General features: G+C 43.6%; 3 protein-coding genes across 3 annotated transcripts; 2 read left to right on the forward strand and 1 right to left on the reverse strand.

Annotated features, from left to right (window-relative positions):
• Positions 1–570: 570 nt before the first annotated feature.
• Positions 571–25,250, reverse strand: UBE2N (ubiquitin conjugating enzyme E2 N). Its single transcript, XM_056847036.1, has 4 exons — positions 25,134–25,250; positions 2,663–2,909; positions 2,365–2,505; positions 571–1,254 (listed from the first exon to the last, which is right to left on the reverse strand). The coding sequence occupies exons 1-4, from the start codon at positions 25,161–25,163 to the stop codon at positions 1,214–1,216; spliced, it is 459 nt and encodes a 152-aa protein (XP_056703014.1). The 5' UTR covers positions 25,164–25,250; the 3' UTR covers positions 571–1,213.
• Positions 25,251–37,942: 12,692 nt separating this feature from the next.
• On the forward strand, positions 37,943–41,822 carry MRPL42 (mitochondrial ribosomal protein L42). The gene is made up of 5 exons (XM_056847396.1): positions 37,943–38,066; positions 39,024–39,087; positions 39,716–39,800; positions 40,591–40,754; positions 41,738–41,822. Exons 1-5 carry the CDS (start codon positions 37,985–37,987, stop codon positions 41,781–41,783), a joined length of 441 nt encoding a protein of 146 aa, XP_056703374.1. The 5' UTR covers positions 37,943–37,984; the 3' UTR covers positions 41,784–41,822.
• Positions 41,823–61,232: 19,410 nt separating this feature from the next.
• On the forward strand, positions 61,233–61,780 carry SOCS2 (suppressor of cytokine signaling 2). Its single transcript, XM_056847256.1, has one exon. It carries the CDS (start codon positions 61,248–61,250, stop codon positions 61,686–61,688), a length of 441 nt encoding a protein of 146 aa, XP_056703234.1. The 5' UTR covers positions 61,233–61,247; the 3' UTR covers positions 61,689–61,780.
• Positions 61,781–71,561: the final 9,781 nt, after the last annotated feature.

Raw genomic sequence — 71,561 nt, forward strand, 5'->3', positions numbered from 1 at the left:
CAATGGTTAAAAAGAGTGATCTGTATCTTCTAAATAAAAGGGGGAAAAACTGATCCAGAAAGTAGCTCAAAGATTTGCAGGTAAAGCCAGAGTTTACAAGGCTAGCTGCAAATGCATTAGCAATCAGTTACCTGGACTATAATATCTCACTTTATGCAGAGGATTGGTTTTTAAAAAATGCAAGTTCTATAAATGTGTATGTAGTCTGATACCAGATAATAGTTAGCACAAGTCAGACAAATTACACATACACCCAAAAATGCTGTTTGTTTTGCTAGCTTCCTGCTTCAGTGGTACTTAATATTGCAAGTACATACACATCAATGATGTATCTAACCTAGTCAGACTCTGACAAGCGATTACATTTACCAGAGGCTTTTTTAAAAACACAAAAACAAACATATTATGAATACACTAATGTGGTATGGCCTCAGCAAAAAAAAAATCCAATATTTTACTACACCTGTTAGGCTGGTGAAAATAAAATGTTCCAATCCAACTTCATTAAAAAAAATACGATTGTCACAAGTGAAAAAAGAACACAGCAAAACAAACTGTACAAAGGCAAAGTAGAATAACAAAATATTTTACTAAAACATAAGATTTACAGAAGATTTTCCAGACAAGCCATACAAAATGGTCACAAGCTTTTCCTTGAAGGGAGGGTTTTTACACTTGACAGCAGAATCACAATATTAGTGATGGTGATGGATGTTTAATGTTCCCATTTTTGTTCAAACAACCAAGCTTGTCCACCTAGGCTTCTAAGTTAGACTTGGCTAGAGGGCAAATTCTAGAGTATAACTGGTTAGCTGCTTTAACCAATGCAATTAGCATCACCATAAAAAAAGGGAGAAAGGGCCCACACAATTAGAACAAAAATCCCTGCAGCTAACCCTGACTACTTTCATTCACAGTGCTTACACTTAACTCATGATGGGGAGGAAAAACTTATTAAAAGCAAAGGTGTGCTACTGCTTTTAAACAATTTTCACAACAATCCCGATGATATTTCTAGCCTCTGCTCATGCAGAACAGGAGTGAATTAGGACAAGACACAGATTTGCTAGTGCGCATTTAAATCACCAAAGAACTGATGTCTGGGTTTTTATTCTGTAATGTTTTCTAAGACTGTGTCCATTAAATGCAAACAAAAAAGGAAGAGATCTTGGCAGAACAGGAAAAAGTGATGCACACTGTTTCAGAGCACATTTTAAATATTATTCATGGCATATAGCCTAGTCCATGCTCTGGCTGTAAAAAAAGAAAGAAATATGTATTAGCAAATAAAGTATCTCAGTTAATCTTTATCAATATTAAAGACTCATTGGTGTATTGTTACAGACCAGTATTTAATTACCATTACTGTGGACATCATACAAAAGTGTTAACTTTTTTGCACCTTGATTTTTCAGCAAATCCTTCAGAGGAAGGACACCAACCACATGATAGATGCAATCAAGCCTCGATAAGCTGAGTGAGGTTTGTGGCCAGGTATCCCCAATATGGTACCCACTGATGTGTACCCTGGTGCCCTTTTGTGTCTTTCCCAACGTCTCTTTCCAAAAACAAAGGGCTAAGCCAGTCTTTCTTCTATCTCATTTGAGCAGGAGGTGTTTCAGAAGATCCCAGAAGGCATCACTTCGGGTCTGCAGGGAGCGCCTATTCAGAAAACTGTATTCGCGTTTTGCTTACAATCTCCCAACATTTTGACACCCACCCCCACCGGGAAGTTATTTTGTGACTAGTCCCATCTCCCACTGCAGCCATTTTGTGATGAAGCCCACTACCCTATCTCAAAATTCTAAAAGTGCCCATAGGATCAGTATGTATGGGGACCCCAGTTATGACATACAAACTTTCATGCACACAGGTCTATGTCATATGCCGTACCCACTTACAGGAAACAAGTTACAAACCCTGTTGCCTTACTGCTTGATAACCCTCCTCTAAAGATTAGCTGACTTAAAATTTATTGAACTAGTATTAAATGTGTGAGCCCTGCAAGTCTGCTGGGAGGTCAGAAGTTGTAGCTCCAAGAGTGCAGAAGTTGCCATGGAAACCTGCTCAACTGCTACATTTCCTCATGTGAACAAAACGGCCAGTGACACTTGCATCGAAACTAGCTGTCGATCTTTCAAACACAGCCTGCGCTTAGAAAAGTGGCTACATTTCTAAGATCTAGGCAAGGTTATCAAAATTCCAAAAGATCAAACGTAACCCATATCTAAAATATATCAACTGTTTTTATGTATGAATTCGGATGGAGTCGACAGAAATGTTTAATTGTGTTTGTAAACCTATTTGGAGAACTAAGAATTGTATCTATCAAATAAGCAAAATGTAGAACAAAGAATACACTACCTGTTTCTATGGCTTGGGCTTCATTGGTCTTCCACTGCTCAGCTACATCATTTGCTAATGGATCATCTGGGTTGGGAGCACTTAACAAAGCCTGGATTGATAGCAGAACTGTACGGATCTGCAAAGCTGGAGACCATTTGTCTGAGAAGAGAAAGGTTAGAGTGCTAAAGCAACAGTTTTAATATAGAACATTTCCCTTTAAGAGATTACTACAGTAGAAAACAACCTTTCAAATATCTTGTTGTCTTTAAGACATGGAAGAGAAAATGTATCACTCTTGGCGATTCCAAATACTTACCTTTCAAAATATCTAAACATATTCTTCCCAATTTGTCTACGTTAGGATGATAAATTTTGGTCATGAAACGTACTTTCGGAGCTGCCATAGGGTATTCTTCCGGAAGGAATAGTTCAAGTTTAAATGTCCCACCCTCGAAGGGAGAATCCTGTGGACCTGCAATGACCACATGAAAATAACGTGCATTGCTCTCATCTGGTTCTGCCTTTATTCCAGGAACAGGTTCTGCCAGCAAGCGCTGGGTTTCCTGAAAGGGGGAAAAAAAAACAGCAATGAAATACAAGTATACCTCCACTGACGAGAACCATCTTCAAATTGTTCCTATTCCTGTACACGTTCCCAACTCCACATAAAACTTTATAGTAGGTGAATACTTTAAGACATCAATAACCATAGAAGTCTGGAGAGGGCTGGGCATGCCATGTGGTTCCCTACAGCAAGAATGTCTAATTCTGTTCCCCATCTAATTTGTGGGAAGTTAGGTTGTTTCAGCTATCAGTACATTTCATTTGTTATATATAGATGAGGTTGAAAAGCGGTGTGAAATCACCTTGTTACAATTTCTCTAACCAGCCGGAAAATAAACAGGAATGCATCAGAAGAGAGATCCTCAAGAAAGCCTTTCTACACAGACAAGCTTCACAGCTAGATATGAACACAGGAAGCTGCCTCATACCTAGTCCAACCATTGGTCCAGTATTGTTTACTCTTACTGGAAGTGGCTCTCCAGGATCTCAAGCAGAGAATGCTTTTTTCCAACAATAGGGGCTGTCCCAGATACTGGGTATTAGATCCAGGACCTTCTGCTTACAAAGCATTAGCTCTGTCCCTGAGTCACAGTCCCTTGCCACATAAGAACCATTTCAGAAACAAGATTTAGAGATAGCTTTTGTACTAGTAAAAGAAAGTGAAATAATATCAAGTAATCTTTTCATGCATTTTCAGGAACTTTATATTTCAAGTCCAATATTTCATGGTCCACATTCTGTGTACAGGTGTTTAATTCTTTTCCAAACTATTCACAATGAAAGATAAAATCAGTTAATTCAGAAACACTCAAATATAAGCCAAGACTGCTTTCTCTATTTGTGTGGATCTTTTAGAAAAGACATGTGGATGCCATTTTTAAAGCAAATGTTTGGTGCAGAGTGATGCACACTGAATGCACCCTTATCAGGGATGTTCAAAAAGGGTACCCAACACACAATATTGAATAATGGCATTCTGCTAGTTAAAGCTTCCATAAATCTCTGCAGAAGGGATGATACTTCAAACCCTGTTGTTACGTGATAATCTTCACTAAGCCACACCTTGTGTATTTTTAAGTACTTCAGAATCATAAATGAAAACAAAAGCAGCAAAATATCTTCTTTCAAGTTCTACAAAAGCAAAGAACAACAATTTCCACACGTAATTATTTAGGAATCATTTAACTCTAGGGTTATATGGTACTCACAAGAGGGAAATCTAGAGCAGCCACATGGTTTCCTATTTCTACATTAGGTCAGACATACAGATATGAACAGAAAAATGTAACCCAACCTGGAGGAATGTACAGGTGCATGGCAGTGGGCTGTTGCCGTTGCATCTCTATTCCACCCCTCTCCAATCTGTTCTGCCTGCCAGCTGATACAAGCATACCTTTTTCATGCTTCCTGCAAAGCCTGGGAGCTGCTCACCAACCAGCGGGGGGGGGGGGGAGAGGAATGCTATAGTTTCTATGCCTGTATGGACCACCACCACCCCATCTGCCAGCAGAAACAAAGAGTTTGACCTGTCTAGCCTAGAATGTGTTCAGTCCCAGATAATGGAAGAGTTCAGGCAAAGAGGACCCATGGTTACACAGAGACTCAGAAAGCCCTCCCAAAGCCAATGAAAGGTACAATAATTGGTGGAAAGTAGTAACTACAAGTACAAACATACCAACCAAGATGTTCCTGTTTCAACATCCCCGTCACATTGCTGATACCGAATCACCACCCTGCCCCATGTCTACTCACTAACAGAGCAACTGTTAAGATTCCAAGGCTTCTGTCTGATACCAAATGCTGAAAATAATTTTGTTTATCTGCAGTATCTCCAACTGGGACATGGCTCCAGCTGCACACCCCTACCTCTCACTTCATCTCCTGTATCAAGTAAAGGACTGATGAACAAGTGCTCAAACAAGTTAACATGTTAAGAATTTATGCAAATTTTCCATTTCCTGAAGCTCAAACTGAAAGTTCAGAATCAGAAGGTATGAAATTTTCAAACACTGATTCAGATTAGACAAATAAGCTTATGCTAGACTTTCAAATATATATTCACTGAAATGTGGGGGATATTGGTAAACTAAAGATGGACTACAGTCTGGTCTATAGTTGCTACACAATTCACAGTCCAGGCAAGTTCACAGAATTCAATGAGTCCTTACAGGCAGATTAGTGTACAGCCAGCACAACCTGTGTTCAATATACTAATGAAGAATTCACTGTTACTATCAAATTTAACTGAATGTCCAATGTTTTGCTATTCCTTTCTTCCATTGTTTTTTGAGCTTCCCTCTAAAAAAATGCAGTTCTCTTTAATTTCTGCATTATAATGCCAAGGCATTAAACTTGCTTGTTTATTATGAAGTTGGTGGTTTCTATTTTCAGTCTGTCCCCCCCTTACATGCTCCTTACCATTTTACAAACTAGTTTTCTTGTTGAATTGCGTGATTTCCTTCCAAAAGAATTCCATGAATTTGTGCTTAATGCAGTAACACCGGCAAGGTTAACCCTTGAATTCTGAAAAAATGAATGCTTTTTGTCTAGAATGTGCAGTTAGTTTGAGCTTGTATATTTTGATGCTGGTGTATTTAGTCATTTGTGTTTTAAATCCTTGTTTTTATTTGGTTTGTTTTAATAAAGTATTAATAAAAAATTGAAGATATAGTTCAGGAATTTTTAGCTCTCCAGACAGAGTTGGGATCCACAGCTTAGAAATCGTTACGGGTCTTTTGCTAGCCCAGTGAAATTTCTGACTTCTCTAGACAACTGACTCTTACACATAACACAAGCTGTTTTGGAAAGTCCCCTCCGTTTCCAAAGCAGTCTGCCATGAAGCACAGAAGGCTGATGTTAGAGGTAATCAAGTCTATAGTTCTTTCAGATTCACGGACAAAATTTCACAATTATTTGGATCTTCATTTATTTATTTATTTATTCGTTTTTCAAATTTCTTTCCTTTCCTTTTATCCCTTAGAAGCTCCTCGATCAATTGATCTTGAGCAGCATAATTTTCGAATTTCTAGCCTGCCCTCCCCAGCCACAGCCAGCTTAGGGCAGGTAACAACACTTAAAAGCCATAAAAATAACAACAATCGCATCAGCATCAATAAACCATCAACAATAACATTATATAACTTAAAATCATTAAAACCAGAGAGGGTTTTATTCCCAATATGCTGGATGAGACAGACAGGCAGCCATTCATCTGGATAGGTTTATAAATATTGTTAGAATAAAGCTAACATTTTATCTTTTCCATTTCATAAATACAACAATATCACACTTGTACTAAAACGAATATAACACATTTCATGTTGTCAAAGTAGGCAAGAGACTAAGTACTGAATCCAATCTCCAAACACATAGGCTTAACCATAGCCTCAACATTTCCAGAAATGTTACATCTCCAACCCTTACTCTAAATGGCTTCTCATTCCATACCCCAGCACTATTTATGTTCCCTTCTTTCACTCCTTCACTTTGTTCATCCACCACAACATCTGCGTCTATCCATCAAGACAGTTCTTTCTTTCTTAATTACGTTGCATAACCACTTACCACGAAAACCTTTCTGGCCTGCCACAGACTAACTTTGCTTTGTCGGCTATCACGCCCTTCCCACTCTCTTAAGCCCTGTCCTATCTAGCTCAGACCACTAAAAAAAATGTTGTCACTTGGCATTCCACACAGTACCAAGCAGTAATCTTTGTCAAATGCAGGAAGTGCAAGAATGAAGATACTTTTCATTTTCCTGCCAATCATTCTCTCTGCTCACTGCTAGTTTGACATATGATCCCCTCTTTCCATGCCTCTTCCTAACTTTTAAAGGAGAGAGAGAGCTATTATTAGAGCTCAGCCACTAGTCAAAAAAGTTTAAATAGCTTGAGATTACCAAACACCTGTCTGTTAGCCAAAATGCCCGGTTATGAATTGTTATATGGGGGAATTAGCGAATCAATAACCGGCAATGGGCATAACTTGAGCTGGGATGCAACCTTTATCTACCAGAGTCCATACCATGACCAGTAAAGAGGCAGAAGCAATGGAATTGGGTTAAAAGGAATTTACTCAGATTATATGTTCACACGCACATACAAAACTGCACATACACATCACATAACATACAGAGTCTAGGAATCAAAGAGAGGAATAAAGAGAGTTTTGCCATGTGGCAGGCAGAGGAAAAAATATACTACACCTCTCTTCAGAGTAATTGTCCGTCCTGAATTCCATGCAGCTTTGGGGGATAACAAGGGGACGGGGGGGGGGGGGAGGCTAGGTGTCCAAGCATGAACACCCACTCTGGCAGAGTGCCAGGCAGTATGGAGGGGAAGGCCCAAGGGAGAGAGAGAGAGCGAATGGGCTCAGAGCACCCCAATTATACTGTTTTTCTGGGGGCGGGGAGAACTCCTCCTAGGTTCCCAGGTGGCAAAAAGGTGACAAAGGATTAAGCTGTGGGGTAGTGAGAATTTGGAAATCTATTATAATTCCAATGGCTTTTGCAATCCCAGGAGAAGTCAGGAGTCTCACTGATTGGCTTAATGGCTTGAAACAAAAGGTGCGATCACTGCTAATGTCTGGAGATCGTTGCTGAAGAGCGAGTCATTGTTATCTTAATGTCTGCTGAATGGCTTTGCTGAACTAGTCCGATGTTGCAAGAGGGGGGGGGTGCTGGTGCAGGCTACATGCCTGGACATATTCCCTACAATATGGCTTTCACTAGAGCAGGATACACAGGAACATGGTTGCCCTCTGGTTTGCTGGAGGGACTGCTTTGGCTGCTGCTCTTTGACTGCTGGTTTCGAGGGATGAAGAGAAGTCCTTTCCATGGCGGCACAGGCTTGCCACTTGGTCTGGAGAGGCTGCTGCACACATCTGCCAGGGTTGCCATGACCAGTCCAGGAGATTGGCAACCCGTTAGGCTACAATTCCCCCCCTTGTTGACGTCGACACTTCTAGTGGAGATGTCAACACAACTGGAGAAGACGACCTGGATACCTGCTTGAAGACCTTGATTGAAGATGCATAAACCTGAGATGCACAAGCCAAAGGGGTCTGGGAACCATTTGACTAATCTAAAACCAGGCCAGGTTAAAAAGGGGACTGCCTATGGAACTCAGTACACTTTAGAGAGGAATATGAATTCTTGAATTTGCAAGCCTATTTAAAACAACTACATTGGATGGCTCAAAACAGCAGGTTCAATCTTCAATACATTCAATACTGATAAACAGCAAATAAAGCAATGCTCTTACTAAACTCAAATTACATTTCTAAACTATGAAACTAAAATCTGGAATGTAGATATCATACAGGCACTTAATGATTAAAGAATAACATGGTTAAATATTGTGCAAAGAGAAAAAAAACCTTGGGCATGATTGCTGGCAGGAGAAAAAAACTCTGTGCACTTGAAGTAAAGGATAGTTAACAAAAGAAAAAAAAAAAACCCACCCGCTGGTTTCCGAATGCATTGTGGAAAAAGGAAAAGCATAGCATCTCCCCCCCTGGAGTCTCAAAAGAGCTCAAAGTTCTACAGTCGGGAAGGGTTAAACAAAATCTTAATGGTTGCTTTCAACTGGCTGGAATTGGCTCTTCTTCTCGAGGCAGATTGGCTCGGGCACTGCACATCTCATTTTCATTCTTGATCATATGCCTTGCAAGAAAACGATTTTATTTGGAAAAAAAATAAAGACTTAAACCTCAAAGAAAATTCACACGGAAAGTGCATGTCTCTAGTTGTAGGGGACTAGGGTCTTATGCTTGAAAGGTTACTACACAATGATATAAAAACATATGGGAGATTCACAGACTTAAACTAGGCAAAACAAACATAGTGGCTCCAAGGGGCAGTCCCTTGCAGCCTGTATTGTACACATTGAAGAATACACATATGAAATCACCCCTCTCCCTCCTTGGCAAGAGCAATCAAAGCAGTGGCCGCTGGATCTTGGATGTTTTCTTTGGGGCATGTCCAGGTCTGTCCAGGAGGTTGGCACAAGAGAGAGCCCTGGATATTAATATCAGCGCAGGGTCCCACTTGAACCAGTTACAGCAATACATAGATACGAGGTTTACACAAACTTGAATGCAACCCTGGCTATATTGGAGGGTGAGGCACTGGTTTTTAAAGCAGAGATCCAGTTTTTAATCATGCCCTGTTAGCAAGGGAAGATTTCTTAGTTGTTCCCTTCCCTGTGTATTCTCGCAAGCCCATTGTTGACTATTCTCCCTCCTTTGGCGACCTTTGGGGCACCTTGCCCACAGGCTGGCTGCAGCAGGATTGTTGCTGATCAGGAGTCTCCTGCCTGGAGGTGGCATAGAGGAACAAAGGAGGAGAATACAGCAGGGAGTTCCAGCAGTAGTTGCGGGTGCTCGGGAGTAGAGGCTTGCATACTTAACAATATTACTTAACACATTGATGGCTTGGGGGGGTGCTTTGCACTCGCATTGCACCTTAAGGCAAGGCAAACAATCAAACAAAAACACTGAGGCGGAGAGAGCTGAATGCAGTCAGCTCTTCTGGTAGAAGGGTCCTTGCAGGGAGAAATCTAGCCAAAAAAGGCTAGCAGGCATATATATAACTAGCATTGGTTGCTGAGAGCAGAGTTGCAAGGCTAAAATAGAGCATTAAGACTTTTTGTTCCTCTTCCCCTTGTTTCCCAAGGAGAGAGAGAATACCTGGTTGCTATTAAGTTTTTTACAAAGCAGGCAGATATTCATATGATAGAGACGTGTTGTTATGATCAAGTTAGAAAATATCAGGGAGCAGCCTTCTGTAGGCTGCCATTAATAACCAAAGACAGTACACACATTGTAGTAAGCATAAAGCATTGAGGTTTCTTAAAGGAGAGAAAGTTGAACACTGTAAACAGAACAAAATTGGTGGGGGGTTACTCTTCTTCCCGATTCTCCTGGTTGGTTGGCATGGATCAGAAAACAAGACTGTTAATGAATACCATGCAATGTATGGTATGGTAAGAGACCCTTCCATTGGCGGTTTGCTTCTCCACCCTTCCTTCATATCCCAGATAGCCTTGTTAGCATGCCAGGGAATGAAGAAGCTAGGTTGAAACAAACAAAAATCAGGGCTTTTCAAAATTCTCAAAAATAACTTAAAAACAGAAAAAAGATCAAAATCATACAACAATTCAAAAGAAAATGAACCCAGCTCAAAATCTGATGTTTCTCTCTTTAAAAAAAAAACTGCAAATTCACAAACTTCAAATCAACTCCAAATCGAGTAAAAACTTCAAAGATTTCTCAACTTTATAATAAAAAATTGATTATATTTCTTTCCTTTAAAGAGTTCCAAATTCAAAAATAAAAGTGGTTCAAAAATAAAAAGTAGATTGGATATCTTCTCCCCCCCCTCCTTTCCTCTGAATGCATGAGGAGGAAAGGATTGTTTCCGTGAGGTGTACCCCGTGCCAGAAGGCTGTGTGGCACCACTGGGCATATGCAGAGTGCACTTTGGAAGCCGGGGTGGGTTCCAGTTTGCCTAAAGAGCGAGGGGAGGGAGAGCAATGGGGCTTTCCTGTTCCTAATGAGATTTTGGTGAGTCTTGATACTCAGGGGTTATCCACACAAAAATCAAATTCAAAACTGTTTACCAAATTAAAGCAAAAATCCATCTTTTAAAAATAGAGCACCTGGGTTTTACGTTTAGTGAGGTCCTGGTGTGAGTTTGCTAAAACTGAGCAAATCACAAGGTTCTTACAGGAGGAGGAATCCAAAAAAGCACCACAAGGCGATGGTGCCTTGGTGCTTGTGCAGAGCGCACTATGTACATTGAGCTGCATTAATGGGATCTGCCATGACAGGCAAGAACCAATACGTGCAACTAAAATGAGAGCTTGGGGGCTGCTTCAGGGGGCTAGAGAGAGCTTGGGTTGCTGTTTTCCTGGAAACAACCCTAACATTCTGGAGGAACAAAGAATAAAAATGGGGGGGGGATCCTATTGCTTGGATTACAGATTATTACCATGTTGGATGAACTCATTCAGCTGCTGCATCATTTAGGATTGCAGCCCCACCTTATTTTTAGTTACCACTCTCGAGACCATCTTATTCATGTATACTTCAAAACTTTTTACTGACCTTTTTATAACAATACAATCCTTTTTGGCCGCTGCTTATGGGCTGCAGTCCCAAAGCATTAGCCATATCATCCTGTTATCTTTTATATGCTAAGCACCTTTTTTTTCTTTTTTCTTTTTTTCTCCTCACACCATGTCAACATACTTTCACCTTCATGTTTCTCCAACACAGTAATAATAGCTATAAAACCGAATGAAGAGGGGCTGGGAGCTGTGGGGGGGAGGGGCAGAGCACACGGGGCTCTCCCCTTCATTATTCATTTTTCACATATTTACAAAAAGCAGAATCTAGGTTTACAAATATACTACCATTTACTAAAGAGGAGACTTTTACTGCGCAGTAAAATTAACTTTATATTTATTCTATGAGCACATGGAAATAATTTCCTCTTACTTTCCCAGGTACCTTGGGAAAGCATTCATACAGACACACATGCTAGTTTCACTTGCAAACATACAGGCACTTGGGGGAGCGTGCTCCCTTGCATATTTCCATTTGGTGCCCCATGCCAATTTTGCGCAAACCGCATTGTACTTTTGGGGAACCAAGGCAGATGTTTCTGTGAGACTGGCCGGATCTTCACAAAAGCATGTACCCTAAATATCAATTTATCCTATTTACCACACACACAACTCTATTTCCTGTAGGAGAAAAACACGTTATATAACTATCCTTTTCCTGTGCCAGATAGACTTCTCTGACCCAGGGAGGTTTCATTACAACTGCACATCATGACATACAAGAAAACTGCAAAATCTTCAAATAGAAAAATCATTAAACTAAAGGTGATCACCATGGGTTACCTGATTATAAGAAATACATCTGCAGGTTGCTAGCAATAACACAAACTAGATCAATTAGGTCAAGATAACACAGTTACACTTTCACTCACTCAAGAAAGAAACACAAAATTAGAGAAACCAAGAAGCTGTTCCACTAGGGTGCTTGTTTAGAACAGCTCTATAAATTTGTTTGCTGCAAAACAAAGTTGAAAACATTTGAATTATCAACAATAACTTAGAATGAATTTAAAATGTTAGACTCAAAGTAAAGGGATTAAAGCAAACTACAACACATGAGGTATGAACTTTCTCAGAACACCTATAAAATAAAAATCATGGCACACGAACTATATTCCTAATGAGGTTGCATCTCTGTGCCTACACAGAGTTCCTTTTAGAAGACAGGCAGAGGAGTCTGTGTATATCCAAGTGAATTCTGTAAAGCAAGGGTTAAACAAAACACAAATTCAAGATTTTGCCATGTTTGTGGTGGCTTCTTCCACCAGGGCTGTGGTTCTTTCCATGTATTGAGTGGGTCCAGTAAGAAAAAAGGTGTGTTCTGGACCCGTGCTTTCCAGCCTTTCTCTTGCATTAAGGGTGAATAGCTCTCCCAAATATGCTGCTTCAGTCCTGGGAGGCTCTGAGGCATAGTTTTTGTGTTGGTCCTTGAAGGTTCCACTTTGCATCCTCTCAGATTTAGGCTTGTAAGGTTGGGAAGAGGAAGAGGCTGACTTGAGTCAGAATTCTGGTCTGACTGAATGGCTGGTTTGCACTTAATTTTCTTTTCCAGGGCACTTGGAAGTGAGGAGCCTGCCTGAGATTTGGCAGGCAGTCCTGTTTCTTTCAGGACTACCTCTGCCACTGGAAATCCTGCTTTTGCTTTGCCACCTTGTAACATTTTTGACTCCATTTCCAAGTAGGATTTCTCTAGAGTTTGTAATCTAGCCTCTGTGGTTCTATGGCACTCCAGAACACTTTGCAGTTGTGATTTTAAATTGTTAGTCTCCACTCTGTTCCTTTCTAGTTGGAGGTGTGTTGTATCAAAGTCAGTTTGGATTTGTTCTGTGGCTTTAAGAACATCGGAGTCCTGATTTTTCTTGGTGAGACTCTCAGTCTCCAAATCTCGTTCCTTGGTAAACTTTGTTAATTCCTGGATTTTATTTTCCCTATGGGCTAGTTCCAATTTAAGAGCCTTGTTCACTTCCGTTAAGGTTTTTAGCTGGTTCTGGGTTCGAATTAGTCTTTTGATTCTGTCCATTCCCTTAAGGGGAAGACCTTTAGTGGTAGGGTCAGTGGTTGGAGCGGGGCTGTCTAGATCAGCAAGAGCGCGGAGTAAGATCGCTGTGGGCTGCATGCAAAAGCTCTCCATGTTTGCCCCTCTGCTTTGCAAGCGACCCCATGCCATTGATCGAAGGGGATCCTGACCTGCAGCTGAGGAGGGCTTATACACAGAAGACCTGAATTGCTGTGGGAATTCTGCTTTGTGCCCTGTCTCTGCAGGCAAGGAGGGAGCGTTTGGAAAGGAGTTGGCTGGGCGAGAGTTGCCTGTGGCATAGGGTTTCCGAGAATGGAAGGAAGAAGGCTGCGAGTTTTTAAAACACAAGCCTCTTTCTCTCCAGCCTCGGCTTGCCCCTTTTCCCTGAACTTGGTTCCAACCTCTCTTTTGTGAATGCTGTGGAGTCTGATCTGGGCTGGCTTGGGAGTGGGGGCTGATATTGGAATATGTGGTGGCCTGGATAAGTTCTGGAGGGTGCTCCCCTTCCTCAGTGGTTTCGGCTTGTATTATTCTTTGAAGCTCAGCCGCATCTCTAATTTTCTGTTTTACTCCTTCCCAGGTCATGTCCCCCACATATATCAGGTTGGCCATAAATCTGGTGTCGCGGTTCAACCTCTTCACTAACGGCTCTGTGAATTTTTTATCATTGTAGTCTGGCTCTCCATGTGGATCGTTATTGACTATCTTAGCTAAGCGTGCCAGCAGCTGTTTGCGCATTACATATGCCTCAGGGTCCTCTTCTGGAGCTTGGTGCTCTTTGCAAAAGAGGATTGGGGGCGTTTCTCCGGGTTTAATGAATTCCAGCACCTCCCTCATCCAGTCCAGCACCGGTTTGTTGCGCAACTTACGGCTGGCAATGAATGAGAAGAGCCGTGCCTGCTCATTGAGAGAGGTACATTGCAGAGCTAATGCAGTTAAGTCAGCCTCGTCAGCTGTGGGGTAGGAGGCGGAAACCGTTGCGAGCCATGAGACTGCTGTGTCTCTGTTAAAGGGGCCCACGTAGGAGGCTATGGTTTTTAATTCCTCCACTGTCCATCGCTTAGTTTCCTTAATCTCCTTATTAACCGGATCCTCCTGTCTAACAGTGGTTTGCACTTTCCGGGTAGAAACCGGATTGATGGGGAGTGGATCTACAACAGGGGCAACGTTGGGGGAGTGCTGGGGGGCATAAAAAATCTCGCTCTCTCCAAAAATGGAATGTATGGGGAGAGACTCCATTTGCTGGGGCTGCAGAGTGCTGATCAGCGCCTGTTTGAGACCTAATTTCTCTCTGAGGGAGTTGATTTCCCTTTGGCATGCTTCATGGGAAGCAGCCTCATATTTTTGCTGCGTTTGATTTGCTAGAAAGCTGGCAGCTTGGGTAGCTTCATCCGTTTGGGCTTTTGCCGCTTCTAGTTGCTGGGTAAGGTGATGGACTTGCAGAGCAAGCTCATCTTTTTCTTTCCCAGTTTTAAGGAGGACTTTGGTTAGGCTTTGTTTCTCGAGTGCCATTTGCTGGCTTTCCGTATTGAGCAGGAGCTCCATACGCTGGTTCTCAGCAGTTAGCTGCTGGACCTGGGCTGAGAGTTGCTCAGCTTCATCAAAAGCTCTGTGTGATTCCTTGAGCATGGTCATGCAATCCTGGAATGCCGTGAAGACACCCCAGGCAATGAATCTGCCCTTTTTTGAGGAAGACGGTTTTTCCTTATTACAGAAAACTGTTAAGGTTTCCTTCAAGGTGGCCATAGGATCGGGGCCCTGGAAGGCTCCTGCTTTCCATGGGCATTCGCCCTTCTTGGAGAGCCATTTCTCTAGTTCATCAGGTTCCGGGGCATGTTTAAACAGGGGGCTCATTTTTAATGCGAACCGGTTTCAAGCTCTCAAAAAAAAAGTTTCCGCAGAGGGGACAGGCACTTGCACCTTCCCTGGCAAGATTGCTAACTTGTGCTGTTGTCTTAGTGGACACACAGGAAAGTTCACTTTCCTGGTCTCCAATAGATTTATTCTCTCTCTGGGGAGCCTTACCAGAACTGCCAAAATAGTTTTACCTGTGTTCTGTTTCAGTCTGCAAAACCTTGGCAGAAGTGGGGAATTTTTTTTTTCTTTCAAAAAGACTGGCTACTCTGGCACTGAAGTATCTGCAGGACTTGGGGCTATTTACTTTGCCCAGTCCTGAAAAGACTATACTCACTCTCTGGAAAGTCTTGCCACCCACCAGGATTCCTACCTGTGTCGGGCAAGGCTATTTTAGTTGGGGGGGGGGGCATAAGCTATGTCCTTTGCTTAGCCTTTTCTGCAAAGTCTCTGCAAGGGGGTTCTGAGTTATATCCTTGGCTCAGCCCTAGAGACTATTTCCTTGGCACCTGGCCAGCACAAAACAGAACAACTACTACTCAGGCTCTCTGGCAGTTTAAAAAGGGGTAGCCTTGCCTATCTCCTTCAGCTAAGGGTCCCTGACAATTCAAACTGCTCTCCTGGCTCTCCTGGCCAGTTTGAAATGGACTCCTGCTTTATTTACTAAGCAGGCTTCCACTGGGCAGATTCTGCAGTGTTTAGAATCTGGGCTCTCCTGGCCGCTTAAAAGAAACTGGGGGCAGGTATTTTAACCCTAGCAAAATGGGGGGGGGTTTCCTATCGAGCTGTCTTCCAGAAAGGGGATATTATATTTGCCTACATGTAGGTGCAGGATGTCTACGTGCAAAACCTACTCTGCAGTAACCCATCCCAGATAGCCATTCAAAATGGGGAATCTCAAGAAAGAGATGCGGTTCCCAGGGCGACACACACCCGTCTCCCTTGCATTGCCGGGAAGGTGGCCCGGCGGGCGGCTGAGACGAGTGGTGGGCAGAGATGAAGGGGGGGGGGGAAGCCAACCCACAAAATAGTGCTCTCTAGAGCCACACACACAGGCACACACACACTGTCGTTTTACGTGACAATTGATTTTTTTGTGAAAAACTGGTCAAAATTCAAAGCGTCTCAAAAACTTTTTCCTACGTCAACACGCTAAATACACACGTGCCGACTCGCATGTATTCAGACGTGCAGGAGTGCCCGCATTCCTCCACCAGTAATCTGTTACCAAAATGCCCGGTTATGAATTGTTATATGGGGGAATTAGCGAATCAATAACCGGCAATGGGCATAACTTGAGCTGGGATGCAACCTTTATCTACCAGAGTCCATACCATGACCAGTAAAGAGGCAGAAGCAATGGAATTGGGTTAAAAGGAATTTACTCAGATTATATGTTCACACGCACATACAAAACTGCACATACACATCACATAACATACAGAGTCTAGGAATCAAAGAGAGGAATAAAGAGAGTTTTGCCATGTGGCAGGCAGAGGAAAAAATATACTACACCTCTCTTCAGAGTAATTGTCCGTCCTGAATTCCATGCAGCTTTGGGGGATAACAAGGGGACGGGGGGGGGGGGGGGAGGCTAGGTGTCCAAGCATGAACACCCACTCTGGCAGAGTGCCAGGCAGTATGGAGGGGAAGGCCCAAGGGAGAGAGAGAGAGCGAATGGGCTCAGAGCACCCCAATTATACTGTTTTTCTGGGGGCGGGGAGAACTCCTCCTAGGTTCCCAGGTGGCAAAAAGGTGACAAAGGATTAAGCTGTGGGGTAGTGAGAATTTGGAAATCTATTATAATTCCAATGGCTTTTGCAATCCCAGGAGAAGTCAGGAGTCTCACTGATTGGCTTAATGGCTTGAAACAAAAGGTGCGATCACTGCTAATGTCTGGAGATCGTTGCTGAAGAGCGAGTCATTGTTATCTTAATGTCTGCTGAATGGCTTTGCTGAACTAGTCCGATGTTGCAAGAGGGGGGGGGTGCTGGTGCAGGCTACATGCCTGGACATATTCCCTACAATATGGCTTTCACTAGAGCAGGATACACAGGAACATGGTTGCCCTCTGGTTTGCTGGAGGGACTGCTTTGGCTGCTGCTCTTTGACTGCTGGTTTCGAGGGATGAAGAGAAGTCCTTTCCATGGCGGCACAGGCTTGCCACTTGGTCTGGAGAGGCTGCTGCACACATCTGCCAGGGTTGCCATGACCAGTCCAGGAGATTGGCAACCCGTTAGGCTACATGTCATACATGTGAAGACACAGATCACGATGGGTAGCCGTGTTAGTCTGTCACTAGCAGTAAAAAACAGCACGAGTCCAGTAGCACCTTAAAGACTAACAAAATTTCTGGCAGGGTATGAGCTTTTGTGAGCCACAGCTATCTGAAGAAATGTGAAGAAACAGTTGCAGATCTTATTCCCTACTATGCCATTTTATTCCTCCTTGCCACTTCAGTCTGAATCATAGACTCACCTACTAACATACCTATGAAGTTACAGAACAATTTCCTGTCATTGGTTCCTTACTGCTTCCTCCCAATTCATGCAAGACAAACTGCTGGAGATGACACTTGCCCATCACCATTCTGGTACTTATATCGGAGAAAATTTTCATATTTGCTCATAGTTAAATTATGGAGGACACAGAGTTAACGGGCTATCCTCTGATTAAGGTCAAAAAAAAAGAAAACTTAGACATTGTCTCCAGATACTAACTCAGAGACTGACAGTGCAATCCTATACAGAGTTACTCCAGTCTAAGCCCACTGAAATGAATGGGTTTAGATTGGAGTACCTTTCTTTAGGATTGCATTGTTAATGTAAGATATGATATCCAATAAAAAATCACTTCAGGTATGTGGAATACAGAGGATGACGCCTGATCAATACACTGACAGAATGTAAAGTTACTGTATTATGGCTTCAATGGGGGCTGTGAAAAGTGTCAGGTGGCCGATTCCTAGGGATTTAAAACCAGATGAGTTAAACAAGGAAGGCAGCATTTCAAATCAGCACATCCAAAAAGAGGAGTAAAGTGCTTCTGCCAACTTTTCTGGGACGGAAATGAGTGTAGACAGTAATGCTGACTGCACATCACAGGGTGGAATAAAGTACTTTTTATTGACTACTGAGAGAAAATTATTCAGGTTTCAAAATTTAAACAATTGTTACACACATTTTAAGAAGTTCGGAGCAAGATAATGGGGGAGTGAAGAGGTGTGAGAGTTAATGCCTGAAAATTATTTATAGAGTATATTTATATCCCACTTGTCTCCAAAAAAGCTGCTTACCAATAATACTCTGTTTAAACAAATTCACATAAAAAACAAAAGACCAAAGGTAGACAAGACATCCTGGGTTGGTGTCCACCAGGTTAAACCCTCTGGCCAAGGCCACAGGTTGTGATCCACAGGCTGAGAGAACCAAGAGCTCTTAGGCTCTTGTCCTTCAACTCACACCCAAAAGCGCACACCCTCAGACATATCCAGGCTACAGATACTGTGGTGCCACTACCAACGTTCAACAAACAGCTAGTATTACCATGACAGTATCAGCAAGAGTCCACAGAGATGGAGCTACATGCAGCAAATGAAAGTCAAAGAAAACAGCAAGCATTTTCAGAGGTAAATCCATGAAGATCTCACCACTTTAGAACCACTACATCAAGGCTACTCTTCTGCATCATCTTCAGACAGATGACACTGAAGAGCATCAGCCCAGATGAAAGGGCGTCAAAGGCAGGAGGCTGTGACACTGCTATGCCAGTTGTGTTAAAGAAATTGGAAACAGAGTGAGAGGCAGAGAGCTCCCTTTTTGTGACATGATGCAAGTCAGCCAGAGGAGGATGTGTGGAACTTCTAAAGGAGAAACTGTACAACTGCCTGTACCTTCTTTTTAAAGGCCCACTTCAGCATTGGAGAACTCTGGTATATTTTAGACCAGGGGTATCAAACATAAAGCCAAGGGCTGGATCCAGCCCCTTGAAAGCTCTTATCTGTCCCGTGAGCCAGCCAAGGTCTCTAACCAGCCAAGGTAACCCGCCCCCCAATCTCAATCTGGGCTGGCAAAGCATGGCCCAGCCTGACCAATTGACATTTATGTCATATGAGGCCCTAGTAACAATTTAAATCAACACCCCTGTTTTAGATATTTAGCAATCTTCATTGCAAATATAGTAGCCACTCTACACAAAATGCATAACCGGAGGTGTCAAATCTGGCGAGTTGCTCTTGGGATTAGTTCACTAGAAGGGCAAACAGCCCGATCTCCTTAGTCATACAGTAACACACCAGTTCCTGCCCATTATCTCTCTGTAGAATCAAATGTGTTAAAATAACCACTGACAATTAAGTTCCACTAGTTCTAACCACTTGTCTCTATTAGTGGTAGCGATTACAAATTGTTTTATAAACACTGCAAGCCACAATATTAGGTATCCAAAGAAAAACTGGAATACAAATTAAGCAAATACTCCAAATATCAACTCTATTCTATCCCACTTCCTCTCCAATGAGGACCCAAAATGTCTTACAATAATAGCAAGACTCAGTACAGACAATTTAAAGACACTTAAATACAATATAAATGACCAAAAGTAACAAGAAGTACCCCTAAAGGCATCCTAGTCTGGTCCTGGATCCCCTGGACTGGTTCATTCAGATCTAGAGGCTGTGAACCATAGCTCTTGCCCTTCAGCCCACACCTCTTGCCACACCCAGGCTAAATACCCAAAGAACAGAGGAGACTCAGCCCACATCTTACTCAGCTGCTGCTAGCAAGCTATTCCCTCATCTTCCTCCCCAAAAAATAGACATGTATAACTCAGTGGAATGATGCAATCATTGACATGAGACAGGAGTCCTGGGGTCAAAGGGAGAGGCAGGAGCATCCTGATAGGAACCTCCACATTTCATCTCTATAAAAAGAGCTGGCAGAAGTATCCACTGGTTTTTCCATCCTGCCCTCAATGTGTAAACAAATTCAAGGCCAAAATGGCTTAATGTCTGTAAAATAACTAATGCTGTATGGTTTTCTTTGTTCAATTTTGTGCCTCCTCCATCAGTTTACTTCATTAGATTTTTATCCCGCCCTTTCCCAACCAAAGTCGGGCTCAGGGCAGCTTCCAACAGTTAAAATATGACATTATACAGTAAATAAATAGCATTAATATCAGTAATACATTTTAACAGTTTGACTAAGCCACAAAGTCTAATGACACCTTTAGTACCGGTGGCGTCATAGCCAGGTGGAAGGCAGAAAATAGATCAATAAATAGAATACAGAAAAAATGGGCAGGTGGCACAGAGAGCTCAGGGAGGCCAGTCATGAGGGCACCGTCGCTGCCCTCAACCACAGGACTGGTGGACCATCTCCATCTTACAGACCCTGCAGAACTGAGCAAGATCCCGCAGGGCTCAGTCAACAGAGAGTTCCACCAGGCCAGGGCCAAAGCCAAAAAGGCTCTGGTTCTGGTTGAGGACAGCTGGATATCTCTCAGGCTGGGGATCTCCAGTAGGTTGTTATTTGATGAGAATAATACACTTTGAGGGGTGTATCAGGAGAGGCAGTCCCATAGGTATGACGGTCCCAGACCATTTAGGGCTTTGGCGGTCAATACCAAAGGTCAGCATCAGACACTTCCTGTGGTTCCAGATTCTCAACCCACCGCATTTTCTAGACCATCCATTAAAGGAGCAAACAATTAAATAAGAATTGTCACTTAAGGCCCAACACGGTGGTTCTGCATTGCATACAAAACAGGGCACAAGAGGTGGGACATTCCTTGAGGAGTCTGAAAAACTATTCTCAAAATGCATAACACATTACGCTGTGTAGTCACATGGATATCACAGAACCAGGTCAAGAGTGTACACTGAATACTTGATAACTTTGTAGAGAAACTGCATCAGATGCACAATACAAGAGGTTGGATCCAGATTAAATAGGCAGCTGTCATCCACCAGGCTCTCCTATCTCCAAGGAAAAGCATTTTGTGGGGATCAGGGGGCTGCAGTGGTAGGAGGAAATAATGTTTTATTCTGCCATTGGAAAATGTAGTCTGGACCGAACCCAAGGTCTCAACTTCACAGACATCCCATTGAACAGAGATGCACAGTTTGCCTTCACTTACTAGCCTGCTATTATTTTTTGGATGTCACATGGCCCCTGCTAAGAGTTCACTGTCATTTGCCAGAGGAGTGGAGGGGCTGGTTCTTGTCTCACATTTGGCCAAAGCATAAAGACCTCTCCCTCACATTCTCTTCACTACGTTAAGGGCCACTTCACATGCTACTGAGTCCTTGTGATAGGAATGACTTCACACTGGACGCTCAATGGGTTTTGTGCTTCTGACCACTCTGCATGGGTAGACGTAGCTCCAGTCCTCCACTCCCTCGTGTCCTTTTCACTACCTCAAACAACCCCATGGGTTTTGCAGAGCCAATAGCATCTCCAAAGGAAACAGTAAGGGCAAGGGGAAAGCTGAAGCCGCTTCTACCTATACACCACAGCTGCAGGGAAAAACGGGCACATGTGAGTCTGGGAGGCAAAATACTCTCATTGATCATCTGATGCAAATTCCTCATGTCATCCATCAAACATAAGGACCTTGTAATGCATGATGATGCTCAGAAAGGTGGGCATTTGTGGTCTTTGATCAGTACTGGCTAGGGGCTATAGCTCAGTATTAAAGCATCTGCTTTGCATGCAAGAGGGCCCAAGTTCAATCTCTTGTTTAAAGGATCAGGTAGACAATGATATGAAAGACCTCTGACACCCTGAAGAGCTGCCGCCGCTGCCAGAGTCACCACCACTGACCTTGAGAGAACAATGGCTGACTCAGTATGAGGCAGCTTCATATGCATTTCTGCCCATTTCTTTAACTTGTCACCTACAATATCCAAACAAAGGAAAGCAAAGACTCTGTAAGGTGGAACTGTAGGGGTCACTGGGGGTGTGGGGGGGAGATAGTTGGGAGTAGATGACTCTAGTGGTCCCTTCCAACTCTGATTCTATTCTTTTGTTTTTTTAAGTTTTCTACAATGGCAAGGATGGGTATCACAACTAAGTCTTCTAAAGTTACCTGGAAGAAAAAACTAACCTCTCAAAAGGGCGTGGCAACTTTCGAAGTGATTTGGCGAAAACAGAACACTTATCTCTAGGTACCAGCTTTCAAATTTTAGACTCCTGGGATTTTTCAACACTGTTTTGGTCAAGATCCAAATCTGCCTGAGAGCTGATTCAACAAGGCATATTTGGGCCTTAAGTTTATTCTGCAGTTAGACACAAGTACATTAAGACTTGGAATCTGGTACCACAAATTAAAATGTGAACTTGGTGTAAGTATATTTGATTTGAACAACTCACTACCCAAAAGAATATTAACTTTCATTTTCCATTTCTGATAGGCTTGAAAGTGTACAGACAATGTCTGATGAAATCTCAAAAGCCAGAGGGGAAATGTTGAAAGCCCCCACTAGCCTGAGCCTTGGTTTCAGTATACTGTACAACACTTTTGTGTGAAGGCTGAAATCCTGGTCACAGTTGACGAGGAGTATAAAACATTAAACATTTTGAGTTATAAGGGTTTTATCATGTACATATAGCTGTAAATATTTAAATGTTTTCCAAGACTTGGAAAACTGGCAAAGGATTACCTGATTGTTCCAGGATTGGCCGTACCTGCAGAGTCTGTATTTCCAATGCTGGCATCACAGTTAGTCATCTGTGCATAAGACTGACTCCAAAGCATGCTAACATGTAAATTTTTCTTAAGAAAAATCAGTCACAGAGCTGATATGTAAGAGCTCCTATGTGCTAAATAGATTGTGAGTTTGTTAAACCTTTTAAAATAATAAAACTTTGACAAACTGCAGCTTTAAAACTAAGATAAACAAAACTCATTCAATTATCTTATAGCAATATTTAGGGCAGTGTTCTACATTTAAAGATTATCACCACAATCCTAAAATATATTTATTTTTTAAATTGATCAAGCCTTGCATTTTATAAATTATGTTTAGGATTTATTCCAGCACAAGTGTTTCTCTGATCTGGACTTCTGTTAAGAACTCAAGAAGAATCCTGCTGGATCAGACCCGTGGTCCATCTAGTCTAGCATTTTGTTTTACACAGCGGACAATCAGTTCCTCTGGAGGGCCAACAGCAGGATATATAGGCCAAGGCCTTTCCCTGATGTTGCCCCCTGGCACTGGGATTCAGAGATTGATTGCCTCTGAACAAGGAGGTTCTATTTCGTTCCTACAGTCTACCACAACTAGCCCTTTGGAATTATATTTATGATTATAACACTAGTTAGAATTTAAGATGAAACTGGTATAGTGTACTGGTTAAGAGAATGAGCTGTGATCCAACAAGTGCCAGTTCAGAGCCCATTACAGCCACAAATTCATTCCAAACCCTCAGGCAAATCACTCTCTTGCCCTCAGCCACCAACTGTAATATGGGGAAACCAACAGCCTACCATATGATGCTATTGTAAGGATTACTGGGATAACGTAAGCAGACTGAATACTGAAAGAACTATACCAAGCTTATCTACTCTGCTCAGCTGGAGAAAACTTCAGCACAAAGGAAGTTTTATCACAAGAGCTGAGAATACAGACTCAGATAGACAAATCTTCCCTATAAGAGCAAGAGGAATCCAAAGCAACTGGCTGAAAACAGTCATTGTAGAAAACCTCTGAACAATTAAATCAAGATGTACCATGTGACTATTTCCCTTCATATAAGCAATCAAAATACACTGTCCTCTGAGAACAGAAATTTATGTACGAAGATCACACTCCTAAATTTCAACTGCAGCAAACTAGTATAGAGCTTAACAAGTACTCTCCTTAGCAAGCTGTCATGAGGAAGGTCAACTTGTGCTGGCAAGTTTATTTTTGCAGGAGCATCTTGCCAGAATGGAAGACTTTCTGAATCAGAGACATCATAGATCTCAGCTATAAACAACCAGTAGCTGCAAGGTGTGTGGGGGGGGCAGGGGAGGAGAAGACTAACATCAGGGCACTAACACCCCAACTGATGGCCCCATCTTTTCATGGTTTTACAGTTGCTAGTGAATTTGGTGAAGCTTCTTTATTCTGTGAAAAGCCAAAAACGGAACTGTATATCTCAGCAACTAGCTTCAATGAATGGTGATCAATTTTAACTGTAGACTAGTTTGGCTGAACACCAAGAATCAAATGCGTGCTACTGAAATACACTTTTAAACATCCACGCTACCCAGGATTACAAAATTAACACTATACACATGCGGAGGCAATACAGTTCTGCAAGTCCTTTTATATTGAAAAGTTGTTTGTTACTTTTAGTTTGCACAGAAGAGTAGGACAGAAGACCAATTCAGCCAAGCACAGTAATACCCAAGAACAACAAAAATCCATTAAAAAAAAACAAAAACGGAGAGGTTCACAAAATGCAAAAAAAAGGGGGGGAAAGCAAATAGTGTCAAGGAAGCCTACAATATGTGCCAGGTAAACAGCGTGACTTTCTTATGCAAGGGTTTCTGAGTCATCGCAGAAATTAAGCAAAGCCTCCGTAACCCCGTCGCAGGAGGGAGGGAGGGGCTGCATTACTCTAGAGTAGGCAGGCCAACAGTTGTCCTCTCGCTCCACAGAACTACGCTGTAGTGATGGAAGGCTGCGGAGATGCTGCTTTTCCACGAGGTTTCGTGCGCCGCTTCGACCCGCCTGCAGGGCCAGGGCCCGGGCCGCGACACGCCCGCCCGGCGGGAGCGCGCGCGCCCTGTCACCGCCGCCGCCGCCTCCCCCCACCTCTCCCTGCCGCGAGCCGAGGGGCGCCGTCTGCGGCGGAGAAGCTCGCGCGGCAAAGAGAGCCTCCCCACCCAGGCCCGGAAGGGGCCTTCGAGCCCATTCATTCAGGGCACCGCTCGGGAGGCCCCGCCGCCCTCAGCCCGCCTCGCCGGCCGCTCCCGCCCACCCTGCTGCCGACCACAAATGGCGGTAGCTGCCACCTCCAGCCATCTTCTTCCCCCCGCGCGCTCTGCAGCCGCCCGAACCCGCCGCCAGTCCCGCTCGCCGGAAGCGCAGCGCTCCTCTCCCCCCCCCCCAGCCCGCCCCGCCCGCTCCCCGGCCCTGGCGCGGGACTGGCGCGGCCTAAGCAGCAGGCCCGTCCCCAACGACCAAGGGAAAGGGGCGAAGGCAGGGCGACGAGCGGCGCGAGGAGGAAAGCGGCTACCTTGATGATCCTGCGGGGCAGCCCGGCCATCTTGTCTTATCGGGATTCAGGCTCCGCTGGGTCTCGGCTCCGCTCGGGCTTACGCACTACCGGAAGGAGCCCGCGCTTCACTTCCTGCGACGTCACTCAGAGGGCCTCCCGATGCGAAGTGGAAATTGTAGTCCGGAGAAGGCCGCGAAGGCGGGGGCGCGCGGCCGTTTTAAAGTCCGCTCGCGGCGACCTGGCCAGCGCGCCCGGTCGCCTCGAGCGCGCTTGGCCCCTGCTCGTGGCCCCGCCTTCTCGAGCACGGCTGCAGTCAACCCTTTCTCGAGGGAGCCTCGGCGGGCCTCCCTTCCGCCGCCCCATCCTCGTAGCGAGACCGGGAGGCCGGTTAGGTGGGCAGAAGATGGCCGGGCAAAGGTCGTCCAATGAGGTGCGTGGCTGAGTGGAAACACGAAGCAGGCTCCAGACCGCCGCTCTGGCAACACAAAGGCACCCTGGCTCGCCCGTGGGACAGATGACATTTCAAATGTTTAATTGAAAATATTGTCGAAGGCTTTCACGGTCAGAGTTCATTGGTTCTTGTAGGTTATCCGGGCTGTGTGACCGTGGTCTTGGAATTTTCTTTCCTGACGTTTCGCCAGCAACTGTGGCAGGCATCTTCAGAGTAGTAACACTGAAGGACAGTGTCTCTCAGTGTCAAGGGTGTAGGAAGAGTAATATATAGTCAGAAAGGGGTTGGGTTTGAGCTGAGTATTGTCCTGCAAAAGTAATGTGCTAATCATTGTCCTGTAAGTATCAAGATAATGTGCTAATGAGGGTATGGTATGTTAATATGGCTATATATTACTCTTCCTACACCCTTGACACTGAAAGACACTGTCCTTCAGTGTTACTACTCTGAAGATGCCTGCCACAGTTGCTGGCGAAACGTCAGGAAAGAAAATTCCCAGACCACGGTTACACAGCCCGGATAACCTACAAGAACCAAGTTTAATTGAAAGTTTAACTGGTGCTGGCTCTTTTGTGCCTTAACACCGCCACAGCAGTGCTTCTTACAATACAAACTTACATACAAAACCGCAGTAATGAAAAGACTGGTGTCAGCTTATAAAATGCAAATGTCTTTAAAATAAGCTGACTGAATCCTTTCAGAAAAAATTATTTTACCCTGGTCTTATCTACTAGAAAGATGTATCTGGAATTTCCCTGACAGCTACCAGCTGTCAGCTGTTTATATTTCAAGAGCAGGAAAATCATTACTTTTTGTAAATCTTGCTGAAGACTATATTTTCTACTAATCAGATGGTTGCATGTTACAATGTAAAGATGTTTTATCCCCGGCTCCAGAGGTGCAAAAGTGCGCCCATATGCCAGATAACACTGAACTGAAGTGTATATAAGACAGAGCAAGATAGCCAGTACTTCAGAGTGTTATTGCTGGCACACTGCAGCTGTCTGATGTAACATTTCTCCATCTCAGAGAATGTAAAACATTGAGACTCTGATCCTTGCGTGGACAGCAGTTCTCTGAGGTATCTTGAAGTATCAAGATCTGGATATTTCAACATATCTTACCTACAGTCTTCTTGTGAGACTGCTCTATTCCTAGAAGAGGATAGAGACCCTTAGAATTCCTATCCTTTGAATGGGAATCTAAGTGCAGTGATCTTTCCATATATTGGAACACTGAGAGTCCATTGGATTTATGGATTCTTACAAACTAAACCTATTTGGCTTACCAATGCTAAAGAGCATCCTGAACACAGGGCTAATAGCTAGACCTCTGAGATAGTGTCAGAAAGTCCTCTACTTAACAGAGGGACTTCTGAACCTACTCAGAGCAAGAGACCAGAGATGTTCCTGAAGTGAAAGGAGACTCTGTACTCTGTGAGACATGCACATTGTACAGCGCATACACAGATTTGAACCATAAGTTCACATACAAAACTCTCTACAGCCAGAGAGACTTTTAACAGCTTTAAGCTAACACATAGCATAACAATTTAACACATTTATATATTCAGTATTGCTGTCTAAAACTAAAAAGAACATGCATAGCATGTACATAAACAATGCCTGATCTTAATGATGATCAGAGGTGGTCTTCGTAAGTTAAGAATATTAATAGAAGTCTTTAAAGGATTCAAGACTTAGAAAATACAGATACTCTGGGATAACTTCATATGTTCTCATAGAGCTTAGATTCTTAAAGGACTACAGATGACACAGCAAGGTATAGTGTGTCTTCTGTACCGAAATATTAAGATGTTTTGAATGATTTAAGTTAGAATGCTTCTAACCAAATCTTTTTCCAAAAAATTAACCATATTTTGACAGGATTTCTGTAACTTTATATTCTGAATGAAAGTGCATTGCACTAAGAATACTTTATGAGTATATTTTGACTAAGATACTCCTTTATGGAGGCATAGAGATTGTGAATGATTACTTGCTACATTTTGTTACATAAACATGTTTAAGACTAATGATGTCTAGCCTTATATGATATTTTAAGGCTTTGCAACCAAAAGCATATATTATATAATGTAAATAAATGTGTTTTTATTATACTTCTACTCTTGTCCAGTATTATAAATTTATTGGCGTGTTCAAGAGATGTTCTAGGAACCATAACAAGTTTCTAGGAACCGTTGATTCCGGTCTAGTGGTGTCTTACTGAATAAGATAACATATTCCTTCTCAGGAAGGGGTCCTTTCTAAGAGTGTAGGCACTTAACGGCCCGAACTGTGACAATCCCTTCTCCAAGGGAGCTCATTTGGCTGACTCATTCACATGTCTTAGAAAGACAGTAAAAATCTTCTATAGAAAAGCCTTGTTAATGGGCTGATTTTAGGTGCATTTTATAAGCCTTTGTGGGCTTACTATCATGGCTGTTGCAATCTGTTTTAGGCTGCCTTTTCCCAGAATTACAAATGATCTCCAGACTATAGAGATCAGTTTTCTTAGAGAAAATGGCAGCTTTGGAGGGTGAACTCTGTGGCATCCCATCCCTGCTAAGCTCCCTCCTCTCTACCATCAAATCTTTAGAAATTTCCCAACCCAGAGTGGCAACCTCTCAGTTCAGAGGTGTTGAACTGAGAGGAACTTATTGTTGAATAAACATTCATGCAAACAAGCTGTGTATGTTCTACTGACATTTTGTGTATTTTACTTTTCTATAGTGATGAGTTTTAACTATAATTCACGAGAAGAACTACAAATTTGCTATAAGGTTTAAAAATAATTTGGGTGACAGAGGATCACGGCCACACTTGTTTCAAACATCACCTGCCTATGGTGCATAAGACAGTACAACACATTACTTAAAAACAGCCTACACCATATGGCATTGCTAGATGCACTCAAATTCAGAGTATACCTGAAATACTAACAAACCAGTACACAATGACATAGTCATCTTCCTGCTACACACCCAAACATACCTTTCATGGCCAAGCAAAAGTTAAACAATCCACTGCAGCAAAAACATTGGTCAGTATAATGGAGAAAGGAAAAATATGGTGCCACAGGATATACATTAGGAGCAAAGCAAGTATGAATGTACTTAATGTGAGACACCTGTGTGTCTATTACAGCCAAATACAAATTAAGAGATGCCCAGATAATTTCTCACATCAATCTTAGTTTTTAATTTGAATACCTTGCATGTATTACTTATTAATTATTCAAACCTCCTATGGCCTCCTGGCTAAACAAATGTCTGTTCAGCCATAAAGGCAGCAGCTTCATTACTGTGAAATGCTCTCCTAATGAGGTGTAGAGGAATGGTATGCTGTCCACCTTCTATAACCACTGTAGATATAACATATACATACTATGATAGATCACCTTTCCCCCTTTGACTTTCATGAGCTCCACAAAAGCAGAGTTCTGCAACTGTCTCTTTGACAGTGCTCCTCTCCTTGCAATTGTTGAATTTTAGCCATCATGCAGCAACTAAGGGCAAAGAATGTCAGTCAAAAAACAGTATCTGCAGTTCCTGAATCTAGTAATTTGTGAATATATTTTCTCTGCAGATACTCTTGTTTAGCAATCTATATTAACATATCATTTTACCCTCAACAACATCCTTAACTGTTGCTTCACTGTTATAACCACTTCACTCTAAATCAGGGGTGGGGAACCTTTTTCCTGCCAAGGGCCATTTGCTCATTTATAACATCATTCGGGGGCCATAACCAGGTGTAGATCTCCCGGCGTGGGGGGGGGGGGAGAGGCTAGGGTAGCCAGGTCTCCAGCCACCACCTGGAGGTTGGCAACCACAGGGGAGGCCACGCAGAGAAGGCCTGGAGGGCACCCCCGCTCCCTCCTCCCTCTCCCCTCCTAGGCGGGAGGGCAGCCAGAAGTGGGCCCCGAGCAAACGAGGCGCCAGGGGGGCGCAGCCAATCCTCAGGGAAGGAAGGGAGGAAGAAAGGAAAACAGAAATGGAGGGGGAGAAAAGGACAGAAGGAGACAGACAAAGAAAGAGACGAGGGAGAGCGGGGGAGAAAGGAGAGTGACAGAAAAAGAGGAAGAGAGAAAAGCCTCCCCCCCACACACACACACACCCTCACACACCGGCTCCACGCAACTGGGCCCCAGGCTCCCCGCCTCCCCCAACACACAGCAGCACTCGCCCTCCCACCCTGAGTCCACAAAAGGCCCTCCAAGCCCAATCGGCTCCCACGCGCATGTTCTGCCGCCGGGAGCCACCGGCCTCTCCCCCCTCCCTCGCCGCTTCACAGGCGGCGAGAGGGGCTTACAGTGTGCAGCGGTGTTCCTGCATGCCACGACTGTAGGGGGCAGCCTTGGGGGAAGCGTCCCTCCCCTCCCCCCTCCTCTCGCCAACCAACAGTCGACGAGAGGAGGTCCAAAGGGCGCTGTGGCCCCAGGAGCACCCTTGGGGAGGGCTGCGCTGTGCTGCGCCTCCGCAGCTGGGCCCTGGAACTCCCGAGGGCCACTGAAAATGTCCTCGGGGGCAGCACACGACCCCCAGGCCAGACGTTCCCCATCCCTGATTTAAAGCCAGAATTGTAATTTAATTCCTTGCCCTTCTCGTTCACTTTGGGAAATTATCAGTCTATCCCAAGTACAAATTCTCATTGCTTTGACTATTTTGAGATGATTTCTGCAGTCTTCTTTAATGATGCCAACAGTATCCCCCCTCCAGCATTTGAAAATTAAGCTTCCTCAGAAACCAAGATCCTAGTGGGGTATTTTTAAAGTTGTGAACTTTTTTCTGCACTCTCCCTCTCCTATGCAGCATGAAACTCAGAAATTTAGCAGGTGAGTCTTCTAAATTTAGCAGGTGAATCTGCACATGTTCATACCAGGAAAACTATGCTAGGCTGCTGTTAAACTCACATGAGGGGTATCCCAGGTAACTTTTATGTACAACTAGATTTTATAAACACATATTTACTTTTTTAAAATTATTAGATGCATGCATGCCTTTGAATTTATTTATTTATATCCCACTTTTCTCTCCAGTTGGGGCTTGGGAAAGTAGCTTTTAGTACATCGTTCTCCCCTCCTTCCATTTCACACAACAACAAGCCTGTGAGCTTAGAGTTTGTGATTGGCCCAAGATCACCCAGCAAGCTTCCATGATAGAAGTGGGGATTTGAACCCAGGCCACCCAAAAAGTCCTAGTCTGCCACTCTGTTCACCACACCATACTGTAGTGCCCAGATATAAGGGCTGGTATAAAAAACTATGTACTCATATGCACACACATAGAAGCTTTAGGGAAGTTGGCATCCAAAGGCTTTGAGCCAATAAATCATACACTGTGCCTGGTACTGCCTCTCACCAGTAGAGAGAAAGCTGTCTTTGAATTACCTCTAACCTTAGGAATGTAGTTTCTGTTTCCTAGCTCACAAGATCAAGCACTTTCCTAAGTGATGCCTTCGGGCAATATCTATAGGCTATGCTAATTAACATAGAGTAGACAGCTAACGTGTATTGTAAGCAGCTATGGGCCTGCCCCATTCTAATGCATAAATGATGCTGACCTTCCTTTGTTCCTTTGTGAGTAACCCTGTGCCTTATCTGTGGTTCTCACCAAGCTCTGTGTTTAGCTAAATAAAGAACTGTTTGCTTTTGACCTTAACCTCCTCCTTGCTGTCTGTTCATTGGACTCTACGAGACAGCCAGGCACTTCAATACCACACCACTCATGCCCTAACTTAGACTGGTCAGTGTCAGGTCTTAAGAGTGTACATGGACTTTTAACAATTGAATGAAACAATAAATTTCCCCCATCAAAGGGCACTGCAAATAGGGAGATTTTAATTGTCTGGCATTTGCCCTGACTACAGGGTTGTGAGTTTAAACATAAGCTCCTGCAGATATCCCTCTGACAGAAGTCTGATCTGCAGCAATTAGCAGGTGTCTAGGTTTCTAATTTGTGTTTATATAACAGTTTCCCACAGTCATGTTCTCATAATAGTTTACACTTACAAAAGGCAAATAAATCTGGAGGGGAAGGTCCACAACTGGAGCTAGGACCAAGCCTGATGCCCCCTACTCATTTCCTCTGAGGACCTCTGCATTTGATTTAGATCCATACCCCCAAAAGAGCTTCCTACAGATCAGATTTCTGTGAAAGGCGCAAGTGCAGACCCAGCCATTTCGGAGCCATAAGCCATTCTACCTGACTCTGTGTGTGTGTGTGTGTGTGTGAAGTGCTGTCAAGTCGCATCTGACTTATGGCAATCCAATAAATTAATGATCTCCAAAACATCCTATCATTAGCCTTACTCAAGTCTTGCAAACTGAGGACTGTGGCTTCCTTTATTGATAGGGTTGCCAGCTCCAGGTTGGGCAATTCCTGGAGATTTAGGGGGGTGGAGTCTGGGAAGGGCAGGGTTTGGGGAAGGGAGGCACTTCAACAGGGTATAATTTCATAAAGTCCACCTTCCCAAACAGCTCTAGGGGAACTGATCTCTGTTGCCTGGAGAGCAGTTGTAATCCCAGGAGATCTCCTGCCACCACCTAGAGGTTGGCAACCCATTTTATTGAGTTAATGCCTCTTACGTTGGTCCTTCCTCTTTTCCTGCTGCCTCCAACTTTTCCTAGGATTATTGTCTTTTTCAATTTGAATACCTTTATTGGCATACCATCAAGCAGTCGTATTGTCTTTTTCAGTGACTGTTGTCTTCGCATAATGTGACAAAAGTACGATAGCCTCAGTTTGGTCATTTTAGCTTCTAGGGAGAGTTTAGGCTTGATTTGATCTAGAACCCACTTATTTGTCTCTTTGGCAATCAATGATATCTGTAAAACTCTCCTCCATCACCACATTTCAAATGACCAAGGCACCAATTTTGAACTACAAAAGGGTAATTAAGTGCATCCATCTTCTGTGACCAGGATTCCTGTATCCTAAACCGTTGTCTAACATGGGATTTCTGCATGTGCATTTTGTCGGCGCTACAAGAATGAGAAGCGCCACATTTGCTGCAAGTCTTGTTACAGAGTCAGTCCGCCATTGTATCCGACTACCCCGCTGCCTTCTTGCCCGTCTCGCGCACTTACTGGGCAGCAAGCCCCACTGAAGTACACACGTTTAGGATTGCACTGTGAGTATACTCTGTTCAGTTCTCCATCCGCCCATTAAATAGAAAAAGCATATTAATCATCATTCCTCGTGGATGCTTCATTTCCCTCTAAGTAGTCCTGAGTCTTTAATCGCTGCCTGACGCACAGGAAGTCAGCCATCAAAGCTTTGCTCACCCCTTTCATTTTTTTTATTGTTTCTTTTTATACAAATTTCAAATATATATTTCTTATTCTACATACATTGTTTGTATAACGTACTTTTCTCATTCCCTTCCATCCCTCCCATCCCCCTCCCTAGCCCCACTCCTTCTCCTTATATTTTTTAGTCTCTTAACCCCCCTGCTCACCCCCTTTCAAGCCCGTATTAGACAAAGCTATCCTCGCTGCATGCGTCAGAACGGGGATCTCGCTCCTGCACTGACACCTGCCAAAGGAACAGCCCGTACCAGTTCAGAGGGCCTCTGTAGGAGTTGTTCGGAGGACTACATTTCCCAGCATTCTTCAGGCGCAGCCGGACGTCGACGTTTTGTCGCAAAGGAAAGCATCGAAGGCTTTTCGGGGCAAGATGGCTGTGCCGTTGGCTCGGTTTGTTCAGGTAACGGCTCCCGTCTGTTGTTACCTTTCCTGCAAGGTTGCGGTCCGTCCAGCTCCGGCTAACTGTAGTGATCTGGGTCGGGGCTGAGAAGGAAGGGAAGGGATAGGACGCAAGCGTGCAGCGGCACCACCACCACCACCACCACCACCCCCGGTTCAGAGCCAGGCGTTGGGCAGTAGAAAGGCCTTTTGCCTGCCCCATGAAGGGCCGCCCTGCTCTTCAAGTCCTTCTGGCGGGTGGCGAAAGCGTTTCCTCCTGTTCGGGCCCGCGTATTTCAAAGATGCTGCCTTAGCCTAGCAGATAATTCACAGTGGGTCGCCGTGTTAGTCTGTCTGCAGTAGTGGAAAAGGGCAAGAGTCCAGGAGCACTTTAAAGACTAACAAGAATTTTTTTCTGGTAGGGTATGAGCTTTCGTGAGCCACAGCTCACTTCTTCAGATACCATCTGAAGAAGTGAGCTGTGGCTCACGAAAGCTCCTACCCTACCAGAAAATATTCTTGTTAGTCTTTAAGGTGCAACTGGACTCTTGCCCTTTAGCCTAGCAGAGTATGTGATGTTGCCATGACACGTGGGACTGCTGCGGGGAGGGGGAGCGTCTCTTAGCGCAAGGGATGTAGAAAACGGCCAGCATGGTATAGTGGTCCCAGTTAGACTAGGACTGTGTTCAGATTTCTGCTCCTCTTTGCCACTTGCTAGATGATTCCGAGCCCGTGGCTTTCTCTCAGCCTGAGTGGCTTCAAAAAGTTGTTTTGAGAATAAAATGGGGAAGAGGAGAACCGTATAGGCTGCTCTGACCTTGTCAGAGGAAGGATGGGATAAAAATGGATAAATGGTGAAGTTGCTCCTATGGGAATAAGAATGGGGTGTCAGAAGGAAATTTCAAGACGTAATGTGCTGCTGTGGCAATGCGTTGCTTGTAACGTGGTGGCCAAATTTGTTGGTCTCTTAAAGTGGCATATAATTGAGCTACAAAGAAATGCCTCTAAGGCTCCTGCTAAAAACTTTGAGCAGGCACCGTGTCAAGCTGACACGCCCAGTCTTAAAAGAAATCTGGAACCTTTGGCAGAGTGACTTTGTATAGGAATCTGTGTGCACTTTTGTGGTAGTATAGGTACTATGTTAGGTGCAGGTTGATGAGGGTGGTTACGTCCTGCTCTGGGTAAAGTGTTGATCTACTAGGAAAAATCATTCTTGTGTACAGATGAGGCCTGGTTGAAACCTGATGCTGGTGGGACATATGTGTCGCTGCATACCCAGCAGCTCCCATAAGTGGGGCTGACCACTGCACATGCAGTCGTGCTATCTAACATCAGCATACCAGACCAAAGATGCTAATATAGTATGGGTACGGCTGGTGGCTTAGTTTAAATGAGAAGCTGGGCACATCTCGAGGGTAAGTCCTTCTGTTCCATTGTTCTCATGTTTAAATTGAGGCTTAGCTATATTAACAGCAAGTGTGAAAGTGTAAGGCCCTTTGATTGTGGCACTGAAGCACACTAATTATGAAGAAGAAGAAGAGTTGGTTTTTATATACCAACTTTTTCTACCACTTAAGGCAGAATCAAACCAGCTTACAATCACCTTCTCCTCCCCACAACAGACACCCTGTGAGGTAGGTGAGGCTGAGTGACTGACCCAAGGTCACCCAGCTGGCGTCATGTGTAAGAGTGGGGAAACAAATCCTGTTCACCAGATTAGCCTCTGTCGTTCATGTGGAGGAGTGGGGAATCAAACCCGGTTCTCCAGATCAGAGTCCACCGCACCAATACTCTCATTTCCCATAATGAAACTTTTTCATTGGTGCTGGGTGACCTTGGGCCAGTCACATACTTTCATCCTCAACCCTGGCAAGTATTTGGATGGGAGATCTTCAAGGAATACCAGGGTCATGATGTGGAGGCAAGAAATGGCAAACTACCTCTCTGGCCTTGAAAACCCTACAGGGGTTGCCATAAGTCAGCTGTGACTTGACAGCAAAAAGAAAGGAAAATTTATTTTATAGATTCTTGAATTCCCCAAACATAGTTACAATGGCATTGTAAATGAGCTCACACACTAAAAAAGTCCACCTCTCCAAGTGTGGCATTTTAAATAAGTTGTGACCCATGGGCAGCCTGAAAAAATGTTTAGCTTGCTTTATAACAAGCCTTCCTACATCTTCACCTGGTTACAATTGTTACTGCCAGAGGCAACTAAGTTATTGTTTTTTACAAGCCCGGGTTGTTAAATAGATGTTGAGTTGTGCAACCTATGTAGCTTTTTATGACATTCTGATTAATTAAAACAAAGGTGGAGGCATCTGTATAATCCTTGGCATGAGAATCATATGTTGTTGGCTGCGAAAAGCCAAGAACAAAAGGGGTATTTTTTTAACTTCTCTTGCATTTTGGCCTGAGGGGAGGGGTTGGAGCACATTTAAAAACCCTTTTGAAGCATTCATGTCTGAGCTCATTTGTAATACCATCATAATAATGACTGCTCAGACACCACTGCATCCACTGTGCCATCCTGTGGAACATTTCCAAAGCTGCATGGAATTTGTTACACTCTGTGCTCTAGATTACTTGAAGGAAATCCACAGGAGCCTTCTGTAGAATTTGCTAAGCACTTTGCAGGTCAGGTTGCTTCTATTCACTCTGACTTGGACACCACATTAGATGTAGTTCAATTGCCAAGTGTTTCTCTGGAGCTATTGCTTTCACAAATGTTGGTTTTTGTACCCTGCTGCTATATATGGGGTCCTTGGAAAGGTGGTGTCTTCCACTTGTATGCTTGCTGTGGCTGAAAGGAATCAAGGGGTTGGGTCCAGAAGGTGGTGAATACGTTGTTCTGAGAAGTAGTGGTCCTGGCTGCCTTGAACAAAGAAGACAGCGAGACCACTTCTGCCTGACTGGGTTGGTTTAGCTATCAGCCACTTACTGATCTCTTATTTATGAGCACAGTTCTCAAGAGTCTGTTTGCAGGCCAAGATCAAAATTCCTGGATGATATGAACTATCTGGAACCATTTCAAGACTGGCATCCACCTTGGGTTTGAGACAGAGGGTGCCTTGGTTGCCCTAGTTGATTATACTGAGACACAGACCTGGTGAGGGTCACTTGTTGGTACTTCTGGATCTTTAGTAGTTATTTTTTAATTATTTAATTGCACTTCTACCCCGCCCTCCCCAGCCAAAGGCTGGGCTCAGGGCGGTTCACAAAAATAACCACATATAATAAAAACTGAATGGAAACATTAAAAACACCTTTAAAATAGCCCAGTACATTCCAATAAATACAGACAAAAGTGTCCAATGGCACCAAAAGAGTATCCAGCTGCAGCTGGGCTCTCACTGGGGAGACTATTCCACCAGGCGGGGGCTAGGGCTGGAAAAAACCTGGCCCTGGTCGAGGCCAGCTGGATGCTCTTTGGGCCAGGGACCACCAGTAGATTGTTATTACTTGAGCAAAGATTCCTCTGGGGAACATACTAAGAGAGGCAGTCCTGCAGCTACGAAGGTCCCAGACCATGTAAGGCTTTAAAGGTTATAACCAGCACCTTGAATCTGACCTGATACTCCAGGTGGAGCCAGTGTGGTTGAGGGAGCAGTGGAGTAATTTGTGCCCGTGGCGAGGTCCCAGTAAGAAGCCTTGCCATGGCATTCTGTACCAGCTGAAGCCTTCAAGTCAGTCTCAGGCGCAGCCTTACATAGAGCAAGTTGCAGTAATCTAGCCTGGAGGTGACCATCACATGGCTCACCATGGCTAAGTCGGGGTGGGAAAAGTAAAGCACCAACTGCTGGACTCAGCAGAGATGGTAGAAAGCCATCTGAGCCATGGCTGTGACCTGTGCCTCCACTGATAAGGAGGCATCAAAGGTCACAGCCAGGCTCTTGACCGTGCACGTAGGTGTAAACTTCACGCCGTCAAGAGCCGGGAGTCGGCACCCCACCCTGAGTTGCCCTGGCTGAGCTACAAAATCTCCATCTTCGAGGGATTCAGTTTCAGCCAACTTTGCTTCAACCATCCAAGTCATGGCGTCCAAGCATCTGGCCATTGTGTCTGGGGTGGAGTCCAGGTGGTCGTCCATCAGTAGATAAAACTGGGTGTTGAAACCATTGACCCTGATGTCCTGGATCTCTTGTCTAGGTTGTGAATTGGAAGCATAGCATTGTGTTGGCTTTTACCTACCTTGCAGGAAGATTCCAAAAATGGTGCTGACAGATCCCTGCTCTACTATGCAGCATTTATGTTATGAGTTCTGCAGACTTTCATTTTGAATTTCATGCTATTTAATATCTTCATAAAACATCTGGGGAAAACTGGTCAGGGTTTGGGGATATGGTGTCATCAATACGCTGAACTCACAGCTGATCCCTTTACTGTGTGTGTAAAGTGCCATCAAGTCACAGCTGACAGTAGCAACCCCAGCCAGGGGCTTTCAAGGCAAGAGGTGGTTTGCCATTGCCTTCCTCTGCAGAGCCTTCCTTGGTGGTCTCCCTTCCAAGTACTGACCCTGCTTAGCTTTTGACAAGATTGGGCTATACCATTCTGCCTTCCCTCCCTTAATACCTTTATTAGGACTAGCTAAAAAGTTACAGAGTGATTGGGCTTTGGATCTTGACTAATGCACTGACATACTGTTGACTTCCAGCAGTAGTGAAACCTGGATTGAACGTCCCAACTCCCCTCCAGACGACTTCTTGAAGTACCACTGGTTTTATCTGCTAGTATGGCTGTAGCATCCAGAAGGGCTGTGTTCACTATTGTGGGAACGTGTTTCAAATCATTCACTAGGCAATCTCTGGCATTTGGTAAGGACTGTAAACTTTCTTTTATTAAATACTAGCAATATGCTTCTTGTATTGGCAAGGGGAGTAGGTCTTGTATGTCACAGAGATGCTCCCGAACGTTCCAAACAACTGAGTGTCCTGTGGCATATAGGGCCCTCTGATTTCTCCTCTCATACAATGGGGGCTTATTCTAAGCTGCTGCCCCAGTGGCAAGGGGAGAAACGTCTTGTGTCTGTAGGTGGGCTTGAAGAGCTACAGCCAAGCCAAGTCTGTTGCACTCAGCTTGGCCAAGAAAGACATCTCTCACTTCCTGTCCATATCCAGCTGCTAAAGTCACTGAAAGAAAGGCTCTTATCTTGGTTTTGCAACAAGCAGGTGTAAATGCCTGAGCACCTGTGTGAGAGAGCAAGAGCAATGGATGTAGAAGGGCAAAGGATAAGGTGGTGGTGATGTGTTGGAGAAGGGGCAACTGGAGCCTTCCTCTCCATCTCTCCTGCCATGAGTGCAAAGAACTTCCAGTGAGAGCTGCTAAATGGATCCACACACACCCCAGCTGCCCACAAGTTTCCTCAGCCTTCATGAGGCTCTGCCCCTCTCCCCTGGAGAACCATTGAAGCAAAAAATGGTAGGTGGATGTTTTCGCCAGCAACGTCCAGCTTATGTGGTAGCACAATACTGAGCACTGGAGTCAGAAAGCAGGCTTTAACTATCCTTCAGGACAAGGACACCGTCCCCTCCACCACCACCAAGCTGTGTATTGGTGTGCGCGCATTCTGTTTGCTTTTCTTTCGAAGCACAATAGAAAGGTTAGCTGGCTTTGAGAAGGGAGATAATGCTTTAGAGCAAACGTGTGCACCAGTCCCTAGGTTACAAAGGTGGCTTATAATGATGACGATCATTGTATTGAAACCAAGTACACATCATAATCTGCTGTGTTGATACAGAGTCAACTTTACTCAGTTCATGTTTTTTTTCCAGACTCAGCTGTGTATTGTTCTTGCTACAAATCTACATATTCAGCTCTTCCGGATGACTACAACTGGTATGTATTGCATCGGAATGGCTAAACTCAACTTTCAGTTCCAATGTCTGCCAAAATAGCAAGGGTGACACTAGATTAGTCGTTTCTGTACGGAGTCAGTTTAATTGGTGCCTGCCTGTGTCTCAGCTTTTGGCACTGCCTATTGTGAGCCACCTGCAAACAGTCACTACTTTTGAATGTATGTATTGATATTATTATTATGATTTACTTTATTTCTATCCTGCCTTTCTCCCCAAGGCAGCTCGCATTGTTCTCTCCTCCATTTCATCCCCACAACAACCCTGTGAGGTAGTTTAGGCTAAGAGTGTGTGACTGGCCCAAGATCACCCAGCAAGCTTCCACAGCAGAAGTGGGGATTCAGACCTGGGTCCCCCAGATCCTAGTCACTGTAACCACTATGTATGGGATTCATAGATACATTGTTTATTTTAAAGATTTGTGTCCCACCTTAGACAAACAGATCATAAGGCCAAAAGGCTCACAGATACTTTTAAATCTATCTCTTTCGCTGTTGGATAACCTCGTTACTTGATAAACTTACTGATCAGCATTTTTGTAAAATTTATTTATCCAGCAGATCTATGAAAATGTAATTCAAAGGAGTCAAATGTTTGTTTTTCCTTTTTAGCAAAGTGGAACTTGCTGTGACATCAGATGGAAAGACCATAGTTTGCTATCACCCTTCGGTGGACATTCCATATGAGCACACAAGAGTATGTGAAATCTTACCTGGAAAATGTAGCTAGTCTTGGTTTAGTTTTCCAAATATATTCTTGGGAGTTAACCCTTTTCATAAATGAGTTATTAAAGGAAAATGGGCTTGCAAAATATCGGTACATTTATTAATATTTTTTTAATTTGGCAAAAAATGATGACTGAGAAACATGATAAAGGACTATGAAATTGTGCACAGTGTAGTAAATGGATAGACCCTTTCTTCCTTTTCCCAAATACAAGAACCCAATGAAATCACTAGGCAGTAGATTTAGGAAAAGAACTATTTCACACCATGAATTCATTGCTGCAAGATTTGGAATGGCCACTGGTTTAGTTAGCCTTAAAAGGAGTTTAGGCAGATTCAGGGAGGAAAAGAAGTCTATCAGCAGCTATTAGCCATGGTAGGTTTAGAGGCAATATGCTGGGGGCAAATGGCAGGGCGAGGGTGCCACCTTCAGAGCCACATGTGATCTTCCTGGAAACATTGGGTTGGTCACTGTTGTAAACGGTTCTGGAACTGATGGACTTCTGATCATATTCAGCAGAGACTTTCTTGTCATTTTAATTTTTCTTTGCATTTCTGTCTGTCCACATCCCCAGGTGGTAAGAATTTTTTGGGACGGTATAGAACTGCTTGGCAATCTTGCTGTTTTAAAGCCTGCAAATGGTACCCATGAGTGCAGAGATGTATGGCTTCTTTTTCAAAGAATAGTAAACTTCCTAAAATTTTGAAGTTTGTAATATTTGGGACTAGGGTTTTTGTTTGTTGTTGTTGTTGTTTTATAGCCCATTCCATGGCGAGATCCAGTTGATTTTATGGCCGAAACACACAATCAAGTGCTAAAATCTAAGTTGGAAGTAGAAGAGCTCAAGAACAAGAAAGGTCCTACAATTGAGGAACTTAGTAAAATGTTTTATACAACAAAACATCGCTGGTATCCAGTGGGGCAGTAAGTGCTTTCTTAAGACATAACATCATGGGAAGCAATATTGGGGAGACAATTTAATATATCTGCTGTAATACTTTTACTAGTACTATTTACATTAAATTTAATAAATGCTTTATTAATGGGTTTATCAAACTTACATTGGCTCTTCTAGGGTGGTCTTGACTGGATATGAGTGAGCACGATTATGTTGGATAGTTTAGACGTTCTTTGTGTAGCAGAAATGGGGGTTTCTCATACCATATTGTTACAGTGATATGGTGATGGAAAGTGCCATTAAGTCACAGCCAACATATGGCCACCCCATAGGATTTTCAAGGCAAGAGATGTTCAGAGGGTGGTTTGCCGTTGCCTGCCTTTGTGTAGTGACGCTCAACCTCATTGTTGCTAATCAGGGCCAACCCTGCTTAGCTTCTGAGATCTGACATCGGGCTAGCCTGCATCATCCAGTAAGGGCAGTATAGTGATATATACAACAGAATTTCTACTGTTTGGTTACTTAACAACTCCAATAAGGATTCCAATCTGTTGCAGTTTAAGATTGAATGATTCTAGTTTTGGTAGTGATGTCAATAAAATCAACAAATGAAGTACCTTTCTGGGAAAATCTCAAGTGTTTACTTGACCAAGGAAGAATCGCTTTTCCCAGACAGGCAGGTGCTTGAAGTGGGGCAAGGCCATGTGATACTAATGATCTGGTTTGTGTAGTGTTACCCATAGTTCATGTGGGAGATAACAGAAAAGTCTTTGTAGTCCTGCTGTAAGTTTCTGAGTTATTGGAATGGGTGGGAAATATCTGTGGAACACTCAGAATGTTATAATATACAAAGAATGAAGCACAGGATTCTTAAGAATTGTTGTACAAAGTTTCAAAATAAAAAAACTTAATTCTCAAGCATTTTAAACTAAAATACTTAACATCTGACAAAATACCAAGAAGTCTTAATTTTAATGTGTTTTTTTCTATTTACCCCCCCCTCTCCAAGGTACCATACTAGACGCAAGAAAACCAATACTCCCAAAGACCGGTGAACAGGAGAGTGTATGTCTTGCTTTATGTTTCCTGTCATTGAAGATAATTCCTGAACAAATGGGATACATGTGTATGGTCATTAAAATGTTTTTCAATCTAAGAATGTCCTACATGACTTAATTCTTTGCAGAACGTTGATTGATTTGTCTTGACGCCTAATTTAGAACACAACAATTTGGGCAAAACGAATTGCAGACCAATTAAAATAGATCTCGTGGAAAACATGGGCGAATCCTGCAGCTGACAGAATAGTTGTGTTAAAACTGGAGTTGAAATTCAAGGCATCTTTGCAGTAAGATATGAGCAAGAGCCAGAGGTGAAGAAGGAAATGCGCAGCAAACAGAACTGGGTGCCTCAGACTTCCTAGGAGACTGAAATTAAGTAAGTGACACACATACGATCCTGAGGAGCATGAAGAAGAATTTAAGCTCCTGCTGCCAGTCATGATTTCAGGCATTGCCCTGCGCCACGGGAGTCCACCTTGCGTCGCCTGCTAGTTCACCATTTCTAGTGAAGCCTCATTTCCAGGCATTTACTTGTGGTTTTTACTGATGAGCAGAGTGGTCCCCAAATGGGGACTGGAGAAAAGGTTTTGTGTGGGTGGGTAATGTTGCTGAGATACACAGGGAGCTGAAGGTAGCTTAGCTGGGAAATGGGAGGGAAGTGGCTGTCCCCTGTGACAGACTTGTTTAGAAGATTTTGTTTCAAACACATTCGTGCATGGGCTACTGAAGCAATTATGTCATGAATGAACTTGAAATGGCTACCAAATTGAGCATATACCCATTCCTTCCCTGCCCCCCTCCATAACCACTCCATCACTGGAAAAGTCGGCGGTTTTCCTACGTGCTGCTCCTCCTGCGGCATTCCTTTTCGCAGTCAGGCAGCAGCTGTTCCAAACGTGTGGGGCTCAGAGATTAACTTTGTGTGCCCTGTTCCCTTTCACTGTCAGAGGCAAGTGCTGAGTTCATACAGGAAAGCCCTACTGCCATTTTGGGCACAAGCAATGCTTAACAGGGCTCTGAAATGTATTGATGCTACAAGCAGTTTTAAAAAAATCATTTAAGATTTGTATAAACTCTTTTGCATAAATGCGCATTCTTGTGTACTGTCCAAGAGCCAGCAACACTCATTAACTGAAGCCATTCCCGTTGTCTGTTACCACATGGTAGCTCTCACATATGGACAGGGAGAGGAAGGTGAAGCGCTGACACTCTTGGAAGGAGAATAAACTATGCAAGTATGGTAAAAGCAGGTTTTTGTTTATACATTTATATCCCACCTTTATGCAATGCTGGCAGTATTTAAGCGGAGGCTGGACACTTGTCAGGGAGGCTCTAGTCCGATCTTGCATTAAGCAGGGGGCTGGACAAGATGGCCTGTATGGCCCCTTCCAACTCTGATTCTAATGCCCAAGGCAGCTAACAAAATATAAACATAGATACAGTTGAAATGACATAAGTTATAACTGCAACTCCTGCCACATGTATGTTCACCAGCTGCCAATCAAAGCGTTCATTAGTAACTTCCACCAAAGGCATGTTGGGATAATTCCACTTTGCACCTTTTATGGAAGAGTGTGTGGGAGCTTTCCATCCAACATCTGGCAGGCTACTCCAAAGCCTTGGCACAGTCACTGAAAACAAGTGCACGTTCTAGAAGATCATTTTTGGTAAAGTGTGGAGTGCTGCCAACATGAACTTCAGCATTTCACTTAAAAAAAACTTGATTTACATCTGAAAATCACAATAAAGATTACAGTTCAAGTTCTGTGCTTAGGACAGCAACCAGTTTTCAATGGCACCGCCTTCCAGTGAAGAATCTCAGATCATGGCTTCTGATTGTCAGGTTGAAAACAAATAATCGACAACCTTGCTAACCATTCAGTCTGAGAACAAACAGGGCGTTGGATGCGGCAGCTCCATTTTGCTAAAGAGAACATGCACTGCAATGAGGGTGGGGGTTAACAGCTAGGAAGTCAACAATCCCCCACCCCCATGTGCTCGAGCAGATCTTTGGGTTCAAGGCAGTTTCTCTTGTTCACAAATATAAGAATCAAAAGGCTACATTAGAAGAGCGTTTGTTCTACACCAAAAAGGATAGTAAAATGGGAGTAGACCAGCATACACATAACACATGAAGCTGCCTTATACTGTGTCAGGCCATCGGCCCATCAAGGTCGGTATTGCCTACTCTTAACTGGCAGCTCCTCTCCAGGATCTCAAGCAGAGGTCTAACAGCCCAAACCTGAAGGGGGGTACTTATGAGGCACCGCAGGAAGGCACAGCCATGCCACCTCCTGAACAAGCTTGCAGCAGCGTGGGGGGGATTATTTTACCCGAAGCCCCAAGAAACTCTCTCATAGAGTTTCACAGGGCTAGGCCACCTTTTTTTGCAGCTCTGGCCCTGAGAATGCCTCCCTTGGATGCCAGTGCAGAAATTTGCACCAGAAAAATGGTGCAGGGTAGGCAGCGCTGGCGCCCAAGCTTCACGCTGCCAAGCAGCACCCCTTACACTAGTGTAAGTGCCCTTGTGCCAGCGTCCGTGCTGACTTAGCAGGCACAAGTGGCACTTACACCAGCATAGGGGTCAAGTTGGCTCCTCACCAACTCCACCCCCCCCTTCAGGACTGCACAGTAAATATGATAAATGAAATATTATTTTACATCAAACTTGTTCCCTCAGTATTTACAATACTTCTATGGTGTGTTTTGCAAAGGAGTCTGTACCATAGGCCCTCCTGGTTATAGCTGGGGGTTTTTCTATTTTAAGCAGTTAATTGATTTTGAAAAGGAGAATCAAATGGATTCAATACTTTGAGGTGGTCTGAAATTTTAAAATGGGTAACTTCTTACTATTGGGAAGCTGCTTACAATATTAATATTTTGAGGAAGAAAGCAAAGCAGTATTTAATTCCAGAGCACTTCAAACTACAAAAACTAGAAATATGAAACAAATGGGGAAATGGGAACATAAGTTAGGAGTGACTTGACAGTACAAAAAAATTGTATCATTGTTTGAACCACCAGGAGGCGCTGCTGCACAAGCAAAGCACTCAGTTTTGGTTGCCTACAACCAGGATCAATTTGGAAAAAGTACTTAAAAAAAAAAAGCTTATGATGTTGGTATTTGTCAGCAAGCGAAGAAAATAAAGCTGGCTGACCTTAGTGAAGCTCAGGCATAAGCTGTATATTACTGTTCTATTTAATTGTTTTTGACACATCAAGGTGCAGTTCTATCCCCCATGTTTTTCAATCTCTACATAAAGCCCTTAGGTCAAATCATTTATATATTTTGGGTTAGTTGTTATCAACGCGCAGATGATACCCCAGCTCTATATATTTTTATCCAAGTCTCCTCGTGAAGTGGTAAAGGTCCTGCATCACTGCCCGGCTGCTGTAGTAAATTGACTAAGAGGGAACTGAAAGTAAACCCTTAAATGACAGGTAATGTTGGTTGGGAAGGTGGAGATCTTGAAGGACATTGTTATCTCCACTTTTGATGGCGTTCAGTTAAGAGCCTTGGGGTTATACTGGTCCCAATGTTATTGCTGGAGAAGCAAGTTAGTACAGGTGCAAAAGAGACTTTCTACCAACTCAGCCTAGCCTGAAAGACGGCCCTGCACTTTGATACGGCTGACCTAGCCACCTGGATTCTTGTAACTTAATCCGTGTTCAGTTGCAAGAAGGTTCTAATGAGATTTGCTTTCTAGTTAAAGATGTCTACATCAGCAGCTTCTCAGCAACTGTACTGTGGCTTAGAGCCTACAGTACCAGATTCAAATTCTGCCTTTATTCAGTAAGTAGCCTTAGTCAAGATGCCATCGCTTAGCCCAGCCATGTTCAATGAGAAGCGTGTACAAATATTTCAGTATGTCAAGACGGGTTTCAGATTTCTCTCTTAAGAGCCATTATTCTCAAATACTGTGTTCAGGCTGGGTGGTTGGCCATTACGCTAGAAAGAATCCAAGTCCTTGAGGAGCAGACAAAAGATCAGCACATGCAATTGTTGTTGCCACTTTTGAAGTGTGTATTTCACATGCTTCAGCACACTGTTCCTATTCAGATCGGATATAGTAAAAATGACACAGGCAAACACTGATTTAAAAAGTCTTAACAGCCAAGTTTGGATGTGCCAAACCATAACTTGGTATAACATAATCCTGTTGACTTGAAGAAAATGTTGTATGTTGAACAGTTTGACTACATCTGTATCCAGCCCTTTTTGGCATTCTTGTGTTATACCACTTTTCTCTCTCAGTAACACATGAAGCTGCCTTATACTGAATCAGACCCTTGGTCCATCAAAGTCAGTATTGTCTACTCATACCAGCAGCGGCTCTCCAGGGTCTCAGACAGACGTCTTTCACATCACCTACTTGCCTACTCCCTTTAACTGAAGATGCCGGGGATTGAACCTGGGACCTTCTGCATGCCAAGCAGATGCTCTACTACTGAGCCACGGCCCCTCCCCCTAAACCTGTAAGGCAAGGGAGAGAAAGCAAGCGGCTGGCCCAGGATCAACCAGTGGGCCATGTAGCTGAACACAGATCTGAACCATTCCTCCTTGTATTATGGCTGCCATGGTAAATTTCACTTTCATAAACACAAGCCCGATATTGAAGCACCAGTGCTGGCAGAGCGAGTGCTGCTCCCTACACACATATCTTAGAGGGTATTTTGCATGAAAGTAATCAACTGGCTCATGCTAAAAACAACAGCGTTTGCAGATTTCTTCCTCAGTTTGTTTATGCAGTAGTGTGGCACAGGCACAATAGTGTGAGATTGCTGGTCTCTGGGGTGAGATGGAGAAGCTTCACTCCCACATAGCAGTCCAGCAATATTGCCCTGTACACTTGGCAGCTGAGCAGAAAGTTGCCCATCCCTGAGTGTCAGCTGAACAATGCAGGCATGGGGACACATGTCCCTCTTCCAGCCCACATGGTATGCGAGACCTGGATGTGCATCTTTCTGTAATTTCACCTCTACCCCATTCCAGGAAACTACAAGCAGCTCAAAGCTATGTTCTCCCCCTCCTTTCAGAGACTCTTGTTGCTTTGATGCTAATTAAGTGCCAGAGTTGTGGTAGTAGCCTGGCCTAACAGCCATGTGGATAAAGAGACTGCATTAAAGACAGGGAAATTGCCCCTCCTCCCTCTTCCATAACCCCAAGCTCCACTGACTCAAGAGGAGGGAGACGGGAGAACCACCAAGTTTGCTCTTTACCATTTATAGCAAGCAATACACATCTAGATACAGTTATAAAGATCTCCATTTATGCTAGATAAATGTTTCCCCTTGAGAAACACAAGAACTTCATTCTCTGAGTTTAGATAAGTCGTTAAGAAAAAAAATGCATGTCTTATGTAACACAGAGACAACACTATGTAAACCATGTGCCTGTGGAATTAGTAAACAAAGACAAGATTTTATATTTTAAGATCAAACAAATAGAAACACAACCTGCTTGTTTGTATTGGCCTGTCTCATTCAGAATTTTAGACTAACTTAAATGTTGCGTCATGTTACAATGGAATAGGAACATTATCTGATCTGTTCACATTTGTGCTAAAAATCCAAGAAATAAAACCTATTTAATATATCTGTATTCCTGACTGCTATCAGCAAACCCTAGAAAAGCCTTATGTGGCTCAACACACCACAGACCAGTGATCTGCATGAATTTATAGGTACTTTACTCCGCATAGGATTGAGCTGTCTGGCTGCAATCCTATCTACATTTACTTGGGAGTAAGTTCCATTAATTCAGAGAGGTTTGTCATTGAGTAGACAAGCATAGGATCAGGCTCTAATAACTCATCAGGTAAAGAGAAACAATAACCTGTGTCAGTCTTTTAATAGGAAATTAGTATATAAAAAACAAAGTAATCAATCCTCTCGAGAAAAACATATTTCCAACTTCAGTACATGCAGAACATACATCTCATAATCTTTGAAGGATTGAAAAATGAGGCAATTTTCCTTTCTTCCTTCTCCAACTTGCAGGCAGTCTGGCAGAAGCTGTAACAGCTTTCCTTCAAAATTTTGTTCGCTGAAGCATATCTAAAATTATTTCCTGTAATCTGCATGATGCTTAAACTTGATATACTCATTTCTCAAGCTTGAAGCTAGATTGTTTACAAACGGGCATAACAATGTAAATCAGAGCCACACAATAATTAGCAAGCAGATTAATTTAGGAAATGGACTGTACGAAATACACTACACAGGTAACGAAGTTTATATCCTTTAGGTAGACAGGGGACAGACTCGTAAAACAGACCTATTTTACATGGCATGGTCTAACCACACAAATGAACTGCGGTCATCCTCGTTACAAAAGGAATGTAACAAGACACTGTTCTTTCCAGCAATTGCCACACGTCCCATACTTTAAACAGCTCTTCCCCCCTCCCTTCTTTATGTAACTTAGGAAGGAAGAACTGAGTCTATAAAGCCCTGTTAAACAGCCACCATTAACAAATCCTGGCTGTGAGTTTCTTCTGATGGTTCCCAGTAAATGATTCCAGAGGAATGGGCGGAGTTTGTTATACTGGTTAACAAGCCTCAAAGTAGCCTTAAGGTTGGGGGTGGGGAGAATGGACAACTTTAAACAACTATAAAACTTTGTTAAGGAATTGGTGGGGGGGGGGAGAAAATAAAAGGAGAAAACATTGCTTCCGAAAACAGACTGTTTTTACATTTACAGATTTCCAAGCAAGATACAAAATCCACCCATTCCCCTGTGCTGCAGTGGGGGTGGGGTAGAAGGGTAGAAATGTGGAGAGCCCCAGCACAGAATTGATCTAAGGGGGCAGGCAGGAGAGGGAGGCTCCAACAGAAAACATTTGTACTCAGCAAGCGCATTACTCCCTATGTATCTGAAGTGGGATATCCCAAAGGTCTGAAATGGAAGAGTGGGGCACAAAAGTACAGAAAAGTTGAAGGGGTTGGAAGCCTCCAAACTAGCTACACGCAAAGATTATAAAGCATGTTCATTCTGCCAATATTGCAACTATCCCCAGTGGCACAAGTCCATACCCAGGTGACAACCCTGTGTAGAAGTAGCTATTACATCACAAACCAAAAGGTCAAACACTTTTCAATTGTCAGTGAACTCTGTTTGCTCAAAGTTACTTTAATCTTGGGCATTTAATGCGAACAGTTGCAGAAAAAGTTAGATTAATTGCTTTTTAATGGAGGTGAAGAGTTGAGATCGGCCTTATTTTGCTATATCAGACGTAACTCATATACACTTGCTGACTGGATCATTTGTACCGGTGCTGATAATCTCATGTTTAGTTAAGAAGCAATCACTTTTCTAGATAATAATCACATGATCATGATAGAACAGATTTCCAGCCCTTTCGTGAAAATATGGCAACCGGAGACGGCGGGGAAGAGGCGCAGCGGTGCCTCTTCCTAAGCTGTTTCGTGTACGCTGAAAAACAAAAAAAAGCTGTCTCGTGGATTTTTTTGTTTTAACGGGGCCTTTCGCCCCATTGAAAACAGCAAGGCTGCGCCTGCTCAAAAGCAGGCGCAGCAACACCGTTCTCGGCGGCCAGGGATGAAACGGGATAGGGAGCTGTCTAACCGGCAGTTCCTCCCCTCGGAATGCCCCCAGAACGCCCCCTTTGCCGGCGCGGCCTCTCCACACCATAATCGTGCGATTACTTGCACTTACGCTGGCAGCAAGGTCACGCCGCCTCCAGAAGACTTTCGGCCCAATTCTCAGGAATGGGCTGATAAAGATGGATGATATTTTTCTATAAATATGCCCTACAGTGATAAGCAAATCAGATTTCTCTGGATGGAAGTCTCAGAAGAAGACTAGTTGAGATTTCGGGGTATGTAACTTGGGCTTTTTGATAATTCCACAAAGTAGTGAAACAAAACCTGAAACCTGGTTTGCTTTTTAAACTATTGCTCGCTATAATATGATTAAACAATGCTAGGAACTTTGATAATTTTAGTACTTACTTTTACATTAATTTTAGGGTTATTTTTTGCATGCCTATTTCCTAGTCTTGCATAATATAGACATTGATTTCTCAATAAAATATAAAGGTTATCTACAGGTTTTCGGTCTGGTTTGCTGGTTATAGCTCAAAGAACCAAACTTACCACTTACTTATTTGTATTATCAGGTTTAAAGGATGATTATCAACCTTTAATAGATAAATCCTGGAGAACTCTGCTGCCAAACGGTTTGCATTGGCAAAGCCTTTTAAAATTTGCTTAGTGCAGATTCTCTAATTGGATATGAGAGTGGAACTTCTTGTTACACCTGGACCTGGCAAAGAAATTTTGTGGGCTGAGCAGAATATAAGTATGGATAACGCAAGGGGACTAACAATTCCCCCAAGATTTCTTCACAGGTACATTGAAGCCACCACCACAGTGACCATGTGAGAATCTTTGAAACTTATTCTTTTCGCCCTCGTTTGATCACTGGAAGATAACTTTCTCGGAAGCCACATCTATCACAGAGCTCAATCTCTATTTCAAAGATCAATTTGTCATGGGGAAAAGGAAACAGAACTATGCTATAGAGCCGTGTTGGCGAACCTATGGCACGCGTGCCGGACTTGGCACGCCGAGCCCTCTCTGTGGGCACGCGCGGGTAAGTTGAGCAGCCATCACGTCTGCCTTCCCTGGACTCCCCGCTGCCCAGCTGGGTGGCGGGGGCTTTGAACTGCTCCACGCTGCCTGCAAAGCCCCCCCTTCCATGGACTCCCCGCCACCCAGCTTAGGGGCTTTGAACAAACATTAATTTTTCAAAAGCATGCCAAATGCAAACTTTTACCTTTCAATAAAAAGTTGTTTGTATCATTGAAAGCTCTGTTATTGTGTTTTTCTTTTAAGGCAAAAGATGTTAATGTATGTGTTGTTTTTTCTAAACTAAACCCTCAGTATTCAGGTTAAATTGCCGTGTTGGCACTTTGCGATAAGTGGGTTTTGGGTTGCAGTTTGGGCACTCGGTCTCTAAAAGGTTCGCCATCACTGTTATAGAGCAAGCCATTTGCTGGCCTTCTTCCCACTGCAATTCCTTCCCACTTACATTCCTTTACAATACCCTTTAAAAATACAGAACGAAAGGTACCCATTCCAACCCCTACCTAGAAAGATGGTAGGGTCACCTAAGACAATTATAAGAAAGGGAAAGAAGCAACTTCTCAACTGGGCGATCACTTATAGAGATAGAAAAGGATGTCAAACAGAACCTTAGCTGCTTTTTTAAAAATGGAAGATTCAATCGGCTATGAATGTTGAAGGTGCCTCTTTGCAGCTTGGCATCTCTATGATGAAAGCTCTCTGTATTTTTGCATTACAATGGAATGGCAACCAGTAAGATTTTATACAATTGCCTTGGGATTGTACCTCCTTGTTTTAGATCTCTAGAGAGTGATGGTGTCTATTTTTTATGCTCATGCAATTTTACCCCTGGCTGATGGAGTCTGATTAAATGTACTGGGTTCCATGTTCAGCTCCGTACGTAACCCAACCCTGGCAAATAATACTTTTACTTACTTTCTGACTTGCAACAACGTTGTGTGTTTTTGTGTGCAACTGCAGTAGAATTATTCTCATGTTTCAATCTTGCTATAAGACATTTATAAGCAAACTAAACACCACTGGCCCAGAAGTCAAGTGCAACTTGTTGTCCAGTTCGGTGCAGGGAGACAATGGTCATTTATGCATGGTCGCTTTACCCTCCTTTATTCCGTTTCAGCCAGTATCAAATTTTTCAGTATGCACGTTACCTCATTCCTTGGAAGTTCAATGCTGTTTCAATGCAAAACGAACCCACTTTTCCCATTCCTCTTCTGGCCCGAATTAAACTGTTCATCCTTGCTCATTCCAGAGTCATAGAGCGTGCATACTCTGTTCTTGGGTTGAGCTTCGCCCCACCCTTTTCCAAACCCCTCTTCAAGGCAGCATACAGATAGCCAAACAGAGAAAGCACAGAAGATTGGCTTCTCTCACAGACAATCACAAAGCAGTGTGTAAAGAGGTGGGGATTCAAGTGCTTCTTGCTACCTCGGAGCTCTTTCTGAGCAAAAGAAAGGCTTTTTAAAAATGAGGCTTGGATTTCTTCCCCCTGTGGCAGTTGGGTCTGGGGGGAAGGAAATCTCTCAGGGTGAGTACTGCAAGTCAGCCAATTACAGAGCAGCATTTAAAGGGGTGGGACTTGATTTGAAATTAGGAGACTGCTTTTCTGTACTCGTGCCTCCATTAGCACACAGTTTCATTCCTGATCATTCCAGCCAATGCATAGAGTTTCCCCCAACCCGGGTTACTTTGATCCTGGCTGAAACAGGGAATAAAGGAGGTTAAAGCGACCATGCATAAATGACCAATGATATGGTACAGAATAAGACAAGGTGCAACTGGCAACAGAATGATGAAAAGGGAGGGGGGTCAATCTATTTTTTGACAGGTTTACTGCTACCAGTAATTATTCAGATCAATTCTGAGCAACATAAAGCAAATAAAAAATAAACAGGGACTGAAAATCAGCACAGCGTGAACTTGCCATGTTCCCAATTGATGTTTGTTCTCAATAAATTTATGTCTGATTTAAATCAAACAAAATCCTCCGGAAAGACTAGATCAGGTTTACCTGTGCTAACTTCAAATGGAAGACTGGGGACAGAAATCTGTTAATATATTCTGGTTTCTGTGCTTTTATCCCCCCACCCCAAAAAACCCCCAGTGAAAACAACATGCAGAAGATAGACTAGGATACTTCCCCTCCCTCCCCCTCTCTCCAGTCCCCAGAATAACATTTTACACTAGCAGGGAAATTCTTGCCCTAGATATTCATGGGAGTTGCCATGTAACACCTGCAGGGATCTGAGTCTCTGGGGCTGTGTTGGCTCAATCTGGAGAAGGAGTGGCAGTTTACATACATCCTGAATTCTAAGAATTACTCATATTCTGTCTGAATTCTTAGAATTCCATTCATTTAAAAACAAAAACATTTCTGTCTAGGGTACCACAGATATCCCAAAAAGTCTCATGACAATGTGTGCTAAAGCAAATTTTAAAAGAACACACAACTTTATTTTCCCCCAACATTTTTTGGCAGTTTCACAATTTAAATATTTGGCTCGTTTTTCTTTTTTTACATTTGGGATAAATTCCTCAGTACAAATTAACGCAGCAGTAGTTTGGAATCCGCAACCTTATTGTAAGAGCCACATGTTTGTTTACTTTTATTATAGCAAACCTGCAAAGTATGTTACTAGTAGTATCCTTTCAGCCGGGGTCTTGTTTTACAAGCAGGGGAACTAAGGATATGGGTGATCTGGCCTACTTGGGGAGACCCAGGAATTTTCAACCCACATCTGCACAACCCATGTGCAAATACTGCACCAGTTTCCCTTTTTTTTTTTTACCTATTTAAACTTTTTAGGTCTTCCTTGCCCCACCTAGAAACCTCACTTGGTATATCCACCTGGCTGCCTACACACCATACCACTCACTTAGACACACCCGGTGCAACAACACACACCCTCCATCCAGATTGTACATGTCCCTGTACTTCTTTCTTCACCCCCTCACCAGTTCCCACAGCCTCTAGTCATTTTCTTTCCTTCCTCCCTCCCAAAATCTTGCCCTGTCCTGCAACACTCCATTTCTTGTCTAAATGTCTACAACACCCAATACTCTTCAGTTACAGGCAGAAACTTTAAGAAACTTCTAGTTTTGAGTGTTTAGAGGTTCATTACCAACACTATATGCAAAACTGTGCTGCACTCATGTTAGCGGGTCACCAAGTTGGGCCTGTACCCCAGTTCAAACAACAAAATACTGGGCTAGTCCTGTACCCCAGGAATGAGTCAAAAACAACCAATTGTGTCCCATACTCCGTTCTCTGTTTAGAGACAGGACTAGTTCTTTTAGAAACCAGGGTCTGGCTGCTTATTTTTAAATTCTGGTTGAGGCTCCACTATAGAGCCACCCCGTCGAGTCTGACGTGGCATATGCTTTCCGACCGCTCTGTCTCTCCTTGGAGCAGGTCCATCACCGATAAAATTAAATCCATAGGGATTGCCTTTGAGGCATTACTCCCCTTAAACGAGGCGCAAGCCTATAGAATCTTAAAACGAAGGATTGCAGACATTGGGGAACAAACCCTTCTTGCTAGAGCCACAAGTTCCTGCTCACCACTACCTTATGGTATTTATATAACCCCAAGCTCCCTACACTCTGACCTCCCCTTCCCTCAGACGCCTTTTTATGCAAGCCCACTTAAATATCCTTCCCACGGCCTGGACCAGGGGCAGATATGCCAAGGTCCCCTATGTTAAAAGGCTCTGCTCTTGTGCCATCGGCCAAGCCGAAACAGTGGCCCATGTTTTGCATGGCTCACCCTTTCGAGAACAGATCATCAAACCCCTCCTGAAAGATTGCCTTGGCGGCACCGATAAAGAGCTAGTCAGATTTCTCCTAAGCAATAGTCACTCTCAGGTCACTGCAGGAGTTGCCAACTTCCTGGGACTTATTTTTAAACTATTCTAAACAACGTATATTACTCTTAGGAAGAGGCTTACTCAAGTTTTAAAACCTCCTTTTATCCTAATATGTATTTATTTATTTTATGCCAATAAAGGTTTTTTTTTATTTGAGTCAAAAACAATCACAGCAGCAAAGCTACTATGTCTTTGGACAGACTCTGCTTTCTTTCCTTGAATATGAAAAACATTTTTAGTTAAGTGAGAAAATGTGGCCAGCCCAACAATCTTCTGACGCCTTCCAAAATCAGCAGGAAAAGTCTCAAGCACTGTGCACATTCTACATCAACTTTTCAAAAAGAGTCTGAAAACATCTGCAATTATGCATCAGATATGCATCATCCAAGAGCTCAAGATAGCATACAAATGAGAGAAATACTATCATTTGGTTCTCACACAACCCTGTGGAACAAGTCAGGCTAAAAGAGAGTAACTTTGGGCTGAGGCTCAATGGTAGAGCATCTGCTTTGCACACGAGCACTATTCCCAACAATGCACGGGCTTCAAAAAGGATTCCTATCGTATTTCCCATAACATCATATGGAATGCTGCACTGAGCCTCCATTTTCATAATGACCTGAGATAAGCTTTTATCCCAGTACAAGAAACGGTACATTTTACTAATCAGCTCTAAACCCTTTCTCTGCAAACCTGTGACTCATTGCTAGGGCTTCGGTCAAACTTTCCTCTCCCCATATTCTTTCTGCTTTTGCAACTTGTGATGTTACCTTACATATTAAAATACTTAATCACCCAGGAATGGACCAGAAGTGTCCATTTTTCCCCCTCAGAAGCAGGAAAAGTTCCATTTCATTTCAGAAGGTTGGAAATGCATAAAAGTACTTACAGCTTTCGAGGGGGGGGGGCGTTCTGTCATTTGCACAAGAAGAAACAGACTTGCATTTTTTTACTCTTTCAAGAACAAATTACCCATGAAGCCAAAGGATGATACAGGAAGACACCAGCCTCAAACTCACAATGTTCCAGGTGCATTCATGAAGTTCTAGGGTGGAAGGGGATCCTGAGGCCTCAAGGAAGATATAAGGTAACCTTGACAAGAGTAAAGTGGGGTGCAGGGAATCTGCAGAGGCTTCCTCCCCCATTGCCAGCAGCATAGTTAGGCATTGTAATCACCACCTGTCCTTTGGAGTGATTCCTTGGCCTAAGCAGAAAAGCTATTGTCTTCCCACAAATGTATGGGTATACCTGCTCACATGCAACCGTTGCCTTCCAGACTATTCCTATCAGGTTAACAGGTCCCAAAAGTCACTGGAAGGGTGAGGCAGAAATCAAAAGGTAATACTGCACTTTATTAAAACTCTTGTCCTGGTCACAAGCAGATCACAGTTATAGTGCTGTCACTCAATCGTGCTAAACCCTAAAGTGCCAACAAAATCCTACAGCAACCCTTCCATGATATGCATAACACAAACTTCCACAAATATATACAATATGGGTTTGATCTCTCATTAAATTTCAGAGACGGGAATGGATTTCTTGAAACTTCCTGTATACTTTTATAAGTATTTGCCATCTGAAGTAATAATCCACCGTTTAATCATTTTCTCAGCCAGTAATTGGAACAGTTTATCAAAACCCAATATAGACAAAGTCTACAGACAGCCATGTCGATCTGCAGAAAGATTCCAAACACAAAAGTCATGTAACACCTTTAATTAAGCCCATCCCCCAAAATCACAGAATGGTAAGCATCCAAGACAGTGCAGTTACATTTCACTGGACTGGATGTTCAGTACAAAAAAAGAAGGGATGGGAGAAGAAAACACAGGGGTTGAGAGCACAGGGGAAATAGTCCCTATTGTCTACAGCTTCCAGCCGTGTGATATTTTGGTAGGTCCTAATAAAAAGCTATTACATAAGCTTTGCTTTTAAACAAAAAAGAAAGAATTATGAGGAAACCGGTTTTGCAGCAGCATGAATCTCAAGATTCAGTTTACATTTAAAAGTTAGTAGTACACAAAATAGACAAAGGCATAACTTTAATGAGACAAAACTTTAATAATGATTGTTTTGTCTTGGGATACACTGCAGAGTTTTTTCAGAATGAATCAGAAGGCCGGATGGAAAAATAAAAGCCTTTGCAATTAGACCATGTTAAATGCCAACTTTTCCAGAAACTGATTTGTTCCCAATGTTTTGATCCAGTTACGAAGCCTTATTTTAAGATGTTCCCTTTAAAAAAAAGTTTTTCATCTTTCAGGGAAATACTATTCCGAGAGTAAAATCAATTCTCTCACACACAGCTGTAAAAAACCCACAACCCCAGATCCTTTTGCTTCTTTCAATCATCCATAGATATATTCTACCCAAAGTCATCCCACTGAAAGACCAAAGATGTGCGAGTTTCTCATGAATAATTCACAGAATTGTTGACAGCAGGAGGAACTTCATTTTTAATTAGTATTACTGAGCTGTAACCTGGCCCTCAGCAGTGCAGTCCTAAAAACACTAAATCCTAAAAACCATCTGACATCCAGCCCACTCCTATGTATATTTACTCAGAGGTAAATTGCACGTTTACAGTGCAATCCTAAACACTGATACAATGGACTTAAAAGGCTTTTTAAGGATTCCACTGTTAACGGGACAGACATCCAAGTCAATGCGTATTAGGTCACAGCCTTAAAAAGTGTTGTAAGTAGTTTCAAGTTGTATTACACACTCTTTATCCTATTACTTGCACACTCCTAAGACTGAATGAATGGTTACGATCTGTTGAAAAGAGCTATGCCTATTAATCATCGTCTCCATCCAAGTCAATAACTAAATCCCTTCTTCTGCATTTCAATTAAGTAAAGCCAATCTAAAGTAAAGTCAATGGGGCTTACTTCCAGGAAAGTGTTGTTACCATTGCAATCTCAGTTTCCTGTTGCCCACACCTACCTTCAACACAATTTATTCCCAAGCAAAGCGTACCTAAGATGCAGCTTCAACCACTGCAAAGGGTTATCAGCTTCCCCCGATAAAAGCCCTTCTCCAGAATAATCGGGTATACCGAAAAGTGCTTTAGCTCGCACAAGCCCCCCCCCCCACTCCGCCCTTCACCAAGGTCAATCTCCGACGAAGTTTCACGCAGAACAGACTACCCAAACAACTATATGCAAATCTCAACTGGTGGGCAGAGAGAGAGAGAGAGAGAGAGAGAGAGAGAGAGAGACTCTGTGATGGGCGAGATCGTTCACGTGTACAGGGACACCCGCGTGCCACCACAGCATACACGGCTTTTTTTTTTCTTCTAGAAGGGGAACTCTTCACACAACCCGATCGTCGATCACTCCCTTGTGCACGCCACGTGCACATACGAATAGCTGCCGCACCCACGATGCCCACGCGCCGGGAAGGCGCTCGTGGCTTACACGAGAACCGACACACGCTAAAAACGCACGTGCGTGCACGACGAACACGTGTGGCCGGACGTTATTGCCCACTAAGTAGAAACCGCGTCGGGTATTAAGGAGCCCTTCCGCGACCACAGGGAGAGCCAGCCCCCTCCAACCCCAGCGCGGCCCTCCCCGGCACAACACGCAGCCGGCAGGCTGGGCGAGGCCGCTCCCCGCAGGCTGCGCTCTCGTTTTCGGAAAAGGAAGGAGGCCGCCCCCACCCCCACCCCCACCCCCACCCCCGGGAGTTTGTCGAAAAGGAAAGGAAGCAACTAGACGAGGGGAGGGGACGGGAGCAACTGCCCGATGGGGAGCGGTTAAGACGCGGTTAAGAGGTCTATGAAATTATGCATGGTTTGGAGAGAGTGGACAGGGAGGCGTTTTTCTCCCTCTCCCCTAATACTAGAACACAGGGTCATCTGCTGAAGCTGGAGGGCGAAAGATTCAAAACAGATTAAAGGAAGTATTTCTTCACACAACGCATAGTTAAATTGTGGAACTCCCTGCCCCAGGATGTGGTGATGGCTGTCAGCTTGGAGGGCTTTAAGAGGGGAGTGGACACATTCATGGAGGAGAGGGGTATTCATGGCTGTTAGTTAGAATGGATACTAGTCATGCTGCATACCTGTTCTCTCTAGTATCAGAGGAGCATTCCTATTATTTTGGGTGTGGTGGAACACAGGCAGGATGGTGCTGCTGCTGCACTCGTCTTGTTTGTGGGCTTCCTTGAGGCACCTGCTTAGCCACTGTGTGAACAGACTGCTGGACTTAATGGGCCTTGGTCTGATCCAGCAGAGCTCTTCTTATGAAGGAAGGAGGGGGGGAGAGAAGCCCTCCAACAGCAGCGCGCGAAGCGGCTGCAAACGCCCGGCGCCATGGAAAGCCGAGGCGCTGCCGCACCGGAGCGTCACGTGACGCGGTTCCTGGAAAGTTCTTGGAAAGCGGCCTTTGCGTTTTTACCAGGCGGGGGAGTCTCTCTCTCTCTCTCTCTCTCTCTCTCCCTCTCCCCCCCCCCTTGACGTTTGTAGCCGGCGAAGCGCCAGGTGCCTCCTCCCCTCCCAGCGCCTGCTCGGTCGCCGGCCTGTGGCCAACCAGCAGCGGCCGCGGGGATCCATTCCGGCAGAGGCTCCGGCGCAAAGCACAACCGAGCCCGGCGGGCGGCGCGCCGGGTCCCGGGTCCCCCCTCCGACCGCGTGGCGGCGGCGGCGGCTCCCCTCAGCGCGCCCGGCGGGACTGGCCGCCGTGGGGTTTGCTCGGCGCCCCCGCCTCACGCGCAGGTTTCGTGCCCTGGCTGGTGGCCGCAGAGTCCACCTGAGCGCGCCGTCCCCGCCGGGAGGGCGGGCGGGCATGCGGGGCTCCTCCTCGGCGCCTCCCGCCATCCTTTCTGACTGGGCCACAACAAAGCCTCGGCTGCTGGGCGGGCGCCCCCTTGCAGCCCGCCAAGGCAGGCGAGCGCGACGCTGAGGCGCCGGAGCGCGGGGCGGAGGGGAAGGAAGGTGAGCGGGGCCGCCCCCCGCGCGGTTCCTCGACAGCCGCCCGCCCGCCCGCCCGGCAAGAGCGGTCCCAACGAGGCAGCCAATGGGCTGCGGCTGCGGCTGCCGGGCGGGCGGCGGGCTCAGTTGATCCGTCGCCAGGCGCGGCGGCGGCGGCGGCGGGGGGCGGGAGGCGGCGCTGGCTCCGGGGCTGGGGCTGCCCGGCGAGGCGCCGCGAGGGTCGTCCGGCCGCCTCCGGCTCACCGCCGCTCTTGGCTCGCAGGGCGTCGGCGATGGGCCGGGGCGGCGGCCGGGCCCCGCGCTGAAGGGCTCCTCCTCCGCCCATGACCCTGCTGCGCTCGGCCGAATCCTCCGACGGCGCCGACCGGGCCGGAGGGGCTGCCGAGGCGGACCGCCTGGACGCGGCCATGGGGGAACTGAGGCGCGCAGGTAAGCCCGCGCCGGGGGGGGGGAGGGAGGGAGGGGAGGAAGGAAGGAAGGGGGGGCAGCTTCTGGTTGCCGCTGGCTGGCGGGCGGGCGGCCGCCCCGGAGACCCAGCTCTTCGGCAGAAGCGGCTTGCGGGGAGGAGGAGGAGGAGGAAGCCCCGTGCGCGGATCTGGAGCGGGCAGAGCGCGGCCCCGGGGGCGGCAGGGAAGGCGGGCTGCGCCGCGGCACTAAAGGCGCGCCCTTCCCCGCCTGCATTCGCACTCCCGCGGGCTCGATCCGCTGCCGGCGCCTTCGGGGCCGCCCTTCTTTCGCGCCTACGAAGGGCTTCAGGGTTTTCGAGCGATCCTTCTTGATCTAAAAACGGACGGACGGGGAGAGCCGATTGGGCGCTTTGTGGAAGCCGAGGGGATCAACGAACGAACGACTCTGAGTTGGTCAACTTGCCAGGGTTTACTTAGGACACCTTGGGACGAAGGCTTGGCTTAGAAACCTCCGGTGGAGAGGGGTCATTATGTGCACAGTATGAACGAGGATGGTTTTTTAATGATTCCTCATTAAACCCCTCGAAACGAGCTTCTCGAGAGACCGCGACTTGCTGAAGCCTTTCTAGGAAAACCGAGGCGTGCTTTGGAAACCGTTTGATTTTTTCAGGGTCGCGCTCCAAAAGGATACCTTGCTTTGAGAAGAAATTAGCTCGGTGCTTTGTACCTAATCGCATGCTACGTTTCCCCCGAAAGAGACTTAGCTAGAATTTTATTACTTTATGGTGGTAATTGTATGGGGCTTCAGGAACAGAATAGTTCTACTTTTAGCCAGAAAGACAAAATGTCTTCTGTTAAATGGTAAAATTTATTACAGATATAGGAGAAAATGTGGTCAATTTGAACATTTAAAGTGATTGCAGAAAAGTAAATGCCCTTCCTCCATTTACTGTGACTTTGTTTTCTATAAAATAAACAAAGCAGCAGCATTTTCTTGGGCTGTAATTACTTTGCCGGTAGTATCTGAAGAAGTTCCTTTTTCCTGGAAGCTGTTAGTTTTTAAGGTACCACTTTGACTTCTGTTTTGTTTTGTTACTGTAAACTAACAACTATTCCACTGTAATTACTTTTGCATTTCTATGTAAAGCTTTGCTAAAGCTGTTTTGCTGGCATAGTCTCCACAGATAATTTCAGGAATCAGAGCTTTGTTGGAATACTTTGATTAAAGTAGGTTTTTGCAGGTACTATTAAAAATAATAAACATTTCAGTATGGGACAGGTTAACGCATATATAGAACTTTGACAGTTCTGTTCCCCAGAATTTAATAGGACTTGCTCCCAAATGAGTGTTTAGAACTGCAGTCTTAATTTGCAAATCACTGTGTTTTGTCATCAGGGAGGTCATTTTTATTCCCATTTTACAGATAGGAAGCTCACACGATATAAAACAATGGGTTGTTCATGGTTAACCAGTAAATAGCTCAGCAGGGGGTGAACTCAACTCTGGGGTCTCACAATAGCTAAGGCCAAAATTCTTTAATGCAGCCAACTTCTTGGCAGTTCATGCTACTTTTTAAAAAAATTGTTATGATCCTTGAATAACTTTGTTTTCCCTTCTATATCAGGATGGTACTGGGGTAACATGAGTGTTGCAGAAGCCAAAGAGAAATTACAAGATACTTCTGAAGGGACTTTCTTGGTCAGAGACAGCTCGCACTCGGAGTATCTGCTTACTATTTCAGTAAAAACATCAGCGGGACCTACCAATCTACGCATAGAATTTCAAGATGGGAAATTCCGACTAGATTCTATCATCTGCGTCCGATCAAGGCTCCGGCAGTTTAACAGTGTGGTCCACCTGATTGAATACTACGTTCTTATGTGCCAGGACAGAAGTACTGCCACTGAGATTCCTTCCAATGGAACAGTCCATCTTTATTTGAATAAACCCCTCTACCGTTCAGTTCCCTCTCTGCAGCACTGCTGTAGAATAGCTATTAATAGGTACACAAAAGAGATTCAGGAACTTCCTTTACCAACAAGACTAAAAGAATACTTGAAAGATTACCAATATCAGGTATAAGTATATCATCTACCCTGCCCCCAGTTGTCATATTTTATGAATTTGGTCAACGCCCTGAGAATTCAGCTGCCCAAATGTGTCATGTAAGTTGCTGTCAAAAAGATAATTATGATCGTCTGTGGAAGGGGGGGAGAACATGTAATGTTCCCCGATCAGACATCAGTTCACAGTAATGTTGATGCTTCTTCAGAATGATTGGTCTCTGAGCCAGTTGAGAAAACAGTACCTGGGAAGACATACTACAGGAAAGTAAGTGGCAGGCAGAGGGGCATGTTTATCACCTCTTTTGCTCTTAAAATAGGTCCCCCTGCTCTCCGCTCCCCACTTAACATGTGCTTCAGTAAAACCAGCCACAGTCATATTTAGTTGGGACTTGACAACCCAAAATAGTTTTTATGTTCTCAGTACCAATAGAAGATCTTCCTGTATTAAGGCACAGTTCAGATGTTTTGTTAGTGACGTGCCGGCCCTTGAAAATCACTTCTGTGTGGCTGCAGATCTTGCCGCTCATTGTCGGCGATGTCATAGGCATTTCCTTATCCATGTCCATGAGGCTTGTGCAGTCACATTCTATGAAGTAGTTGCAAAAGCAACCATTATAATAGCAAGGGGGAGAATCCCTGTTTTTCCGGTGACTAGAAAATGTGCTTTGTTTGAGCACCAGGAAAGTACAATATCTGCACAACAGAAGGGCTAAGGTGAGAGTAGACATCTGAATCCTGTGCAGCAAATTAGTAGCAGCTGTGCATTATGGCACTGTGGTCCCACAATAGACAACTGATCTTGGAAGATTCCCCAATCAATCTTCAGGTAGTACAGATACTGGCATAGGAGAGGCTGGTGGTGGTTGATAGGGAACGGGTTGACTGCTGGAATGTAGATCAATTTGGTGCATGTTCCTCAATGCTTGTCTCAATTTGTTCACCAAATTTGTGACTTGCTCATTTTTCTTTATGGCAAAACCTCATAACACCTTAGAGGATGTTCTTTATTTCACAATATTATTGCATCAGAGTGTCCTTTCCTTTTTTGAAAATTTAATTGAGCAACGCTGTCTGCTTGTAAGTGTCTTATGAAACTTATGGTCCTTACTATCCATATTTACTGAGAAGTGTGTTTAAGGTTGTTGTCCCATTGGACAAGCCACATGGCTGACTTCTAAGTAGATATGTGTAGGATCAGGTTGTGAGACGTCTAATTATATTGAATCGAAGAATGAACAGGCTCTGCTCTCTTTGCATTGAGCCATCATCATTTCCATTCTATGCATAGTACTGTTCAACATATTGTAATCCGGTAAAGGAAAACTTGTTCCAAAAGAATGTCAGGACTGGATAAAGAAGCACTTCACTATCTTTTATGATGGCCCAGTGGGTCTCTTGCACATTAGGATGATATATCATCATTTTTAGCCCGTGTACCAAAAGCCTCCTCTTCGTTATAGGTCCAATTATTGCCTATAATAGGCCTCCCTTAAATGAGGCTTTATAAATCCTAGACTGCAATCTTTCAGTTGCAGTTTCCATTCCATGCCTGAACATGGTTAGGGGCAATTATGACTACTTTCTACAGTGTAGAATTTTTTTCCCTATTTCCTTGAAATGGAAGTGAGTTTGCCTGTTTTAAAGATTATATATTCATAGCTGTAGCTGTATGATTTCAGATTGTATTCAATAAAGTGGATGTAACTGCAGAAGCTGTCGTTCTTTGATGGTATTTCAGTGTGCTCAAAGGCACCTTGTAGAATTTTTAAAACAATATTTTTGTTAATTTTACCACCCCCTCCTTTCATCTTGGTTGAGAAAGACCTGAATATTAGTAAATTATTGGTAAAGGCTAATGTTATTTATTTACGAAGTACTTTGCAAGTCATGTTGATCTTCACAACAGCATTGAAGTTTAAAAGTAACATATATGCTCTTGAATCCATAAATGATACCACTGCATAAGACATTTGAAAACTGAACCCAGTATGACTTTACTATGGGAGAGAATAGTATTAGTATCCTGAGATTTTATTTATTCCTCTTTGATGCTTGTAGAGATAAATTTGAATATGAGATGGCAACAAAAAAATCTTCAGAGCTAAATAAATTGCACCATATTTCACTAACATCTCTCTCCCAAACTTATGGATATGTACAAAGGTTAGAAGCCACATCGCACATTCTTGCCTGCACACACAGTATGGCCAGCAGCAATTTCTGTTACCCACTGTCTAGAATAAATCACAATGGCAATCAAGGAAGTTGTTCTTGTCCATATCTGTGATCACTCAGTTGATGCATTATGTTTGGCAGCACCCTATCCAGGTTTTTATGGTCTCTTGGGAAAACAGGATCCATGAGAACCTTTGAACGTCTCTGAGATTGAAGGTATATGGCCAATGGGAATATGAGGAACATGCTAACTAAAAGGACTAGGAGCCACTGTCACTTCTGTTTGTGGCTGACTAGATGGGATGGGCCAATGAGCAGAATGTGCAAATGCCAAATGTTGATTACTGTTGGCATTTGCCTAGATTAGCGCATACGCAAACGTACCTTTGGGGGGATGTGCACAATTTGTAAGAGCTTGATCTTGACATTTGTTACTGTCTTATATTTAAAATGTAGGATGTCTTCCACTTTTTAAGTTCCAAAAGTGATCTTATAAACTGTGGTTTAAAATAAGATGTGAATGTACATATAATAGAACATATGAAGAGCTTATTTTGAGATTTTTTTCTATTAGAAGCAGGGCACCATTCAGGTTCACATCTATAACCCTGGTGCTGTAATCACAGAATGACTTGCAAAGTTTAGTAAAGAAGAAGAGTTGGTTTTGATATGCCAACTTTCTCTTACCACTTAAGGAAGAATCAAACTGGCTTACAATCACCTTCCTCTTCCCACAACAGACACCCTGTGAGGTAGGTGGGCCTGAAAGAGCTCTAAGAGAGCTGTGACTAGCCCAAGGTCACCCAGCTGGCTTCATGTGGAAGAGTGGGGAAACCAACCCAGTTCACTAGATGAGCGTCCGTCGCTCATGTGGAGGAGTGGGGAATCAACCCCGGTTCCCCAGATTAGAGTCCACCACTCCAAACCACCGCTCTTAACCACACCATGCTGGCTCTGTTCCAGCATAGGCAACTTTGTAGTTGTGTAAAGGGAGATGGCACAAAAACAAAGCAAGTTAAGCACTCTAGTGATGTGAAATCTTGGGTATATTGGATTGTTACACACACAACTGTCCTATGCTTCTTTGTGTATTAAAAATAATTGTTGGATGGAACCAAGCAGTATAGTGGCATGTGTGGGCTTAGCAGCCTTCCTCATTAGAATGAGAAACTGCGATAACAGCACCCTACTGAAGCAGAAATGACATCACCTCTTCTCTTGATGCCCAGTGGGGTGGAAGGAGGACTAGATTAGGAGAAAAGGCCTCTGAAGGGGGAAATGTTGAGAAAACATGCCTCTGTAGCGAAAGGAATTATGCCTCATGCTCCTCACCGGGCCTTCCCCAACAGTGGGGTTGGAACATTTAGCATTCTCCTTGGTGAATCCCTCTCCGGTCAGTAGTTTTATTTCCCTGCTGACTCGAAGGACTGATGACCAGAGACTGTAACTCACATTTCTCCAAACTACACAGGGATACAGAGAAGCAACGATGAGAAACCAGATAAATTAGATGTGTTTCTAATAAACAAACATGGACTCATATTTCACTTTTTGTAGTCTGTAAACTGGGAAACTGATCTGTTGCCAATTGAAAACTAATCCTAACCAAACATTAAATCTAGTCATACTAGTTTTTTTTTTTTTTTAAAGGGCAGCAACACATTTTGGCTTAAGCTGTCAGCTAGAAACGTACTTAATGCTACTTGTTAACTGTTTTCTCAAACAAAGCTATGTCTTTGTATAATGTGTTAAGCTGTTTCAGTTTTGTAATGCAATATTGAAGACAACTGTAACCACTCTTCAAAGTCTGGCATTAACACCACTAGTTAACCCATGTTTAAACAAGAGTAGCATTTTATAAAGGGGTTATTTCTTTGGCTCTAATGTTGGTTGGGATGCCTATCTTCCACTCTAAATTATGAAATGCGGAAGTGAATACAATTGATTACAGCAGGAACTTCTCCCTTATAATGTGTTTAAAATAGAGGTTATAGACTATTTTGTTTAGGTCATAAGGCTTCCTGTGTAAATACAGAACTATTTTCATAGAAGCAGCATGTCTGTTATCTGAAGCTGTTCAGCATGTGTGAGTTCCAAAAGGCATATGAATACTAATGGTTTTTGTTCACAGTGATCTGTGTTTCTTTGCTTCGAGAGCTTTAGTAGAAAAGCTGCTAATAAAATACACAAAAGGCCTTTCCTGAATCCATAAAAGCATCAAACATGCATGTGAAAGTGAAGTGTGACTTGATAACAGGCCATTTCCAATTACATTCCCTTTGTAAAATTATAATCTTCACTTATCCATCTTTGCAACAATAGTCTCAGATCAATTTTTTATTATAAAACGTAAGGGTACAGAAAAAAAGGGGGTAGGTAGAAAGCAAAATAAAACAGATTTTGTCCTCGGAGCCTTAACAAAAACTATATTAAAAACGTAAGATAACAGTTTTATCAAAAATTCTTATTCTATATTGTAGAGCGCCTTAAAACTCTTTCAAGTAACCTAAACATACCATACTCTTAATGCTTCAATACATATTCTCATAACAAGTACTTTCTGATATTCTGAAATATTTATGTGCTATTTGAATAGTAATCGTAAAAAGGTTGCCATTTCACCTCAAATTCTTCAATTGATTTCTGATTCATCAACTGCGTTAACTTAGCCATCAAAGCAAAATCAGAGAGTTTGTTGGTCAACTCTGTAATGTCTGGAATTGTATCCAATACTCTCAGATCAATCTTGACCATATTGTTATTCAGGATCAGAGGTTTTTTTTTGTGCCAGTAGAGTGTACTGGCACCTCTTCTGGCTGAGGCTTAGCTACCTTTTTGGGCTGGGGGAAGACAAGGCTGATAGATCAGAAGTCATGGATTCTGATGCATCGACCCAGCCTGGCCCCAGAGCAAAAAAGATGTCCAAGCCCTGGCCGAAAGGCTTGGCCCAGCCTGGCCCCAAGCAGACTCTAACATCGGCTAAGAGGTGTCTTGGTTGGTTGGGTATTTATTGGCCAAACAATTCTTGGGCACCTTTTCACCTGAATAGGGTTGCCAAGATCATAAACCTCAAGTATTGGCACTTTTAAAAAAAAGTAGTGTACAGGATGACCCGAAGGGGCAGCTTGTACTCCTGGATCACTTTGCCAGTAAGTAGCTGAATGGGAATTTGAGTCCAGGGGTAATGTCAACCTTCCCTCTGGTGCTTATTAAGGATTGTTAGTTCATTCCATTGCATGGTTGCTGCATGCTACATACTTCTTTATTGGCAGGGCTTCCGACTCTTTGTAGATTCAGATGTTTTGAAGAAGTATGTTTTTCATTTGAAATAAAAATTGCTTATTCTGATACCCACAAAGTTGAGAATATCTACCCCATCTGTTTGGCTTTCTCAGATATTGCTAGCTACATTATTAAAACTCAATTTTGTGGCGCTAGCTTGTTTCAAGGATATGAGTACAGGCAATATTTCTTTGAAGTAATAAAGGGGCTTTTCCTAGTAAAATGATTAGCTGTTCTTTCCTTTCCATCCCTTATGGCTATAAATCTGGTGTCCCATGTGTTCTAGCACTGGGAAAGGACTGGAACAATGGTAGACCCTCTGTGTATTGATATCAAGACCCCTATTAAGGTTGTATGAGAATGCAGTGACTGTTGCTGGCTCAAAAAAAACAGTAGAATTTAATTCCCAGTTCTTTTCTTTTTGAAAACAAGACTCAGATTTCCACTGGAAAATCTGGGCCCATGAAATTATTTTTATATACTGTGTTTCTCTGTAAGGGAAGATCCTCAAATATGTGGTTCTCTGTAATTAAGTAGCTCCCTGTAGTTATTTGCATTGCATAATTTGCTGTGAATTGCATTACATCATGGGATATGGAATTTTCAAGAATAATGGGCAACCAACAAACGTCCAAATTTTAAAAAGGTGGTGTGAAAAGTAATATTGCAGAATTTTAAAAGGTTGCTTAGCACAAAAGAGTGTGAAGGAAACTATGCTGAGAATACAGAACTAGGATTTCTTTAGTGCAAAAAAAATAAAGGTTTGGAAACTTCCAACATAAACTTACGGAGTAGATTCAGTGGAAGTGTTTGTGCTTTTTGTTTGTTTGTTAGAGTAATATCCTGCTTCTTGACCATAAGGTTTTCAAGTGCAATGGATTTCAGAAAGGCCACCAGCAATTTTGCAGTCATGCTGCTTTTCTGGAACTTAGTTTCTGAGTCTGCTGTTTAAGAATTTCACAGCAAAACTAATGGTACTCTAAGAATCAGGGCCATGTAAAGGATAGGTGTTTCCAAACCTTCCATACCTCCTTAAAATATTTTTCTGACTGATAATAAGACAGACAGTCAGCCTAAAGGTCCAGTATTTGGTTACTCATAGTGGTTAATTAAATGTCTCTAGGAAGCACACAAATTGAGGGTATGGTGCAAGATCCTTTGCAGGCACCTCGTTCTACTACCATGGGGGGTTGATTTTACTTAACTGATCCAGGTCAAGAACCTAATGAGTTCATTACCCTGGTTTTATCCCACTATCACTCTAACACAATAGGATTTGGCTTCACCACCACCACTGGATATGAGTGACAGAGATGGTTGTCTGGAACCAAATCTGTTTTGATCTTTCCAAAAGACTGTTCTTTGAGATAAGAACCACCCTCCAACTGGATGTATTATGAGAACTGGGAAGTCTTGCAATCTCGTTTATTAGAATAATTTTGTTCTGGGAAGGCATCCCCCTGCCTTCTCTTTGTACATTGGTAAGCATGAGCCAAATTAGGCTTTTATATGGGTGCAGTCAAACCATCATAACTTCCGTTTCAGGAAAAAAGAAAAAGGTAAGTTTACTTGTATATGCTGGTAAAAAATCAAAATGTATAGTTGAACAAAAATTTCCTCAACTTCTGGCAAAAGAAAATGGGGGGAAACACATCATCCATCAGTCTAAACTTACTCCCTATGAAGAAGAAGAGTTGGTTTTTATATGCCGACTTTCTCTATCACTTAAGGAAGAATCAAACCAGTTTACAATCACCTTCCCTTCCCATCCCCACAGCAGACACCCTGTGAGGTAGGTGGGGCTGAGAGAGCTGTGATTAGCTCAAGGTCACTCAGCTGGCTTCATGTGTAGGAGTGGGGAAACAAATCCAGTTCACCAGATTAGTGTCTGCTGCTCATGTGGAGGAGTGGGGAATCAAACCCAGTTCTCCAGGTCAGAGCACCGCTCCAAACCACTGCTATTAATCACTACACCACCAGAAACAACTTTATGTAAAAACTTGAATAAAGAGAATAAACAAAATGTAGTCCAGATGGTTGCAGACTTATTTATCTGTTCAGGCAAGACAACATAATGGGGACATGCTAATGTTCTGCAGTTCCTGGATGCACTAGTTCCAGGATTTCTAAAACTGTTCCAGTTCAGCAGGTAAATGTATTCAGCTAAACTAAGAACCTGATATGGCTCACAGACATGATGCTGACATATTTCTGATATTTGATACACTCGTTTAGAAGCAAACTCAGATGAGTCATGAAAGGAAAGCATTTTCAATCACATTGAGGCACAGCTCTGGCATTTACTAAATGCTACCTTTTCCAATGGAAAGATAATATGAAGGGCTGGGTGGCAGAAGGATGCAATCATATCTGTAACCAGATTTTGAGAACCGGAAACATTTGTGAACACATTAAATAGACACCAGGAAACCCATGGGCCATTTTTCATGTGTTTCTATAATGTGCCAACTGGACAGAGTCTGCTTTCGTCCCATTGTTTTCAGTTGCCATACCTGGTAATCCCGTCACTCCCAATGAAGAACAGTATTGCACTTACCTGTAACTGTTGTTCGTACAGTGGTCTTCTGTGCAGGCACACATGGGACTGCGCATGCGCAGGCCAGCCATGGAGACGACGAGGCAGCTTATTTGAAGAGTTCAGCTCCCTTGGAGCGCTCCCTCCCCCTCCCCACGTGACCAAGCCTAACGGCTTTTCCCGCCTAAAGACACGTAAGGGAGGGGCAGGGAGCACTCTTCCCTCAGTTCTTTTCTTGCCGCCGCGAGGAGAGGATGTGATCAGCGAGAATTGTTAGAGAAGGCCTTGCTTTCTCATCAGAGTTCGTTCCATCTACTGCTATTCTTTTTATTTCTTTATTTTCTTTTTTCTGATCTTATTCATGATTCCGATCTCGAATTTGGAATGGCATTATTTAAAAAGTGCCAAAGCTGCGGGGCCAAGATGGCCTCCAGCAATGAACATAAAGATTGCTTGCTATGCCTGGGTGAGGGGCACGTTATGGCCTCCTGCCACCTCTGTTCCCGCTTTACTAAGAAAGCGCGCCGGGAGAGAGACGATCAGCTGAAATCAGCCCTTTACTCAAAATCTCTCAAACCACTGGGAAGGGAAGGCTCCCGTTCCCCTACGACTGCTTCGACCTCAGCCTTACCTAAATCTACAGACCCCCGCCCCAGTCAAGAGAGGAGAGCGGCTTCAGAGCCCCCCCTAAAAAAGAAAAAGAAGAGCAAGCGGTTACCTAAGAAATCTGGTGCCTCTGGGAAGAGGTCGGCAGCTGGCCCGGCTGAGAAGCCGACTGCCGCGCACAAATTTAATTTTCATGTAACATTTACAGTGAAAGGCCTACTTTATCCAATGGTAGGTAAGAGTGCAAAGACTTGCTGTGTTAGCTAACAAATTGGTAAGAATAATTGATCAAAAATTGGTGAAAATAATTGATCAAAAACTTTTGAAGGGCTAAAAAATAGGCCTCCATTTAATCAGTCAGCAAAATATTTGTTAAAAATTTATTTTCAATATATTTATTTATTTAAATCATTTCTATGTTACCTTTCCACCCAAGTTTGTTTATTTAAATCATTATTTAAATCATTTCTATGTTACCTTTCCCCAAGGTGGCAAACATTTCAAACATTAAAACTGTTTAAAATTCAAATATATATAAAATATTTAACACTATTATAGAAAACATATAAACGCATAGGCACACAAACAGGGAGGAGGGATAATAAGAGTTAGCGAGGGGAAAGCCAAAAAAATTAAAAGAAGTCTTCATCAGCTGGTGGAAGACAATGGTAGAGGGAGAATCTCCTTGGGGAGGGAGGTCCAGAGTTTCAGCACCACAAACAGGAAGTCCCTTGTTTGGTTTGCCACCTGTCTACCTTCAGATGGCTGGGGTACCCAAAGCAGGGCCTCTGAAGGTGACTAAATAGAATAATAGAACTGGAAGGGGCCATATAGGCCATCTAGTCCAACCCCCTGCACAATGTAAGATCAGCCTAAAGCATCCCTGACAAGTGTTCATCCAGCCGCTCAGTGAGGGAGAGCTCGCTACCTCCCTAAGCAGCCAATTCCACTGGTAAACTATTACTGTTAAAAATAAAAAAAAAGCTTTACTGAAGCTTGACTGAAACTGTCAAAAGCTTTACTGAAATCCAGGTAAACAACATTGACAATCCAGTAAACTTGTCACATGATGAAAGAAGGAAACAAGGTTGGTCTGGCAGGACTTGTTTAGGACACATTTGTGCTGACATCGGATCACCAAGTTGTCTTTCAGATGCTTGCAGATTGACCCCTTTAAAATCTGCTCCAGTATCTTCCCTGGGACAGAGGTCAGACTGACTGGCCTGTAGTTTCCTGGATCATCCTTCCTCCCCCTTTTGAAGACTGGGGTAACAGTTACCCTCCTCCAGC

The sequence above is a fragment of the Euleptes europaea genome, chromosome 3 (assembly GCF_029931775.1).
Source record: "Euleptes europaea isolate rEulEur1 chromosome 3, rEulEur1.hap1, whole genome shotgun sequence".
Taxonomy (NCBI): domain Eukaryota; kingdom Metazoa; phylum Chordata; class Lepidosauria; order Squamata; family Sphaerodactylidae; genus Euleptes; species Euleptes europaea.

What these genes read in the sequence shown, in the direction of transcription:
- MRPL42 (XM_056847396.1), top strand. Translation starts at nt 37,985, where the DNA reads ATGGCTGTAGCATCCAGAAGGGCTGTGTTCACTATTGTGGGAACGTGT. An exon ending in TAGGCAATCTCTGGCATTTG is followed by an intron (nt 38,067 to 39,023) that starts GTAAGGACTGTA and finishes TTTTTTTTCCAG; the next exon opens with ACTCAGCTGTGTATTGTTCT. An exon ending in CGCTGGTATCCAGTGGGGCA is followed by an intron (nt 40,755 to 41,737) that starts GTAAGTGCTTTC and finishes CCCCTCTCCAAG; the next exon opens with GTACCATACTAGACGCAAGA.
- SOCS2 (XM_056847256.1), top strand. Translation starts at nt 61,248, where the DNA reads ATGAGTGTTGCAGAAGCCAAAGAGAAATTACAAGATACTTCTGAAGGG.
- UBE2N (XM_056847036.1), bottom strand. Translation starts at nt 25,163, where the DNA reads ATGGCCGGGCTGCCCCGCAGGATCATCAAG. An exon ending in TGCCCCGCAGGATCATCAAG is followed by an intron (nt 2,910 to 25,133) that starts GTAGCCGCTTTC and finishes TCCCCCTTTCAG; the next exon opens with GAAACCCAGCGCTTGCTGGC. An exon ending in AGCCCAAGCCATAGAAACAG is followed by an intron (nt 1,255 to 2,364) that starts GTAGTGTATTCT and finishes CTTTTTTTACAG; the next exon opens with CCAGAGCATGGACTAGGCTA.